Genomic DNA, 72,089 nt, shown 5'->3' with positions numbered 1-72,089 from the left:
TCAAGTAAACTATAATAGGTATAGTTTAGAAATCAACAATAACTTTTATGAGGAGAGACTAGCTATATCAATATTCTAAAACATATACTTTTAGTAAAAAGAAACGTATATTAGAAATCAAAAGACGAGATACATCTTCATGACGCGGATTTCACCGTTGTCGAGTTGGTAACCAGAGTCTCCTAGAGAGAGAGCGGGCATTGTATGTATAGACCTATAAGGGACAGACCATCCCACATCCTGACTGCTAGCTACAGTCCGGCCGACCAAGCCAAGGGGTGACAAATGTCACATTTATTTCGGCGCCAGCAGGTCGTCGTGTTTACATCCGTCAATCAGTATGGTTACGAGTATCTTCACATTTACCTTATAATTCATGGCTTTAAAGTAAGTAGTACCACGGTAGTTTCTACATATAAAACTACGGTACTATAATATTTTCCCTAATACATTAACTTAGAACATTTTTGATATAAAACGATAATGTAAAACTATATTTTGATAATGATAGTAACATTCGGGAAAAATGCTCTCTAAACTCAAAACAGTCGAGTCTTGGTAGAAGACTGATTTTAGTAGGGAAACTCATTCTCTTTAAACATGAAACAGTCGAGTCTTGGTAGAAGACTACTTTATTTAGAAAATATAGGATTTTCTGGAAGGAATTCAAATACCCTATGAACTTTTATCACCATCATCTAATGAGATTATTTTGAGGAAAAACATGTATTTATTTCAATGTCATTAAAATACTTATGAACTCACCCGCATTAAAATGATGATCCTCTCTTTCAAAATAACTTGTATTCTCAGGTCGTTAGTAGACAGGTACACTCCGGGAGCTTTTGCGAAGTCAGCCTTGTACGAGCTGCATCTTACGTTATTCTCTGTATCTACTTTTGACGTTGTTGCTAAATGTAACCTATGTAAAAACTTATATTATTAATGCAATGGTTGTTGTACTTTGATTACTATACTGCATGTGTTGTGATACTTGACATGACGTCCTCCACCCCAGAACGTTTCCGACGTTCCGGTTTTGGGGTGTGACAGATTGGTATAAGAGCATTGTTTATAGTGAACTCAGTATATTAAATCATAAAAGATATACAACCTATAAATACAATGGGATAAAAACACTCTGACCAAGAGTTATACTTTAAAATATAATCATATTTTACAGAAGTATAAATACATCTAGAATATAAAAGCCCGAACAAGTATCACAAGAAGAACAAGAATAAAAGTCTTTGGATGTTGAGCATTACCGTCAAACCTGGGCAGTTATGTAATCGTAGCTGGAATAAATATAGTCTGATCAACTATATTTATTCGAGATGGGACTAACGTGTGTTTGGGAGTGATGGTGGTGTTGCAATGAATCTGAAACTTACCATATAGGAATGCTAGAGCCAAACATAAAGTTTAAAATACTATAGGAGTATTTTATGATACTATAGACTAACAATAAATCAGAAATCATGTCCAGAAATTCTAGAATCAAACATGTAATTAAAATACTATAGGGGTATTTTAGGAACCTTAAATAACCTTGCGTGAAAACTAAAAAGACCCTTATGGATCGGTCTATGATTACAGAGTGTATGCTCCCAAAGTTATATATAGTGAGGATCTCATAGGCTAAGAATGTGTGGTTTCGCTCTACTTCCTTTTCCTTGTTTGGATGTGGATATAGAGTAGTATCACATATTCGAAGGCCTATTAGATCTAAATTATATATGATTAGTGTACACTATGTAATTGTAGCAGGACTCGATATGGATCACCCAGTAAAATGTTTTAATAATCTCTTAAGATTCTTTAGACATTCCCATTCTCGCATAAACGCCTTTAGAAAACCTTATCCACTTCAGTAATCGGCAGACGAGTCGATAAAGACCCAGGAGAGATTCATTGAGAAGATTTCCAAGTAGGAAATGAATGAACAGTGATGAGACTATTGAAATCGCCATGTGCCTATACCTTTTAGGGACATAGGTGGGAAATTCGCCTGAACTTCCAAGATTCCAGTCATCCATTATGAAGTGACGACAATCAGAGTCAGAATCAGAGGTAATACGGAGCGAAATTTCAATAAGTCTACAGGAAAAGAGAACCCCATAAAAATACCCGTAGAAAACCAAAGTTCATTTCAGCCAAGGGTAGGCAGTGAACAGAGGGAGCCAATGCATGAAACCCGAGAAGTGTTTCTACCTCTTTAACGTCACACTAATAACCCCTAAATTAATACAACTTAGTGAGTTAGTGGTTACACTACTCACACTATGTGCTAGGGAAATCGTCTTTCCTGTCGCGATTAAAATATAAATAGACCGGATCACGAAACCTCGATTGTGAGTGATTAGCCCTAAACTTCCATGAGTCTTTTTCTTGGGTAATTTTCGTTCCAAAGTCCTTTCGAATCTTTTCAAAGCTGGAGAGTGAACCTCTTCAATATAAAGATAACCTAGTTGAAACGACACCCATTTTATGGCTTTCCGATGCATTTACTTCTACCCTGTTACCAAGACTGCATCATAGGGATGTAGTTCGACACTTAGAGAACCATAACTTAAAGCGCAGGAAAATTTTATGCATGTTATATCAAAGAAAGATACGTCTAGGGGTAACCATCGTTTCTCATCAACTTGTGTTCCTCATCGTGTAGGAAAAACCATGCCTCCGAAGAAACGTAACCAACCCGCTAGCAAGACACCGACTCTTCAGATCGATGAAGCTACGTTCCAAGCTGCAGTTTCAGCAGCCGTAGCAGCTGTCATGGCTCACCTGAATGCTAACAACGCAAATGTTAGCACGAGCACTATCGGGAATCCCGATCATAGCAATAGACAGCAGCAACCAGCAACGGTGTGTAAAGCCACCCAAGAACTCCAATCTAATCCCCTGAAAAGAAAGTTTGAGAACGAGAAAGGGAGTACCTCGGCTCAAGGACCTTCCGAAGGGCAGCAAGCTGAGGTAGACAATACCCCTGTCAACCCACCTGTCTCGACACCAAGAAGACCATACCTAGGAAACTTCCCCCGCTGCACCAAGTGTAACTACCATCATTATGGAGTCTGTCGAGAACCCTTTTGTGTTAGGTGCAACATGAAGGGGCATACCGCTCGCAACTGCAGAACCCCGGTTGAATTCATTACATCAACCACCAATGTTGGGACCAGTCCAATATGCCATCTATGTGGTGAAATTGGGCACCTCAAAAGGGACTGCCCAACTGAAAGAAATGACAAGGACGCAGGAGGAGCTTAACCCTAGTACCTAGGGGAAACATCAAGGAACCCGGTAGAATTTTGGTACGCCTCTCAACCTTAAGTAGCTAATAGAAAACTTTAAATAATCAATTCTAATTGAAATTACTCCCTCGTTAAGGCAAAAGTCGCAGCACTGTTGTAAAACTTAAAAACCCATCCGGTAAAGCTATAATGGCTTAGTATATACGTTAGGGCCATTTATAATTAGGATTGATAGACCTCGAGTGAGTGATGCGGCCTTATCTCATGTTCCTTGTTTGGTTGTGGATTTAGGGCGGAGTCGCTCAGTCAACAGTCCTTTTAATCTTAATTATACATGACTAGTATATACTAGGCGATTATAGAGAGGCCTCGTGAGAAATCTATTCATGAAAAGTACATCTTTCCAAAGTATCAGGACCCTTAGCGTTCAGAGTCAGTCATGTCGGTCCAAGTATTCGCGGTAGTAATACCATGGACGAACCCGAAACACTAAGAACTTGTGTGCTTTGTTCAGCACATGGTCCTATCAATCTCCATTCCATATCGTGTCGATGTTCGTTAATTTCGACACTACCGTCAGCAATGGTTCGACTTGGTTCGACTATGCAAAAATTCCTAGTGCTGTGTAAAAAGAACTTTCACCTTATCCTAAGCGTCAAATAAAATTCATTTCGAACCTAATAGGAAACCTAATGCGAACCATCGGTCGTCTCTCTCATTCGACCTTCAGAAGTACCCAGGAGAGGGGTACCACGCGCTGTTAACCAACCCCATTAGACATTAAAACCATAAACGAAAGGCACTGCAGATGTTCCGGAAGACAATAACCGCCCAAGGCCTACTCAGTAGAACCTCCAGAAAGACTACTTGCACCGCACGATCTAGTTCGTGAATCAAGAGAAACAACTCATGAGATTAACTTACTACTACTGAGTATATGCAGTAGAGTGGTTTATAATTTAGGTCGATAAGACTTAAGATGTGTGCTTCCGCCCTACTCTCTGTTCCTTGATTGGTTGTGGGTTTGGAGTGGGGCCACACATCTGAACATTCTGTCAGTCTCAATTTTATACGACTCATATACACTGAGTAATAGTGTTTGTGCTGAGTATGAGGTCTACCACGAAATAAAACCCTTCGTCATATACCCAGAGGGAAGGAGCAGAAGTCAAGAAAACAATTGTGGGTTGAACTACTAAAATGACTACAAATTCGAAATTTGTTGTCATCCCGGGTCAGGCCAACAAGGTAGCTGACACCCTCAATTAGGAAAAGTAACTCAAGTCGTAAGAGTCAAAAACATTGACTACGACCATCCATTCACGCCTAATCCCACAAATTAAGCATCTCAGTAGTGGGCCAAGAAACCTGGAAAGCTGTGACAGGTTAAACTCTGAGAGGAATGGATGGGGAAAATTAGAGAATTCTGAGTGACAGATTCTTATGCCATCTAGCTTTAATCTGGATAGAGAAACTCGGTAACATCGGAAGAGTAGCTACCAGGGGATGCCCGTGCTACTCAAACACTTCGTTCATCCAAATACAGACGAGAAGCGCCTAGGTCGGAAAGAGTTGTGATAGTGCCTCGCCATGTGAGAAAGTTACCATCGCCCTATAGACGATAGTCTACATTCACCAAAGTTAATACTAGGATGCAAAGAACCGCATGATTTCCTCCGCGAACAGGAATACTTGAGTAAAATAGGCAGCAAGTTGCATTAAACTTTATAACCCAGGTCATAAAGAGATTGTGGACTAGACACCAGTCTAGGAGTTAGTCGATGGGTTATACAAGATCACGCGCTCCCTACAAACTTGAGGAAACAGTCAATGGAAAAACTAATGGAGCATGTCATAGAGATTGCTAGATTACTAGGTGTTCCAAGGAATATTATCTCTAAAGAGATAGTAGAACCACCTCCCGAAAAAGTCAATCACTTCAGAAAATCTCTAAGGGCGAAGCTAGCCCTGATCAGAGACTGCTATCCATGAAACAGCGAACCGAGTGAGAGAATGATTCCTTCCGATTAGGGATCATGCTGTGAAAGAATCTATTAGACGATGATGAGAATGGGAATTATCTAAGCATCATCCGGTAAAACCTCTATCATCCTGACAGTGAGATATTCCGTTAGAAACACCTCATTAGTCGAAAGTGCAGGTCCTTTCTGCACCAGGCTGAGGTATATGCCACGCAACCAATAGATGCCAGCATATAGTCGGCACCTGCAATGATCCAGAAAACCTCCGAAAGCCAACCAGTAGGAAATACGAATCCGAAGACGACCTGAGCCTCCTAAGAACCAATCGAAAGGACTACACCTCCAGTAAGAGAAAACTTTTTGAAACTTCATAATGGCGATCACGCATGGAAGTACATTATATTCTAGGTACTGAAACGTTCTATTTTCCCAAGAACTTAGGATCATCAGAGATTCTTGATAAGAATTGGTCCAGCATCCATCAGACCTCAACTACTTTAGGAATTTCCATAAATTCCACCCTAATCTATCCACGTCTCAAACTTGAAAAAGTGCTTGTCCGACGAGACTCTTGTAATCCCACTCGACGAGATCGAAATCAATGAGAGCCTCAACTTCATGGAAGAACCTGTAGAGAACATGGACTGAGAGGTCAAGCGAACAAAGCGAAGCCGAGTCCTGATAGTGAAGGTTCGCTGGAACGCCAAACGAGGACCTGAATTCACTTGCGAGCGCGAGGATCAAATGAAACTTAAATATCCTCATCTTTTTACTTAGTTATTTGTAATAACTTAGTTGCTTGAACTCTAATTTCGGGACGAAATTCCCTCTAACGGGGGGATGATGTGACAACCCGAAATTTTCATTTGTACGAACTCTACAGTCAAACACTTCAATTAAAAGTCAAATTCATTTCTGCTAATTTTTAGCTCGGTTTAAAGTCCGTTTGGGTGTTTTTAATATATTATTTTTTTTTCTTTTTTCGAGAGAACAAACGAAAGGAAGTATTTTTTTTAGAATTATTGGGTAACAAATAAAACAAATAACCTCTTAATAAGGTGTTACGGCCAAACATGAGGGGTAGGGCCGAAAACCCCCTTTGACCGAGAACTCATGCTTAAGGCATGAGTTTACTCCTTCTTTCCTCATTTCTTACTTCCAAACTCAAGAACACCCACATTCTCTCTCAAGTATCATAAGAGCTTCTTCCAAATCTTCCAAAAATGTAAGTGTTTCTTCTCTTGATTTGTTGATACAACACTTCATCTAGTAGTTATACATGATTTCATCCATGAAATCTTCTCTTTTCTTAGTTCTTCAAGTGTTCTTCAAGAACACCAAGAACACACACTAGTGTTTTGGGCCGAAAACACCCTTCTTTGCTTCCATATTGTAAGTATCTATCTCCTATACTTGTTATCTAGTAAGGATACTTGATTTAAGGCCTTGAAATCGTCATTTTCCAAGAACAAAAGGAGTTTTCGGTATAGTGCATCTCCTTTGACCGAAAACCCTAAAGAAAAGTGCCTTTAAGACCTTAAAACTCACTTAAGGATTTGGATGAAACTTAGAACCCCTATGCATGTTTGAAAGCCCTTGAAAATCACCACATGCACCAAATATCTTGAGTTTTCGGTCTTAACCTCATGGACCGAGAACCATTTCGACCGAAAACCTCTTTGGACCGAAAACCATATGGACCGAAAACCACTTGGACCGAAAGCTCCATTTGGTGACCATACACTCCTTTTATGCAATCATTTGTGAATGTAACACTTCCATATAAGTGTTTCCTAGACTATAAGGGTGTTATCCTTCTTAATTAGTTGAATATACACTAATTGTATACATATATATGTCATTATATGCTAAATAGGATTCGCACGTGTGCTCAAGTCTTCACTTGACACTTAGCGTCCTTTTTCCCGATCTTACATTCGCATAACTCATTTCAGGTGAGTTCATACCCCTTAATCAACCTTTGAAATGATTTTAAATACTTTTATGGGGGGGGAATACAAGTTGAACTATTAAGTTGTTATATCAATTACATGTGATTAATAACTGTCAAGCAAATAGATTTTTGCATGATTAACTGTTTTATCCAGCTAAAGGTTTTCATATATTACTTTCAAATCTCTTTTAAAGTACTATAATCTCTTTTTAAATTACTACATTTTTATCAAAGTCTTTTAAACCTATATTCTTGTTAGATTCATGTCTATATAGATATAGTTATATAAGCAGGGTTTGAAGGAATTAGGACTGATAACCCGCTTTAATTCCTGTTCCTTGTTTGGTTGTGGACTTAGAGTATCCGGTTATCTGTCCGAGTGTCGTTGAAGTCCTAGTTATATATTATGTAAATCTGTTTAGATATTAAAATCTCTTACTCCAGTTCAGCGCCTTTGGGTAGCAAAGGTACCTAGATAACCTCTCAAGTAAACTATAATAGGTATAGTTTAGAAATCAACAATAACTTTTATGAGGAGAAACTAGCTATATCAATATTCTAAAACATATACTTTTAGTAAAAAGAAACGTATATTAGAAATCAAAACACGAGATACATCTTCATGACGCGGATTTCACCCTTGTCGAGTTGGTAACCAGAGTCTCCTGGAGGAAGAGCGGGCATTGTATGTATAGATCTATACGGGACAGACCATCCCACATCCTGACTGCTAGCTACAGTCCCGGCCGACCAAGCCAAGGGGTGACAAATGTCACATTTATTTCGGCACCAGCAGGTCGTCGTGTTTACATCCGTCAATCGATATGGTTACGAGTATCTTCACATTTACCTTATAATTCATGGCTTTAAGGTAAGTAGTACCACAGTAGTTTCTACATATAAAACTACGGTACTATAATATTTTCCCTAATACATTAACTTAGAACGTTTTTGATATAAAACGATAATGTAAAACTATATTTTGATAATGATAGTAACATTCGGGAAAAATGCTCTCTAAACTCAAAACAGTCGAGTCTTGGTAGAAGACTGATTTTAGTAGGGAAACTCATTCTCTTTAAACATGAAACAGTCGAGTCTTGGTAGAAGACTACTTTATTTAAAAAATATAGGATTTTCTGGAAGGAATTCAAATACCCTATGAACTTTTATCACCATCATCTAATGAGATTATTTTGAGGAAAAACATGTATTTATTTCAATGTCATTAAAATACTTATGAACTCACCAGCATTAAACTGCTGATCCTCTCTTTCAAAATAACTTGTATTCTCAGGTTGTTAGTAGACAGGTACACTTCGGGAGCTTTTGCGAAGTCAGCCTTGTACGAGCTGCATCTTATGTTATTCTCTGTATCTACTTTTGACGTTGTTGCTAAATGTAACCTATGTAAAAACTTATATTATTAATGCAATGGTTGTTGTACTTTGATTACTATACTGCATGTGTTGTGATACTTGACATGACGTCCTCCACCCCAGAACGTTTCCGTCGTTCCGGTTTTGGGGTGTGACAGATTATTGCTTGGATCTTCAAGGTGTTCATCTTCTCATCAACAATCTAGTGATTTCTAGCCCTCATACACTTGTTTCACCTTCAAATCTACAATATCTTCAAGATCATTGGGCCATGAACTCAAGAACATCAAGTGTTCTTGGACCGTGAACACATTTCAGCCTTCCATTTTTCGATTCTAACACTTTTTTGGTAAGTGTTTCTTACACCATAGGCTGTTTCCTATACACCTTTATGTTTATGAGCACTAAATGTATACATATTTACATCATAATATACTAAATAGGACTCGTTTGTGCTTTGGGATTTCACTCGGGAAACTTACCAATCTATATCAAATCATCAATCGAATCACCCTCTAAAAGGTGAGTTCATACCCCCGTACTTTCACAGTTTTTACAGTTTTTAGGGGGGATACAAGTCTAACATAAGGATTTTGTGTTACAAACAAGTGGTGTCAAAATATCTTACAAACAAAAATGGATTTCAATTATCTTCAAATCAAATGGTTTCAAATTTGTGTTAAAATGACATCAAGTCACCAAAAGTATTTCAAAATGTTAAACTCTTTAAAATGTTTTATAAACTTATATTTTCCCCAAAAATCATATATATATATATATATATATATATATATATATATATATATATATATATATATATATAAGATTTAAAGGGCTTAGGACTGATAACTCGCTTTATTTCCTTTTCCTTGTTTGGATGTGGACTTAAGGTATCGGTGTAACACCGTAAATTTTCAAACAAATTTTTCACTTAAAAATCACATATTTCTCATAACACATTTCAAAAAAATCCCATTTATTTAATTTACAGAATACAACTCCATAATTATTTAGTTAACAATCCAGGATCCTCAAAACATAACTCTTTCTCAGGTGTGTACAATTAAGCCGGCGCCTTCCCGCGATTCTGATAAAAACCTGAAACACATAACACGTAACACAGTAAGCACGAAGCTTAATGAGTTCCCCAAAATACCACACACACATCTCATTAGCCACTCGAGGCTATATCACTATAAGATCCTTCGGTCAATGTGTTTCAGTGGGACCCTCCAGTCCCACAACTCTAATGGACCCTTCAGTCCTAACTCTATAAGCTCAATATAATATACAGCATAAATCACAAAGACATAATGCAGGATATCACAATACTCAATATAAGCACATAAGATACTTTGGTCACACATAGATCACTACTCATAGTAAGTATAGTGAGAAGACTCACCTCGAATGATGAACTTCCCCTATAGATGCTATTGCTGCACCGGCCTCTAACACTGGACCTAAATCCACAATTACCCCATTAAGATCTAAGTCCAAACCCTCACTCTTTAGGTCTAAAGGTGATCCACTAACTAGCCCATTAACAACCTGAAACTCATTGGGCCCACCAAGGCCCAATAATAAATGGGCTCTCCCGAGGCCCAACTCTCAAATCTAAGTGGCAAGCCCAACTCAAGGGCCCAAAGCACATATATATATATATATATATATATATATATATATATATATATATATATATATATATATATATATATATATATATATATATAATCCTCTGGTCCAAAACTATATTGCAACAAGCCCACCCAATACTCAAGGCCCAAAAATGAGACTTAGCCCAAAAGTCCACAGTGAGGTTACGCGGGGCGTACCTCCCTTGGTACGCTCAGCGTACTCACGAATCCAGATTGGCCATCGGGGACACTGGGGCAGTACGCGGGGCGTACTGGACTCAAATCATAGATTTGGATTCTCTAATAGCCCTTACTCCATAAAGTCAGTGACTTTAAGCCTTTGCATGGCTGATATGGTCATAAACACATAAAACACTCACTCTCATATCTAAAAAAAACTCATTTCTCATGCATGGCTTGATCTCAACGTCCAAGGCTTGATTTTTATGACACTACACCACTATTTGAACTAAAAAGGGTTGATCATAGTCTCTGGAGTTCAATATTTCATAAAGTCTCCAACTTTGGGACAAAAACCCTAAAATATTCCATAAAGATGCACAAATCAAAAGAGTGAGAAAGCTTGAAGCTTTATACCTCTATATGAAGCTCCCAACTCATATATGCTTAGATCCAAAGCCTGAAATCCCACTCCTTCTTCAAAGCTTCTTCTTCACTTCAAGGACACACAAAATCACTTAAAAACTCCCAAATGGAAACACACAAGCTCAAGAACGAGGTTTAGGGTTTTGGAGGGTTTGTTATCTGAAAAGGGTGGCCAGAAATGAGGCCATCTCATTCTTTATATAGGGACACTCCTTAATTAGGGTTTTTCCTTCTGTACCTAGTACGCCCAGCGTACCCTCTAGCATGCCCAGCGTACTAGGTGGCTCCGCTTAAATGTCACGCGCATGAGTACGCTAAGCATACACCCACGTACGCCCAACGTACTCCGCTGCCACCTTTTTCACTTAAAGGACTTATCTTGCCAACTCTTCAAACTGACATAGCTCCCTTGCTATAATCCTATTTCCCATGATCTGCATATCCATTGAAAGGTGACAGGAACCCTACTCTTCAAGCAACTCGTCTCAGCCCCGAGGCTTCCTCATGCCCGGGTTGCAGCCCACGAATCCCTAAATCATGGACGATCCAAAACAGGATGTTACAATTCTCCCCCACTAGAATTTGATTTCGCCCTCGAAATCACTCCTTACCTACACATAGATCGAACCCAATAACCCGATATGCATCATCGAAAAGACCTCGCATTATACATCAATCTCCTCCAAAGACACCTGTACTCGACAAGAACTCCCAATCCCAAAAAGGACAGACTCCTCCGCCGCTACGAAACCCGTTCTGTCTCTCCAGAACCCGAGAACTCTAGTGGTCTGCCTCCCTGTCAGACCGCTCACACCTGATATCATCATGCTAATTGCTCCTCGAATAATAGACCCAGATGACTTATTGCCCCTCTTATTCTCTTACTGTGACTGATAGAATCAATTCATTGACCAATAATTCGCTACCGATCACCCACACCCGATATACTAATCGATCCAGCTCATACTCCACGAAACGAAAGGGTCACATCTCACCAGGGACCCATCCACTGTACTACTATCAGAACCCATCTGAACAATGAACTTTCAACATCCTGTCCTCAGACACGAGAAAAATGATCATACTCGCTCAAAAGTATCCTCTGACATCCAATAATCATAAACCACAATTTCCTTTCAAATATCCCTTTCAACACTGAGCACCAGGTCAGCTCCCGACCCAACTGTTGAACCTCCAACGGTTACCCATTGCGTACCCCAAAACGTCTCACTGGTTTCCTTCTCACAATAACTATCTCGACCCATTGTGACACACAAGCCACAAGGTTCGCTTTACTCCAAGCGAATACGACAATCCCAACTGAAACCATCTTACTCTCGACCTCTGCCGTCTACTACTCATTAGTTCCATGTGTCTCGCGGTCTTCCCCATCCCAATGAACCGACCCACATAGGTCTAAGACAGCAGATGACAACAATACCCCTTCAAAATGAAACCCATCTCTGAATCCGGAATCTCATTTTGCCTATTCAATACATTAATAGAGCCAAACTCAAACTCGAGAGTCTGGTCCGACATAGAATTGGAACCACTCGCCCCAATGAAGCACTTAACTCATGACTCATGACCCGCAACACACGCGTACACCATTTCTCCAATTCCTTCCAATATCGATAACCACACCTTAACTCAGAATATAACGGTTCCCGACCAATAAGGAGACCCAGTCTCACCCCTGGTCTGATCACCAGGTTCCCGAAAACTCCAATAATAAGGCTACCCACGCCTGAAAGAAAGACTCTTATGCGCCATGCTCTGACTAGCGGATAATGCGGTCTCCCCCCGTAGCATCATAACATTCCCTCTTACTAACCCGTGAAGGCTATGGCTCCCCACAGGCCTACAACACTCTCTCGCTGACTCATGAATACTAGGGCTCCCTGCAGTATCACAACACTCTCTCGCCGACTGATGAATACCACGGCTCCCCGCAGTATCACAACACTCTCTCGCTGACTCGCCATGGGCTTTCTCCATGGTTTTTCCCTGATAATCCAAAGTGATTACTCCCACTCGGATCCACTCACTCTCTTTTCACCTCATGATCTCATTCTCGAGTCATCACCCCACTAAGTTCACTATCGAATATTCCACAGTCCAACATAGATAGGTATACACACCCTACCCAGGTTAAGCATCACCACCTTGACGACAACGGTCATGACCAAACACTTTTCCTTGCTGCAATTCACATTCTCGGATACTCTCGTTTGATGACGATTAGTTGAAGAGCTCCCGCTGGAACCCTAGTCACTTGATGATCCACATTGTGACATCCCCATTTTCACAGCCAGAAAAGACCGGTTTTGTTTATGCTTTGTTTGAAAATCAGAGTAACATTTTAAATAAAAGTGTTGCGGAATTTGTTCCCAAAAGCAAATATGATAAAGATTTATAAAATCATTTTCGAAGAAATGTATTTCATTAAAAACCTCGGGATGTCATGTTCGATACAGATCAAAAGCATAAACAGTACAATATAAGCCTTACAACATTTATTCATATCTACAGGCCTATAATCCATAATCCCTCATCCAAACATCACATCTATGCTCGAGTGCCACTACCTGTAATAAAAGAAACAGAGTGGGTCAGGCTTGGGAGCTTGGTGAGCACATAGGGTTTTCAACCCACAATAAATAAGTTTATTAACTTTATCAAACCAAACAAACCCGATTACCTGTTCCCGTTATCCTCACTTTACGTCCCTAAAACATCTAACACAAGGGACCTAGTCTAAGGACTTTCATCGGGGTGACAACACTGCTTCGGGGGTTCCTCAGCAATTTATGTCAACTAAGGCAACCATGTGGGGGATGGAGTACTGCTGGTGAACACTAAGTTCAAATAAACACCTACAGGTGGTGAGCCTGCTAGCGTTCCACTAGACTATCTAGAATAGTTCGTGGTTGTCATCTATACTCCGCTAGATGACTGGATCATCTTAAAACATCGAGGTCTCTCATCATTTTATCACACATCGTCTATTACATCTACCCATGTTTTACCCAACACATTTGTAGATATAAAATATATATATATATATATATATATATATATATATATATATATATATATAGTTTTAATCATTTAAAACATGTATAAAATCGTTCATCCAGCATAGATAGCAAGTATACAGATAATATGCACACTTAGCACGTAATTTATATAAAATACTTCATATCTATGTGTAAGATGAAAGTAATTATGCACTCATCTGATAAGGTGGTGACTCGGCACTTGGACAGCACTTCGTTACTCTTAACACAATTTTCCTTTCACAAAACCTACTATCATTACCATTAGAGTTTAGTCTAATATTTACCAAGACTAATTAATAGTCTTGCTACTATTACTATTATATAAGCACGAAATAATATTTCTCAACCACTATATACAGACAGGGGGCAGACATAAAACACCGGAGGGAATGACCATTTTGGCATATAGCACTTCTAAAATCCAAGAACCCTATGTGGCCCTTTAAACCAGATTCCTCGTACCGTGAGTAGTTAAAAAGATATTATAACGACACTTATATAACTCATAATAATAGCCCAAATACTTATTATAAGTTCCTCATAACGTTACTATAATTAAATAAAAGCTATATTAAAAATAGCATATGCGTAGCTCACTTACAGCGGGTTTTTTTTAAAAACCGGGCTTCGTCGGAGCAACGTTTCCGAGCCGAAAGCTCTTCTTTTTTTTCGGGGCTTCAGGAGCCTCGGGGCTTCCTTCGGATGCTTGGGGGTTTGCCTAGGCTTAGGAGGGGTTAGGGAGGTAGTGAGAGAAAGTAGAGAGAGAAAGAAGTGATGGAAGGGGTGAGAAAGTTGGCTGCCCTCGCAGCCCTTTTATAGGCTGGTCCTCGGATGTACGTTGGGCGTACAGGACTTCGTACACGGGGCGTAGTGGCTTCATACATGACACGCGTTGGAAAAGGGATGGGTCATCGTGGCGCTCTTCGATCCAAGCGTTGTGAGTTCGTTGGGCGTAACCGAGCTCGGACGCGGCGCATACACGTCATGATGGGCGTAAACTTGGATTACGCGGGGCGTAGCCAGGCCAGCTGTCACCCATCCGAAGCAAAGCGTGGGCAACAAGGGACGGCTGAGATGCGGCCACGTCATCAGTTTCACAAATTGCACACTCAACTTCTAAAATTCGTAACTTTCGCATATGAGCTCCGTTTTCGACGTTCTTTATATCCACGCGTAGGCGGGACTGTACTCTATAACTTTCGTTTAGACTCCGTCGACTAATTTTGATTCTATTTTTAAAGTTATATTTTTAGCAGGCCCGAGACAGGATTGGTCTGTTAAAAATTCATAACTTCTTCATCCGACGTTCGTTTTCGTCTGTATTTTTATCGTTACGCTACTATTAACGAGATCTTCGATAATAGTTTAGGTTGTGTCAGCTAAAAACCGCTCGATCTAATATTCGAGTTTCGGGCTGTACACTGCTGAGCCGAAACTTCGAAAAATCATAACTTCCTCGTACGAAGTCAGATTTGGGCGTTCTTTTTATGGGCGCTCTCGGTTTAACGAACACTACGAATTTCGTTTGGATCGCCAAGGCTAAATATTTCTCTATTGTAAATTCACGATTTACGTCACGCAGCGTCGTGCCGATTCTGTCGCGAAACTTCGACAGGTCATAACTTCTTCGTTATAACTCGGATTTCGGCGTTATCTATATGTCCAGAATCCTTGTCACGACCACTACCACTTCATGTATTGATATCGGGTTTATTCAAACCTTTGTTTTTTTACGCTTATTTTTATCCTTTATTTATTATACATTTATAAGTAAGTAATAAGCACATAAAGACACATAATTCACATAATACTCAAATAGTTCATCTTTATTTCTTCAAAAAGACTTACAATAGTTGACCTAGACTATTACATCATCTACTAATGCTTAGCCCCGAAACATGGGCGTTACAATTCTCCCCCCCCCCCCCTTAGGATGATTCCGTCCCGGAATCATGCATCAGCAAACAGATGTGGATAGCGACTCATCATGTCACTCTCTGTTTCCCAAGTGAGATTCAGCCCATTCCAATGTTTCCAACGAACTAGCACTAAGTCGACCATATTGCGTCGTAACTTCTTCGTCTTATGGTCAATGATTGCCTCGGGCTCTTCGATTAGCCTCTTATTCTCATCCATCCTTAACTCTGAGATTGGAATTATGTCTGTAACTTCTCCCGTGAACTTTCTCAAATAACACACATGGAAAAGTGTTATGAATACCATCTACTACTTCTGATAATTCCAGCTTGTAAGCTTGGTTCCCAATCATTTGCAGAACTTTGAATGGTCCAATAAAACCTTGGACTCAACTTTCCTCGTTTCCCGAATCTTATAACTCCCTTCCACGGTGAGACTTTAAGCAAAACCGAATCCCCAACTTCGAAGGTCATCGGTCGTCTCTTCTTATCAGCATAGCTCTTTTGACGATCCTAAGCTGGTAACATCCTTTTCCTGATCACCTTTAGCTTTTCAGCAGCCTCATGGACTATCTCGGGGCCCATAAACTGCTTTTCTCCGGCCTCAAGCCAACAAGACGGCGTACGACGCCTCTGTCCGTACAAAGCTTGATAAGGTGCCATCTTGATGCTCGAGTGGAAACTGTTATTGTAGGAAAACTCTACCAGAGGTAAGTGCTCATCCCAGTTCCCTTGGAACTCTAGGGTACATGCTCTCAGCATATCTTCGAGTGTTTGTATCGTTCTTTCGCTCTGACCAGCAGTCTGTGGATGGTAAGCGGTACTCAAACACAACTTTGTACCCAATTCCTCTTGTAGACTTCTCCAAAATCTTGAGGTGAAACGACTATCACGATCTGATACAATCGTTAGAGGAACACCGTGAAGTCTCACAATTTCCTTCACGTAAGCATTTGCGAGCTTATCCATAGACCATTTCTCATTGGCTGCTATGAAGTGTGCACTCTTAGTAAAACGATCCACGACTACCCAAATCATGTCATGACCGTTCTTCGTTCTGGGCAGTTTAGTCACAAAATCCATGGTGATGTATTCCCATTTACCCATGCTACAGGTAAAGGTTCTAAACTCCCATACGGTTTCTGATGTTTTGCCTTAACACTTGCACAAGTTACACATTCGGCCACATACTTCGCAACATCGAGCTTCATCGTCGGCCACCAGTAATAGGGTTTCAGGTCCCTATACATTTTAGTGCTACCGGGATGAATCGAGTACATGGTCTTGTGAGCTTCTTCCATCAGAATATCTCTTATTCCCCCCGTCTTAGGTACCCAAATTCTATCTTGGAATACCTTCAGTCCTTGACTGTTTGTACCGAACTCCAACATTTTACCTAAACGTTCTCCCTTTCGATCATTCTTCTCTGAAGCTTCTTCCTGAGCTTTCTTTATGTTTTCCACAATTGTCGAGACAACTTCGATTCTCAACGCTCTTGGCCTTTTTCTTTCAAGGTTGACTTTCCGACTGAGAGCGTCAGCGACAACATTGGCTTTACCAGGGCGGTAAAGTATCTCACAGTCGTAGTCCTTGAGCAATTCCAGTCAGCGTCGTTGCCTCATATTCAATTCCTTCTGATTAAAGAGATACTGGCGACTCTTATGATCAGTGAAAAGTTTACACTTCGTGCCATAGAGGTAATGCCTCCATATCTTTAAGGCAAATACTACCGCTGCCAACTCCAAATCGTGAGTGGGGTAGTTCTTTTTATGCTCCTTCAATTGTCGAGATGCCTATGCTATCACCTTTTCTCTTTGGGTCAGAACACAACCCAACCCGACCCCAGATGCGTCACTATATACCGCGAAGTCTTCAACTCCATCGGGTAGAGAAAGAATCGGTGCTTCACATAACTTCTTCTTTAGCTTCTCGAATGCTTCTTCATTCTTCTCACTCCAAGTATAAGTAGCTCCTTTGTGGGTTAAAGTTGTTAATGGAGCAGCTATCGAAGAAAAGCCTTGGATGAACCTTCGGTAATATCCAGCTAATCCCAAAAAGCTTCGAATCTCCACGGGGACTTTTCGGTCGTTCCCACTTCATCACAGCTTCGATCTTTGCTGGGTTAACCATTATTCCCTCCTGGTTAACCAGATGACCCAAGAATTGGACTTCTCGGATCCAAAAATCACATTTGGAGAACATTGCATACAGCTTCTCCTTCTTCAGGACTTCTAAGACTTCTTGCAAGTGTCTGCCATGCTCCTCCTGGCTTTTCGAGTAAATCAAAATGTCGTCTATGAACACTATCACGAATTTATCGAGGAATGGTTTACAAACCCTGTTCATCAAATCCATGAATGCTGCTGGAGCATTGGTTAGTCCAAACGACATAACCAAGAACTCATAGTGTCCATATCTAGTTCTGAATGCAGTCTTCTCAATATCCTGCTCTCTCACCTTCAGCTGATGATATCCTGGCCTAAGATCGATCTTTGAGAAATAGCTCGAACCTTGCAGTTGATCGAATAGGTCATCAATCCTTGGTAATGGGTACTTGTTTTTCACCGTTTCCTTGTTCAGCTCTCTGTAATCTATGCACATTCGCATGCTTCCATCTTTCTTTTTCACGAATAACACCGGAGCTCCCCAGGGTGATGAACTCGGTCTAATGAAACCGTTGTCCAACAACTCCTGAAGTTGTGTCATGATCTCTTTCATCTCTGTTGGTGCTAATCGGTATGGTGCTTTCGTTATTGGTGTAGTTCCTGGTAACAAGTCTATTCGAAACTCTACTTGTCTATCAGGTGGTAATCCAGGAAGATCTTCGGGAAAGACTTCCGGATAATCACACACGACCGGTATATTTTGTACCTCCTTCTTTTCCTTCTTAGCATTGATAACAAATGCCAAATATGAAGCACATCCCTTGGACAAACATTTTCTGGCTTTCATCAGGGAGATGATTCCATAATTTACTCTGCGTTTGTCCCCGTACACCATAAATGACTCTTTTCCAGGTGGGTTTACCCTTACTATCTTCTTCCTGCAAAGAATCTCAGTATCGTTGGCGCTAAACCAATTCATTCCCAGAACGATGTCAAAACCGTTCAACTCTATGGGTAATAGCTCTTCGTGGAATTCGTTTCCGTTTAGGTCGATGACGATGTTCCTAATATGATCACTAACAGGTACAAACTTGCCACTGGCAACTTCCACAATTAGGGCATCATCAAGTTTTTCTACAGGTAATGCTAATTTTCCTCCAAATCTATGCGATACAAAGGAGTAATTTGCTCCGGAATCAAACAGTATACTGGCAGGTAAACCATTTACAATAAAGATACCTGAAGCGACATTTGCTGCCTCCTTTGCAGCCTCGAGTGTCATCTGGAAGGCTCTCACCTTTGGTTTCAGTGGGACATTGGGCCTTGTCGCCTCGTTCTTCTTCGGGAAATCCTTCGCAATGTGCCCTTCCTGGTTACATCCATAGCACACCCTTTTGTTGGCGGTGCACTCATTGGCGTAATGCCCTGTCTTCCCACACTTATAGCAGGTCACCTCCTCGCTACACTTCCCGAAGTGTTTCGTCTTGCACTTCTCGCACCACTTCGCTTCACCTCCTCCTCCGAACTTTCTTGAACCAGACTTGATTTTCTTATTGTTGGGCCTTGCAGACCCCTCGAACTTCCTCTTCTCGCCAACCTCAACCTTTCTGGCAGCTCTTCCCTTAATCATATCCTCCATAGACTTGGCATCCCAGATAGCTGCCTCCAGAGTAGGTGCCTGACGCACTGGCACCGCATACTCCCATGGAAGTCCCTTCGCGTACTTGTCGATTTTTGTCAGCTCATCTGGAACAAGACGCAAGGCGAACTCCATCTTCTATGTGAAGTTTTTGGTGTGTTCATCAATCGACATGCTTCCTTTCTTCAAGGTTAGGAATTGATTCTCCAGTTCGAGCAGGTTTTGGGTTGAGCAGTACTTGCGCTTGAATTGTACCAAAAACTCTGCCCACGTCAGTTGCAGGGGCTCATTGGGGCTTAGAGTCTTCCCCAGAGTGTTCCACCAATGAACCGCGCCTTCTATGAACTGGCGCACTGCAAATGTGGTCTGTAACTTGCCTCTACAACCACACGTCATGAAGGCCAACTCCATCTCCGAGATCCGATCCATAACTCCGATCGGATCTTCCTTCCCAGTGAAGGTCGATGGCTTGCAAGTTAGAAAATCTTTGTACTTTCATCCATTCCTCTCGACCCCGTCATCTTGATTGTTCCTCCTAATCACTGGCGGATCAACTTGACCAACGGTCCTGCTGTCATTCCCTTCCTCAGACTGCCCGTCGTTCAGCTCGAGTTGTTCAATAGGCATCGTAAGTTCCTCTCGATTTTGTTGAAGTAAACGTCTTGTTTCCTCCATTTGACGATCCAACATCATCTGGATCATCGCCTGTACTTCGGCCATCGTGATTGGCTCGGGTGCAACTTCTACTACAACGGGTATTTGCTGAATTACTGGGGGTTGATTTCTATTCCCATTTGCATTCCCGGCTCCACTGCGGGTTCTTGCCATTTTGATCTATACACCGAATAAGGTGAATTTAGATCTTTATTTTAGGATAGATTTTTAAATCACCCTTATCACTCTGAAACGTTACATGCTAGTTCTAATATCGTATTCGAACGCTTAGAATCCTGAACACATAAGGTTTCCAGATCCGGTCGGCAACAGACCATAGATCCGAACAAATAACAACATATAAGGCATAAGCATTTAGCACATAAAGCATATTAGGCATATCTCCTAAAATAAGCTAGTGCACACACCTCACAATCATCGCTTAGCATTCTAAGTGTAAGTCTAGAAATCCTACAAATTCCTAGTTCGCTTAAACTAATGCTCTGATACCAACTGTGACATCCCCATTTTCACAGCCAGAAAAGAACGGCTTTGTTTATGCTTTGTTTAAAAATCAGAGTAACATTTTAAATAAAAGTGTTGTGGAATTTGTTCCCAAAAGAAAATATGATAAAGATTTATCAAAGCATTTCCGAAAAATGTATTTCATTAAAAACCTCGGGATGTCATGTTCGATACAGATCAAAAGCATAAACAGTACAATATAAGCCTTACAACATTTATTCATATCTACAGGCCTATAATCCATAATCCTTCATCCAAACATCACATCTATGCTCGAATGCCACTGCCTGTAATAAAAGAAACAGAGTGGGTCAGGCTTGGGAGCTTGGTGAGCACATAGGGTTTTCAACCCACAATAAATAAGTTTATTAACTTTATCAAACCAAACAAACCCGATTACTCGTTCCCGTTATCCTCACTTTACGTCCCTAAAACATCTAACACAAGGGACCTAGTCTAAGGACTTTCATCGGGGTGACAACACTGCTTCGGGGGTTCCTCGGCAATTTATGTCAACTAAGGCAACCATGTGGGGGATGGAGTACTGCTGGTGAACACTAAGTTCAAATAAACACCTACAGGTTGCGAGCCTGCTAGCGTTCCACTAGACTATCTAGAATAGTTCGTGGTTGTCATCTATACTCCGCTAGATGACTGGATCATCTTAAAACATCGAGGCCTCTCATCATTCTATCACACATCGTCTATTACATCTACCCATGTTTTACCCAACACGTTTGTAGATATAAAATATATATATATATATATAGTTTTAATCATTTAAAACATATATAAAATCGTTCATCCAGCATAGATAGCAAGTATACAGATAATATGCACACTTAGCACGTAATTTATATAAAATACTTCATATCTATGTGTAAGATGAAAGTAATTATGCACTCATCTGATAAGGTGGTGACTCGGCACTTGGACAGCACTTCGTTACTCTTAACACAATTTTCCTTTCACAAAACCTAGTATCATTACCATTAGAGTTTAGTCTAATATTTACCAAGACTAATTAATAGTCTTGCTACTATTACTATTATATAAGCACGAAATAATATTTCTCAACCACTATATACAGACAGGGGGCAGACATAAAACACCGGAGGGAAGGACCATTTTGGCATATAACACATCTGAAATCCAACAACTATATGCGGCCCTTTAAACCAGATTCCCCGTACCGTGAGTAGTTAAAAAGATATTATAACGACACTTATATAACTCATAATAATAGCCCAAATACTTATTATAAGTTCCTAATAACGTTACTATAATTAAATAAAAGCTATATTAAAAATAACGTAGGCGTAGCTCACTTACAGCGGGTTTTTATTAAAAACTGGGCTTCGCTGGAGCAGCGTTTCCGAGCCGAAAGCTCTTCTTTTTTTTCGGGGCTTCGGGAGCCTCGGGTCTTCCTTCGGATGCTAGGGGGTTTGCCTAGGCTTAGGAGGGGGCTAGGGAGGTAGTGAGAGAAAGTAGAGAGAGAAAGAAGTGATGGAAGGGGTGAGAAAGTCGGCTGCCCTCGCAGCCCTTTTATAGGTTGGTCCTTGGACGTACGCTAGGCGTACAGGACTTCGGACGCGGGGCGTAGTGGCTTCGTACATGACACGCGTCGGAAAAGGGTTGGCTCATCGTGGCGCTCTTCGGTCCAAGCGTTGCGAGTTCGCTGGGCGTAACCGAGCTCGGACGCGGCGCGTACACGTCACGCTGGGCGTAACCTCGGATTACGTGGGGCGTAGCGAGGCCAACTGTCACCCATCCGAAGCGAAGCGTGTGCAACAAGGGACGGCTGAGATGCGGCCACGTCATCAGTTTCGCAAATTGCACACTCAACTTCTAAAATTCGTAACTTTCGCATACGAGCTCCGTTTTCGACGTTCTTTATATCCACACGTAGGCAGGACCGTACTCTACAACTTTCATTTAGACTCCGTCGGCTAATTTTGAAACTATTTTTAAAGTTATATTTTTAACAGGCGGGGACAAGATTGGTCTGTTAAAAATTCATAACTTCTTCATCCGACGTTCGTTTTCGTTAGTCTTTTTATCGTTACGCTACTATTAACGAGATCTTCGATAATCATTTAGGTTGTGTCGGCTAAAAACCGATCGATCTAATATTCGAGTTTCGGGTTGTACACTGCTGAGCCAAAACTTCGAATAATCATAACTTCCTCGTACGAAGTCAGATTTAGGCGTTCTTTTTATAAGCGCTCTCGGTTTAACGAACACTACGACTTTCGTTTAGATCGCCAAGGCTAAATATTTCTCTATTGTAAATTCACGATTTACGTCACGCAGTGTCGTGCCGGTTCTGTCCCGAAACTTCGACAGGTCATAACTTCTTCGTTATAACTCGGATTTCGGCGTTCTCTATATGTTCGGAATCCTTGTCACGACCACTACCACTTCATGTATTGATATCGGGTTTATTCAAAACTTTGTTTTTTTGACGCTTATTTTTATCCTTTATTTATTATACATTTATAAGTAAGTAATAAGCACATAAATTCACATAATTCACATAATACTCAAATAGTTCATCTTTATTTCTTCAAAAAGAGTTACAATAGTTGACCTAGACTATTACATCATCTACTAATGCTTAGCCCCGAAACACGGGCGTTACACACATGCCATCTCATATCTCAAGTCTCAAAATAATCTGAAATTCATGGCGCCATACTCAGATACCCCGGTACACCATCATAGAACCTCACGATGTCTTGCTTCAACCACTGATCTCCTACTTACGGTCCTCATACTCAGATACCGCAATGCATCCTTTTAGAATTCTCACAACCGATCCTCCTCTCACACAACTCGTGACTCTGGATTATTCCAACTCTCAATTTGAAACGCTGAGGAATCGTCCATGACTCAGAACACGTTGACAACAATCCGAAACTCCCTCCTTTATTGCTCAAACCCATGCAAGAATATTCATACCGACCATGAAGTTGATTGCCCAATCAACTTCTACCTTTCCCAAAGAGCATATAACAACCCATACATTGAATCAGCATTTCTCAACCGCCGAAACTATCCTTACAAGCCAACCACCTCGAATTTACCCTGACAACCTCGAAGAATTTCTAATCACCATAAAGTCTCTGACAAACGGCCACCTGCCGTGGACACACTCATCCTTTCTGAATGCGTATGACATGCTCTATCTTGCACCGCAACTTGCCTCATCCAACAATAACCCTAGTCTCATGCATCCGTAACGCAGATCCCCATAACCAGTTCTCTCACCGCACTTGAACAATTCTCTGATTTTCTCAATAAAACACCCAGTTCTCCCCCACTCATGTTCGAACCATTTCCCATTGGCATACCACAGTCTACCCCACAGACTGGCTCGCCAGATGCACCAAATCTGTCTCATGAAACGTACCACACCGCACTCGATGATCTTTCGGATAATGACCAAATAACTCCAAGTATCCCGCGACCCAGACAAAAATCTCAAAATCCCCCTAACGTGACTGCCTCTAGGCATCTCGAAGTCTCAGACCGACACGCCACCGGATATCCCATCTGTCCCGAATTAGTCCTTACTCTCAATCCGGAAATAATGCACTATCACACACCTTGTCTCTGATTCTTCATCCAACGTTCCATCGTGTGGATCATCAAATAAACAAGAGACTCCCCTCTCACAGTCGATACACAACATAAGCAACGAGGCCCGCCGCCTCGATATACTCCTCTTAGTTCCCTGGAATTGCTGCCAAAAAGTATGCCTCACCCATGCAGGCACCCCCTTGCTCTCTTCCATCTCAGTCCCCACTAATGACTCTCTTCTGGTACAAGGTACTTCACAGTAGACATGCTGCTCAAATACTCTGGTGAAAGATTGCAACCAATGCTACCCCACAGGGTTTACCTCCAAGCTTAGAAACTGGAAGCTCAATATCTCTTATGCTTCCTACAAGAACGGAAATAGCGCAACTCTTGTCACAGAAAGTGACATATCCACTATTGGTCGATTGATCGACTCAAACCACAATCCTCCATAAAGCACCATCTCGACTCATCCCTGAGTCTTGCGACTCCAACTGGCATCTCACCAGTAAAGTCTCTCGGAAAATAACTCAGTTTCCCTCCCAAGGCACGCTCTATTTGAAGCTCGCTCGACATGGCCCCTCTGGCCCCACACTCTATCACTTCAGATCCCAGTCTAAACGATCACAACAGGACGACTGGAAAAATCGCTAGCACTGTCTGCTACGACTCATGGTACCCGAACCATGTTATCTCCTTCTCAATCTGACACAAATCATGGTACCCGAACCATGTTATCTTCTCTCAGTCCGACACAAATCATGGTACCCGAACCATGTTATCATCTCTCAACCCGACACAAATCATGGTACCCGAACCATGTTATCTTCTCTCAATCCGACACAAATCATGGTACTCGAACCATATTATATTCTCTCAATCCGACACAAATCATGGTACCCGAACCATGTTATCTCCTCTCAATCTACTACTTAGAACCTTCGGAATTCTCCCTGTTTCGAGTATGGGTCCTCTGCTTTCAGTAGTACGGGCCCATACTACCTGCCACATCTACCCAAACTTTCCACACGGATCGTCCCAGATCTCCTAAGCAGTTGCTCAACTTTCTCGATCACCAATCTCGATACGCACACTCGCCCTCCAGCGCATACTCTTCCCAAATAGCTTACTCATAGGACTCGAATTACCCACTAGGCTCCCCTAGGTTCTCACACTTCTCTGCCCTCAACTGTTGAAGAACTCCTTATGATGCCAGCAGTCTACCTCCTGAATATCGTCATATTCACTTGGTAGTTGACCCCCATCATCAAGATCCACAAAGCACAGAGCAAGCAGCATTCGGGCATTGAATAACCTCCACCGGCACTAACTCACCACTAGAGCACACAACTCCACTTGCCCTCCTCACAACTCAAAAGGAATCACTGAACTCAGGCTATCTCACCTCTCATGGTATCTAATTACTCTTCTCTGTAAACTCCTCAAATACTCATCTATCTCCTAGATTATCTCTCGACTCGGAACTCCCTCTCTAAGTGATTCCTGCTAGATCCTCTTACTCAGCACATACACAAGGCACATAACAAATAGCAATAACCCCTAGGCTAAGGCATCACAAATAAGGCAATTCTAGCCCTAAAATATGAAATACCTAGCATATCCTCTAGCATGCATAAATAACATCTCATAAAGTAAACAATTTTAGGTATTTTGGGAAATCATCGTTCGGGTTCTGGCTGATTGTACACACTGCTCCTTCTCGTTTTTCTCTTAGAAACTCTTACTCGTTTTTAGAAAAATCTTTTCTTTTGAAAACTTTTCTCAAATCCTCAGTTTGAGTCCATACATAGCCGAAGATGCATCCGAATCCCTCAAACCAAGGCTCTGATACCAACTTGTAACACCGTAAATTTTCAAACAAATTTTTCACTTAAAAATCACATAATTCTCATAACATATTTCACAAAAATCCCATTTATTTAATTTACAGAATACAACTCCATAATTATTTAGTTAACAATCCAGGATCCTCAAAACATAACTCTTTCTCAGGTGTGTACAATCAAGCCGGCGCCTTCCCGCGATTCTGATAAAAACCTGAAACACATAACACGTAACACGGTAAGCACAAAGCTTATTGAGTTCCCCAAAATACCACACACACAGAGCTCATTAGCCACTCGAGGCTATATCACTTTAAGACCCCCCGGTCAATGTGTTTCAGTGGGACCCTCCAGTCCCACAACTCTAATGGACCCTCCGGTCCTAACTCTGTAAGCTCAATATAATATAAAGCATAAATCACGAAGACATAATGCAGGATATCACGATACTCAATATAAGCACATAAGATACTCTGGTCACACATAGATCACTACTCATAGTAAGTATAGTGAGAAGACTCACCTCGAATGATGAACAACCCCTATAGATGCTGCTGCTGCACCAGCCTCTAACACTGGACCTAAATCCACAATTACCCCATTAAGATCTAAGTTCAAACCCTCACTCTTTAGGTCTAAAGGTGATCCACTAACTAGCCCATTAACAACCTGAAACTTATTGGGCTCACCAAGGCCCAATAATAAATGGGCTCTCCCGAGGCCCAACTCTCAAATCTAAGTGGCAAGCCCAACTCAAGGGCCCAAAGCACACACACACACACACACACACACATATATATATATATATATATATATATATATATATATATATATATATCCTCGGGTCCAAAACTCTATTGCAACAAGCCCAAACTCCAGGCCCAATACTCAAGGCCCAAAAATGAGACTTAGCCCAAAAGTCCACAGTGAGGTTACGCGGGGCGTACCTCCCTTGGTACGCTCAGCGTACTCACGAATCCAGATTGGCCATCGGGGACACTGGGGCAGTATGCGGGGCATACTGGAATTACGCTCAGCGTACTCCCCAGATTCACTCTTTCTACTCATTTGGTCTTAATCAGTTAAGACCTTGACTCAAATCACAGATCTGGATTCTCTAATAGCCCTTACTCCATAAAGTCAGTGACTTTAAGCCTTTGCATGGCTGATATGGTCATAAACACATAAAACACTCACTCTCATATCTAAAAAAACTCATTTCTCATGCATGGCTTGATCCCAACGTCCAAGGCTTATTTTGTTGAGTATATGGGTTGCGTCATTGGGCTTAGTTAGTTCGGTCCATTTGTACTCTTGGTTTAGGCCTGTCCAACCGGGTTTCATTTTTAGGGTTTAGTATATATATATAATGCATGCATGCATTATATTAGAGACGCGGATTGATTATTTTCTTTGATAGTATTGTAACCCTAGCACGCCTCTAAAGTAGAAGTTCTTCATCGAGCTCTTCTGAGGTGTTGTTGTTTTAATCATTCGACATTCGTTTGATCTATTGTGTTTGCTAGTTGATTTACTTTCTGTTTTATTTGTTAAGAATCTCATCGATCTAAAAGAGTTTTCAACTCATCAATTGGTATCAGAGCAGGAGGCTGTGTAAATCATACGCATCTCTTATGTTTGAAGAATTTTCTTAGGGTTTCCACTTTTATTGGATATGTTAAGCCGTTATTCCTTCATTGACGTTGTTCATAGATCTCGATATTACCCTATTCAATCTTTACAAGTCTGATTCTTAGCAGATATTTGAAAAAATTCATCATGTCTCACGAATATTCGCAAACCAATGCAATCAATATCTCCAACAACATTGGATCTACAACCAGAATCCCGATTCTATACACTCAAGATTATGAAGTTTGGACGCATCACTTTGAGGACTACGTCGTTGGTTCTGAAGACAACGGTTATCTTATCTGGGAAGCAATAACATTGGGTCCTTTTGTTCATTCTGGTACAAACAGAACTGTTAAGACTCAAAAGGAGTACAACAAACTCTTGACTGATGTGGAGAAGATTCCTCAAGACGAAAAAGATAAGTTGTTGTGTAACGTTAAAGCCATGAGAATGATTCGGTTTGCTTACAGTCTGATACTTTTCGGCTGGTAAGCCCATGCACCACGGCAAAAGAGATCTGGGATAGACTTAAAGAGTTGTATTCCACTGATGAAGATCTGGAACATTCTATCCAAACTCTATTGCTCTCTGAGTTCGGTGCCTTCCAACAAAAGCCAGATGAAAAACTTATTCAGGCATTTGATCGTTTCAACCATCTTTTGAGCAAGATGATCAAGCATGGCATTGGAAGAGAAGTGATCGAACAAAAGGTCACATTTATGAATGGTTTAAGATCTGAATGGATGGCTGTGGTATCAGCTGTGAAAGCTCACGAGCAATTTAAAACCTACTCATTGGCGAAGATGGTAGGTATTCTCAAGTCTCATGAAAGTGTTGTGACAAAGGAAGCGAAAGTGGTGTCTGTTATGGGATCCATGGCCCTTCTCTCTAAGGCGAAGAATGTGGCAGAGGATGAAGAAGAGTCAGAGATGTCAGAATGTGATCTGACAAGCGAAGAGTATGCAATGATGGTCTCCAACCTGAAGAGGTTTGATCGCAAGAAGTTTCCTATTGCCAAGAACCGAAACTGGCAGGGAAGATATAGTTCAGAAAAGGCGAAAGAGGAGATCAAAAATACTCCTCAGAAAGAAGAAGAGAAGAAGGAGAGTAAACTGGTAGGAGACTCTGGATACGATTGCAACTTCTGCCATGGCAAAAACCACTTTGCCAAAGATTGTATGTTGAGAAAGCTGTCTGAGAAGAAGGAGGGTGAAAATGATGAAGCGTACTATATGCGCAAACTGGAAGAGATAAAGAAGAAGAAAGCTACTAACAGTTCAATGAATGCTTTGATTGTGCAGGAGAATGTTGTGGATGGTGAGTTTGGTGGCGTAGAGGTCTGGTCTACAGACTCTGAAGATGAAGAAGTATGTAAACCCACACATGGCAAGGCATTTGTGGCGAAAGAAAAGAGTTCTGAGTTTGCTGGGAGATGCTTGATGGTGACAGCTGGAGTGTCAAATTTGAGGGGCTACTCAACCGAAGGCGAGTGTGATGAGGCGAATCAGAAGGAAGATAAGTGTTTTGCTACCAAACCTGTGAGCGAGAGGATCGATCTCTGCGATCAGTTGATCAAGAAGGTACAATACATTCTCGAATCACTTAAAATACCTGTAACAAACTATGAAAAGGAATTAAACGATTTGAAATTCAAATTTTCTAGTTTAAGTGGTAGTCTAATGCAAACACGCCTCACAAATGCTAACCTAACTGACCAAATTAGCAGGGTGGCATCCAAGAATGAGGAGCGAAGGTTGTGGATAGAGAAGACGGAGTTAGAATTAGTTAGGACGAGAGATGAAGCTATTTATTTGCAACGCGATAATTTGAAACTTATGAAACAAAGAAACATTTTTTGCTTGATTACTAAACGTTTATATACTAATATTACTCAGTTGCATTTAAACTGTGAAATCGGCAAAAAGATTCACAAAATGATTTTTCCCTTCCTAGAGTTAAAGGAAGACGAAGTTGATATTGATGGTTATCACTGTGAATCTATTGTTTCTTCAGATAACATCGCTAACGCCTACAGGGTTGGACTAGACAAAATCGAGTCCTTTATCAAGTCCAAAGACCATAAGGACATGCTTAAGAATCTTTTGGACGAGAATGATAAATTGAAAATCAAGACCGAACCATACAAAAATTTGACTCATTGAATGCCAAGTTAAGTTTATAAAATAAAATAAATGTTGAGAACACTTCTGAATTTGACGAGGACAGTGATATGAGTGAAATTTATGTAGAGGATGTGGTTGACTGCTCAGAATTTGTTAAGAACGAAACTGAATCTACCAAAGGTCTTATATCTGAGAATTCGGTTGAGTTCACTCGTGTGTCCCAAGATAAATCCAAAGTTCTGAAACCAAAAGCAGTGGTTTATCAAAAGGTACAAACTGTACCAAATCAGGTATACGCCACATCAGGAGTTACTTAGAAACATACAGCCGAACTGACAGCCATAGTAGACGAAGATAACGCAGGTGGCTGTGATAATTATTTTTGGTCTGCTCCAATTGACAATGCAGATGAAACTGTCGGTTTATCAGAGAGAACCTCATGGAGGGTTAAAGGGAGATACGTTCCAGAACCACTCAACAAGCCTACAAGCTTTGATGTACCAAGCACAAGTGGTACCAAAGAAATCCCAAGCGAATCAACAAAGGCTGCAAGCGAAAACTCTTCATCGAAGAGAGAAACCCATAATGAGAGACCAAAGCCAAGAGCAAACATACATAAGTCTCAAAAGCAGCTTGCTGAACAAAAACGCCAGCGAAACAAGGGGATATCAAAAGAATCTTAGTGAAAGAATAAGAATGTATTATTTGAATATTAGTCTAGGCATTAATGATGATATAATAGTCTAGGTTAACCTTTGTAACTCGTTTTGAAATAATAAGAATGTATTATTTGAATATTATGTGTTTATTGCTTAATTGTGTGATTTAAATGAATTAAGGATAAAAATAAGCGATAAAATAAAATATTAGATAAGCCCGATAACTATGAAGGAAGTAGTAGTGGTCGTGGCTGATAACATTGTCATATGATTATATCAAAGAGAAATTACAAGGGTTCTCAGAGAAAAGCATAAAGACTACAAGGAATAAAGCGGATATAAATACTAGCTAAACAAAAACCCTAATGGGCTAAAGACAAAAAAGGGCCCATAAACAAGCGGGCTAATAATATAGACTAACATCCCCCCTCAAACTCACAATGCCGCAGCAATAAGCATTGAGAGTTTGTCACATAAGAACCGAAACCGAGAAGCCGATAAAGCCTTCGTAAAAATATCCGCAAGCTGCAAAGTTGATGAAACAAATGGAAGCGAAATGGTCCCAAGCTGCAGATGATGACGAGTAAAATGACAATCAATCTCAATGTGCTTCGTCCGCTCATGAAAAACAGAATTCTTAGCAATTTGTATCGCACTTTTATTATCACAATTCAAGGGAGTAGGTGAAGAAATGTAAACTCCCATATCCGCAAGCAGCCACCGTAACCAGATAATCTCGCATGTAGTTACAGCCATAGCACGATATTCAGCCTCCGTGGAAGATCTAGAGACAGCATCTTGTTTCTTGCTCTTCCATGAAATAAGAGACTCTCCAAGAAATACACAAAATCCAGTGGTAGACTTACGATCATGACGATCACCATCCCAATCAGCATCACTATAGGCACGTAACTCAAGAGAAGACGTCGAGGGAAACAAGAGAGTCTGAAACTGAGTACCACGAAGATATCTCAGAATACGAAGAACAGCTCCCCAATGAACAGAGGTAGGTGCAGTAACAAACTGACTGACAATATGAACAGCATGAGCAATATCTGGACGAGTGACTGTGAGATAAACAAAACTTCCCACCACAGTACGATAAAGATTCAGATCAGACAAAGGAACACCATCAGTAGGAGAGTATCGAGCATTGGTTTCAAGAGGGGTATCAACAGTCCGATTGTCAGAAAGTCCCGCCCGTGTAAACAAGTCAGATATATATTTAGTCTGGGAAAGAAGGTACCCTTTCTTAGACTGAGCAACCTCAATACCCAAGAAATAACGCAGCAAGCCCAAATCCTTCATAGCAAATCGACGAGCTAGATCACGCTTCAAAGACTCAATACCACCATGGTCATCACCTATAATAATCATGTCATCCACATATAAGGACAGAAGAATCCGTCCTACACTCGAGCATCTAACAAACAGAGCAGAATCGTGATTACTCTGGACAAATCCAAGAGAGGTAATCACTGTGGAGAATTTCTCAAACCAAGCACGAGGGGCTTGCTTGAGCCCATACAAAGCTTTGTGAAGCCGACAAACCTCGCCCGATCGGTGCTGAATTCCTGGAGGAGGGGTCATATAAACCTCTTCATGAAGGTCACCATTCAAAAAGGCATTCTTGACATCCATTTGAAAGATCTTCCACTGTCGAACGGATGCAACTGCAATCATAGTACGAACTGTCGTCATCTTTGCAACTGGGGCAAATGTCTCCTCGTAGTCAAAACCATACTGTTGGGAATACCCTTTTGCTACAAGTCTAGCCTTATATCGTTCAATAGAGCCATCAGCTTTTGTTTTTACTCTTGTACACCCAACGACAACCTATCGTATGTTTCCCAGGAGGAAGAGAAACCAAATCCCATGTATGAGTCTGATGAAGAGCAGTGAGTTCTTCAGCCATAGCATTCTGCCAAAGAGGATCTGAAACAGCTTCTCTATATGATTCAGGTTCAGACAGATGATGGATGTTTGCTATAAATGAAGCAAACGGTCCTGAATATGTAGAGTAAGAAAAATCTGGTAGCTTGGTGGACTTGACAGGACGAGAAGATCTCCTGAGGGGTGGTGGTGGTGGAGGATCCTCAACTTCAATAATCGGAGGATCAGGCTCAGGAACAGGTGGAGTCGAGGCACCCTCTGAAGAAGTGGGTGTGTCATGTGCTGAGGGATCATGCGGCATAGATGAGTCTTGAGCCTCTATATCTTCATTAAAAGGATCAATACGCAGAAGATCAGACTTTGTTACATTGTGGGCTGTAGCAGGAATCGAGTAGAAAGGAATATGTTCCAAAAAAGTAACGTGCCGAGAAACATATAACTTCTGACTCACAGGATCATAGCAACGGTATCCTTTCTGACCAATCCCATACCCCAAAAATACACAAATAGCAGATTTCGGCACCAGCTTGTTCCTTTCAACATGAGGACGAAGAACAAAACAAGTACATCCAAAAACTCGTAAGGAAGAGTAGTCTGGTGGATGACCATATAACTTCTCAAAACGAGATATTCCTGAATTCAATGAAGTAGGGATACGATTAATCACATACACAGCAGTTAGGACTGCTTCTCCCCAAAAGGCACTAGGGACCTGCGCAGACAGGAGCAATGAGCGGGCAGTCTCAACAATATGACGATGTTTTCGTTCTGCCACACCGTTTTTCTGAGGTGTGTCAGTACACGAAGACTGGTGTATGGTACCATCAGAAGCAAGTAACTGAGTGAAATCATTAGAAGTATATTCACCCCCTAAGTCACACCTGAAGCACTTAATCACAGCCGAATGTTGAGTTTTAACAAGAGCTCTAAAATTGCTGTAAATACCAAAGAAATCAGATCTGCGTTTCATAAGATAAACCCATGTATATCGAGTATAATCATCTATAAAAGATACATAATAGGTTGACCCACCCTTTGTGGATACTGGTGCAGGATCCCACACATCAGAATGAATAATATCAAAAGGAGCAGTAGAACAAGACATACTTTTATTGAAGGGTAAAGCAGAAAATTTTGCTAGTTTGCAACCACCACAATCAAAAATATCACAAGAGATTAAATGACCCAAAACACCACTAGATGCTAAGAAATTCAACTGTGATACAGACACATGTCCCAAACGAGAATGCCAAAGATAAAACTCAGACGACAAAGGACTCAAACGAAAAGAAGATAAATCAATGTTGGAAGCAGCAACAGCAGATACTTTGAGGACCTCCAAGACATATAGTTCCCCCACCCTACGGCCGATCCCAATCACCTTCTGGGTGTGTTGATCCTGTATAACACAGACAGAATCAGAAAAGAACACCCAGTTACCAGACTTGCATAACTGACTGACTGAGGCAAGGTTCAAAGTAAGTTTGGGAATGTAATAAACATCAGGAAGAGTTATATGAGAAACAGAGACAGACCCAACACCCTCAACTAGCATAGATGTATCACTAGCAGACTTAACAGAAATAGATGACACTTGCGACAAAGAAGTAAATGATGACAAATGAGGAGTCATATGATGGGTTGCACCAGAATCTAAAATCCACAAAGATGAGGGAATACCTGAAGTGTCAGATGAAGAAGGACCATAATGAGACATAGATGCAGACATGGCAGTGGGATTAGAAGCCAAATATTGTCTAAAGCTCTCAAACACCTTGGGATCCAATGCAGATGGTAGCATATGTCCAACAGATTCTGTGTCAACTGGTGGAACAGCAGCAGCAGCAAACTATGGAGGACGAGGGGTCCATGGAGGAGTACCAGAGGAACGCGACTGATACTTCTGTTGACCAGACCTATTTTGTTGCCCTGACTGAGGTTGACCAGTTTTACCCTTATTGACTAACAATGGACACTGAGCTTTCCAATGATTCTTCTGTTTGCAGAATGCACACTCATCATAAGCGACTCTTGAAGTTTGTCGAGATTGACTGGAGGAGACAGCAAGCACAGCAGGAGCGGGAGTAGGAGTAGAGGTTGCTTTAAACCCTTTATCTGCATGGGACTTGATACGAGTCTCTTCTGCAATTAACTCATGGACAACTGAATCAACTGAAGGAAGAGGAGAGCGATGAAGAATTGTTCCACGAAGACCTTCAAAATCAGAACGCAAGGCCATCAAGAACTGAACCAAGCGTTGTTCTTCCCTCCTAGCAATGTAAGGCTCAAAATCTTTCAACTCTTTAGATTCAGTAAGAGCCAATTGATCCCAGAGATCAGACATAGCAGCATAGAAATCTTGAATGCTCTGGTCATTCTGTTGAAGGGCACGAATATCATATTCCAATTGGTATTGTTTAGCAAAATTGGACTGAATATACAGTCTCTCCAAGTGATTCCAAACTTCCTTTGCTATATCATACTTAGCCAACTGCATACCAATGGACTGAGTAACAAAGTTATTGATCCAAGTAATAACCTTGGAGTTATCAGTCTCCCAAGCATCAAGCAACATATCATAATTCTCAGTTTGAGGCACTGAGGGTTTGACTTTAGTCCCAGTGACATAGCCCCACATATTCTTCCCACGAAGGAAGTTCTTCATAACGTAACTCCAATACGTATAATTCTTTCCATCCAAACGAGTACTGATTGACTGAAGGGAATCATCATTTCCAGTCATGTTGATAGTGAATGAATAACCACAATGACAGTATAATAATCTGAGAATGAAAGGAGTAACAAAACAACGGAAGTAATCACTTGAATAACGAATCAACAGCAATTATGAACCAACAGCAGCAACGAACCGACAGCAGCAACGAACCGACAGCAGCAACGAATCAACAGTAGCAACGAATCAACATATCAAAAAAACGAATACCAGTGATAATGAACGAAAACGGCATGCTACAGTAACCCTAGATGACTGCTACAAAGACTTCTAACAACGTATCAAACCTCTGCTCTGATACCATGATAACATTGTCATATGATTATATCAAAGAGAAATTACAAGGGTTCTCAGAGAAAAGCATAAAGACTACAAGGAATAAAGCGGATATAAATACTAGCTAGACAGAAACCCTAATGGGCTAAAGACAAAAAAGGGCTCATAAACAAGCGGGCTAATAATATAGACTAACAGTGGCAAGGTTTCCGAAAATATAAAGAATGCCGAAATCCGAGTTATAACGAAGAAGTTATGACCTGTCGAAGTTTCGCGACAGAACCGGTACGACACTGCGTGACGTAAATAGTGAATTTACGATAGAGCAATATTTAGCCTTAGTAATCTAAACGAAAGTCGTAGAATACGTTAAACTGGGAGCGTGCATAAAAAGGATGTCTAAATCTGACTTCGTATGAGGAAGTTATGATTTTTCGAAGTTTCGACTTAGAGGTATGCAGCCCAAAGTTCGAATATGAGATCGAGTGGTTTCTAGCCGAAACAATCTAAACGAGAATCGAAGATCTCGTCGATAGTAGTCCAACGGTAAAAAGACAGACGAAAACGGACGTCAGATGAAGAAGTTATGAATTTCTAACGGAGTTTCCTGTCCCGGCCTACTAAAAATAATATAATAAAAATAAAGTCAAAATTAGCCGACGGAGTCTAAACGAGAGTTGTAGAGCATAATCTCACCTTCGCGTGGATATAAAGAATGTCGAAAACGGAGCTCGTATGCGAAAGATATGAATTTTCTGAAGTTCGAGGCACGCTTACCAAAAGGGGAACGCCCCGTGTTCAAATAGGGAACGCCCCACGTTCGGAGCCCAGAGCCTGTCCCGTCGCATGTCAAGTCCAAATTTTGTAAGCCATGACGCACGGCGGAACGCGCTGCGTTCGGGGGCCAGACGCACCCTATAAATAAGGTGCGAGACCAGCCGATCTTGTTTGCTAATTTTCCACTTCTTCACCCTTTTTCTTTCTTTCTACTTACAAGTTATACCCCCGAAGTCACGGTATCATCCCGACACCCGAAGCAAATCCCGAAGCCCCGAAGATCCCGAGAAAATTATATTTTCAAGCCGAAACTCTGTCCGCGGGAAGCCCGGTTTTGGAGAAAACATCCCGGTTTCATCAAAGATTATTGTTTTAAGAGACGAGGTGTTGTCCGATCATCATCTTATCAAGTGAGTGCATATTCCTTTTCTTCTAACACATAGATATGAAGTATTCTCTACAAAATACGTGTTATGTGTTTGTGTATTATTTGCTTATTTGAAATAATTGTTGAATGAATGATTTGTACAGGTTTTAAGTTGTATATAAATGTATATATTTTTATCTACTAATTTGTTGGGTAGAACATGGGTAGACAGTTGTTGTGTGATGAAATAAAATGATGAGAGGCCTCGATGTTGTTGTTGATCTAGTCATCTAGCTGAGTATGGATGACGACCACGGACTCTTTCTAGACTGTCCAGTGGAACGCTGGCAGGTTCATAACCTGTAGGTGTTGTGAACGATGTGTTCACCGGTGTACTCTATCCCCCTCATGGTTGCCTTTATGACATCTATTGTTGAGGAAACCCCTTTGCAGTAATGTCCATCCCGATGAAAATCCTTAGACTAGGTCCCTTGTGATAGTTGTTGTTTTAGGGACGTAAAGTGAGGATAACGGGAATGGGTAATCGGGTTATTGTTGGTTGGTGAAATTAAATATAATTATTTATTATGGTTTGAAAACCCTATATGCTCACCAGGCTCCCAAGTCTGACCCACTCAGTTTTATTTGTATTACAGGTAGTGGGGCGAGAGCATAAGATGGATGAATCATCAAGTTATTTTGTTTATAGGCCTGTAGTTGTATATAACTGTTGTAAGGCTTATAATGTGCCGTTTATACTTTTGGTCTGTATCGGAACATGACATCCCGAGTTTTGTTATATATGAAAATACATTTCTTTAATAAATGCTTTGATAAATTTTATTTTATCATATTTTGTTTTGGGAACAAATTTCGCAACTCTTTTAATCAAAGGATTACTCTGAAATTATTTTAAAAGCATAAATTAAATCGGTCTTTTCTGGCCGTGATTTTGGGGATGTCACAGTTGGTATCAGAGCATTAGTTTAAGCGAACTAGGAATTTGTAGGATTTCTAGACTTAAACTTAGAATGCTAAGTGAAAATTGTGAGATGAGTGTCTGTTGTACTTTAGACACGAGCACTAGTTTATTTTAGGAAATTTGCCTAAAATGCTTTTATGTGCTAAATGTTATATGTTTGCCATATATGATATTATTTGTTCGGATCTACGGTTTGTTGCCAATCGGATCTAGAAACCTTATGTGTTTAGGGTTCTAAGCGTAGGACTACGGTATTAGAACTAGCATGTAAACATTTCGGAGTGATTTGGATAATTTAATTATCTATCGTGAATAAGGATCTAAATTCACCTTATTCGGTGTATAGATCAACAATGGCAAGAACAAGAAGCGGAGTTAGAAACGTGAACGAAAACAGGAATCAACCACCTGTAATTGAGCAAATACATGTTGTAGTAGCAGCACCTGAGCCAATGACAATGGCTGGTGTACAATTGATGATTCAGACGATGTTGGATCGTCAGATGGAAGAAACTAGACGTCTGCTTCAACAGAACCGTGAAGAACCTTCGATGCCGATTTTACAGCCCGAATTAAGTGAAGGGCAGTCGGAAGGAGGAAACTTCAGTGGGATTATTAGTCAAGCCAACCCACCGTTAGTTAGACATAACAACCAGGATGGAGGAAATGATGGAAGAGGATGCAAGTATAAAGATTTAATGGCATCCAAACCACCATGTCTATCCGAAAACCCGACGCCGGTAGAAGTTATAAACTGGATCTCCGAAATGGAGACAATGTTTGAAAGTTACGAATGCAGCAACAGGCAAAAGACCGCTCTTGCGATCCCTTTGTTAAAATCTGGAGTATTGAGCTGGTGGAAGCTATTAGCCGACTCGATTCCCAAGGGAGAAGCTAGCAAGATGTCTTGGGAAGACTTTGTGGAACAACTAAAACTGCAATACTGCTCAGAGCAGGACCTTCTGGAAATCAATAATGAGTTTCAGAATTTGAAGAAGGGAAAAATGAGCGTTACTGAATACGTTGCAAGTTTCACAGAAAAGATGAAGCTTATTCCATATCTAGTTCCAACTGAACTCTCTAAGGTCAATAAGTTTGCTCGTGGATTACCAGCGGACTTTGGTCCAATTGTTAAGCAAGCAACCACATTGAAAGTCGCCATCTGGGCTGCTAAGAATGTTGAGACTCGGATCAGGGAGAAGGGTCTGGAGAGGTCAGAGGTTGGTGAGAAGAGGACATTCGATGGACCTTCAGGGTCCAACAAGAAAAATAAATTCTCGAAATCCGGTTCGAGAGGAGGTGGAGGAGACGAAGCGAAATGGTGCCACAAATGCAAGAAGAAGCATCATGGGAAATGTGATGGGGAAGTCACATGCTTCAAATGTGGAAAGCCAGGGCACTATGCCAACGAATGCACCCTTACCAAGAAAGTTTGCTATGAGTGTGGTGAGGAGGGTCACATCTTGAGGGATTGTCCGAAAAAGAAGGAGGCAGCAAGACCCAATATTCCACCAAAGCCGAAGGCGAGAGCCTTCCAGATGACACTGGAAGTTGCCAAAGAAGAAGCTGATGTCGCTTCAGGTACCTTTCTCGTAAACGAATTGTCTGTCCAAATTTTGTTTGACTCGGGAGCCAACTACTTCTTTATTTCACATGAATTTGGTAGAAAACTATCTTTGCCTGTTGATAGACTAGATAATGCTTTATTAGTCGAAGTTGCTAGTGGAAAGTTTATATTTGTTAGCCATCGTATGAAAAACATCTTAATTGATTTGAATGGGAATAAGTTCCGCGAGGAATTATTGCCTATTGAGTTAAATGGTTTCGACATCGTGCTGGGAATGGATTGGCTTAGCGCCAATGATGCTGAAATACTGTGCAAGAAGAAGATTGTAAAAGTAAACCCGCCAGGGAAAGAGTCATTTATGGTGTATGGGGACAAACTCAGAGTGAATTCTGAGATCATTTCTCTAATGAAAGCAAGAAAGTGTTTGGCCAAAGGATGTACATCATATTTGGCATTCGTGATTGATGCAAAGAAGGAGAAAAAGGAGATGCAGAGCATTCCTGTCGTGTGTGATTATCCGGAAGTATTTCCCGAGGATCTTCCTAGATTACTGCCTGATCGACAAGTAGAATTTTATATTGACTTGTTACCAGGAACGACGCCAATAGCAAAAGCACCTTACCGATTAGCACCAACGGAGATGAAGGAGCTGATGATGCAACTTCAGGAGTTATTGGACAAAGGTTTCATTAGACCTAGTTCATCACCCTGGGGAGCTCCGGTGTTATTCGTAAAGAAAAAGGACGAGAGTATGAGGGTGTGCATTGATTACAGAGAGTTGAATAATGCAACGATAAAGAATAGATATTCATTGCCAAGGATTGATGACATGTTCCATCAACTACAAGGTTCAAGCTATTTCTCGAAGATCAATCTTAGGTCAGGATATCATCAGTTGAAGGTGATAGAGCATGATATCGAGAAGACTGCATTCAGAACACGATATGGACACTACGAGTTTTTGGTTATGTCGTTTGGACTAACCAATGCTCCAGCAACATTCATGGATTTAATGAACAGTGTTTGTAATCCGTTCCTTGATAAATCTGTGATAGTGTTCATAGATGACATTCTGATTTACTCAAAAAGCCAAGAGGAGCATGGCAGACACTTGCGAGAAGTGTTAGAAGTCTTGAAGAAGGAAAAGTTGTATGCTAAGTTCTCCAAATGTGATTTTTGGATTCGAGAAGTCCAATTCTTGGGTCACGTGGTCAACCAAGAAGGGATAATGGTTGATCTAGCAAATATTGAAGTTGTGATGAAGTGGGAACAACCGAAAAGTCCCACGGAGATCCGAAGCTTTTTGGGATTAGCTGGATATTACCGAAGGTTTATCCAAGGCTTTTCTTTGATCGCTACTCCATTAATAGTTTTGACTCACAAATGAGCTACATATGCTTGGAGTGATAAGCACAAAGAAGCATTCGAGTTGCTAAAGAAGAAGCTATGTGAAGCACCGATTCTTTCTCTACCCGATGGAGTTGAAGACTTCGTTGTCTATAGCGATGCATCTGGTGTTGGATTGGGTTGTGTTTTGACCCAAAGAGAAAAGGTGATAGCATATGCGTCTCGACAGCTGAAAGAGCATGAAAAGAACTACCCCACTCATGATCTGGAGTTGGCAGCGGTAGTTTTCGCTCTAAAGATATGGAGGCATTACCTCTATGGCACTAAGTGCAAACTTTTCACTGATCATAAGAGTCTCCAATATCTCTTTAATCAGAAAGAATTGAATATGAGGCAAAGACGCTGGCTAGAGTTACTTAAGGACTACGACTGTGAGATACTTTACCACCCCGATAAAGCCAATGTTGTTGCTGATGCTCTTAGTCGGAAAGTCAATCTTGAAAGAAAAAGGCCAAGATCGTTGAGAATAGAAGTTGTCTCGACAATTGTAGAGAGTATAAAGAAAACTCAAGAAGAAGCTTCAGAAAAGAATGACCGAAAGGAGGAACGTTTGGGCAAAACGTTAGTGTTCGGTACAAACAGTCACGGACTGAAGGTATTCCAAGATCGAATTTGGGTGCCTAAGTCAGGAGGAATAAGAGATCTTCTGATGGAAGAAGCTCACAAAACCATGTACTCGATACATCCCGGTAGCACTAAAATGTATAGAGACCTAAAGCCCTATTACTGGTGGCCGACGATGAAGCTCAATATTGCAAAGTATGTGTCCGAGTGTGTGACATGTGCGAGAGTTAAGGCACAACATCAAAAACCATATGGGAGTTTAGAACCTTTACCTGTACCGATGGGTAAGTGGGAAGACATTGCCATGGATTTTGTCACTAAACTGCCCAAAACAAAGAATGGTCACGACATGATTTGGGTGGTCGTTGATCGCTTCACTAAGAGTGCGCACTTCATAGCAACCAATGAGAAGTGGTCTATGGATAAGCTTGTGAATTCTTACGTGAAGGAAATTATGAGGCTTCACGGTGTGCCATTAACGATTGTATCAGATCGTGACAGCTGTTTCACCTCAACGTTTTGGAGAAGTCTACAAGAGGAATTGGGTACCAAGTTGTGTTTGAGTACAGCTTACCATCCACAGACTGATGGGCAGAGCGAACGAACGATACAAACGCTTGAAGATATGCTGAGAGCATGAACCCTGGAATTCCAAGGTAACTGGGATGAACATTTACCTTTGGTAGAATTTTCCTACAATAATAGTTTCCACTCGAGCATAAAGATGACACCTTATCAAGCTTTGTACGGACAGAGGTGTCGTACGCCGTCTTGTTGGCTTGAGGCTGGGGAAAAGCAGTTTATGGGGCCTGAGATAGTCCATCAAACTGCTGAAAAGCTGAAAATAATTAAGGAGAGAATGTTAGAAGCTCAGGATCGTCAAAAGAGCTATGCTGACAACAAGCGAAGACCGATGACTTTTGAAGTTGGAGATTCGGTTTTGCTTAAAGTCTCACCGTGGAAGGGACTTATAAGATTTGGTAAAAGAGGAAAGTTAAGTCCAAGGTTTATTAAATCGTTTAAAGTTCTTCAGAGGATTGGGAACCAAGCTTACAAGCTCGAATTACCCGAAGAACTGAATGGAATTCATAACACTTTCCATGTGTGTTATTTGAGGAAGTTCACGGGAGAAGTTCCCAACATAGTTCCAATTTCTGAGTTAAGAATTGATGAGAACAAAAGGTTAATTGAAGAACCAGAGGCAATCGTTGACCGAAAGACTAAGAAGTTACGACGCAAGATGGTCGAATTAGTGTTTTTCCGTTGGAAACATACGAATGGGCCAAATCTCACATGGGAGACGGAGAGTGACATGATGAGTCGCTATCCGCATTTGTTTGTTGATGTGTGATTCTGGAGACGGAATCATCCTAAGGGGGAGAGAATTGTAACGCCCATGTTTCTAGGCTAGGCATTAATGATGATGTAATAGTCTAGGTTAACCTTTGTAACTCGTTTTGAAATAATAAGAATGTATTATTTGAGTATTATGTGTTTATTGCTTAATTGTGTGATTTAAATGAATTAATGATAAAAATAAGCGATAAAATAAAATATTAGATAAGCCAGATAACTATGAAGGAAGTTGTAGTGGTCGTGGCAAGGTTTCCGAAAATATAAAGAATGTCGAAATCCGAGTTATAACGAAGAAGTTATGACATGTCGAAGTTTCGCGACAGAATCGGTACGACAATGCGTGACGTAAATAGTGAATTTACGATAGAGCAATATTTAGCCTTAGTAATCTAAACGAAATTCGTAGAATACGTTAAACCGAGAGCGTACATAAAAAGAATGTCTAAATCTGACTTCATATGAGGAAGTTATGATTTTTCGAAGTTTCGACTTAGAGGTATGCAGCCCAAAGTTCGAATATGAGATCGAGTCGGGTGAAGGAATTGCCCCATCTGTTAGTGTTTGCACAACCTATTGAAAATAAATGAACATGAAAAAGGAAAAAATCTCCACTTTTTTTAAAAAAATAATAACGTATATAATAAAAATATATAAAGGACCTGCATCAGAAGGATCTCGCTTCCAGCACGTGGATCTTGGATCTGAAATAATTTCAAGAAGCTGAGGTGATGCGCCAATCGTCCGAACCAATTTTGGTATTTGGACACAAATAGCCTTCACAAAAAGATGCTAAATTAGAAATAACCTACTTTGCTGCTTTTGACATATTCTTGTAAACAATCAACAGCCGACGAAAAAGAGAATGTTTCTGTAACTCAAAAAGATTTTGACCCTATTTGTTTTTTATCATTCAAAAAAGACAAAAATAGTTCAGGATAGCAAACATTCTCTAGAATTTCTCGTATATTCAACCCCATAGTTGATAATAGAACTAGAATAGATAGTTTTTGTTGCCTACTCACACGAACCCATATCGTTGTTTTTCTATCAATCTCTAATTCTAATCTTCCTCCCCAATCTGATATTATGGTGCCAGTATAGACGGAAATTCCATTATCGTTCAATTCTGACTGGTAATAAATACCGGGACTTTGCAATATTTGATTGATCACAATTCTATATATTTCATTTACTATAAAAGCAAATAATTAATATTTAAAAAAAAGAACTACAGTGATGATATAAATATTATCTTTAGTATACCTTTATATATGATATTTGTCAAAGGCACTCAACTGAATCCCATGGATAGTAACTCCGCCATTTTTTTCCAAAATCTAATGCACCTTCATTGTCCATTGAGGTGAAGTCTGAAGAAAGAGATAATAGTTATGACAGACTCTTTAACTCAATGGAAATGAAGGGTATTGTAGTTATGGCAGAACCAATAATGAACCTCAATAACAACATTAAGTGAAAACGTAAAAAAATTTAACATGTCTGATATGTAGTGATTCATGCTTTCAACATCGAATTACTCGGAAAACAAAATGATGAAATGTTAATATGATCGTCAAGCCTAGAAAAGGCTAAAATTCACTACCAAAACCCAAACTAAAAAATCCTCATATACGTGGTTAAACACATCATTGAATGAAAAAGAAAACCGAATTATTGGATCGTTAGGCTGTAAATTGCCTTCTAACAGTTAATAATTAAACTTCTTTTTTACTTTCTACTTTACTCTTACATTCACAATTCAATCCACAAGCTCATCGTTCTTTAACCAAAATCAAATATAATCAAACTTATAAAAAATGTAAATGAAATACTATGTCATATAAAAATCTCAAAAGCATGAGCATTGTAACACATGTCAACAAATAGCAATTTACTTTATCTTCTTTTATTACAAAAATGACATAAATAGCACTTTTGAAAAAAAAAAATTAGGTTGAAAAATTACCTCGCTCGCCAGGTTTGACCAAGACTCTTGAGTCAGCTGACAGTAATGGTTTGTTGGCTCCCACAGACGGAGAATATGTAAAAATCTGCAAGAATTTATTAAAATACAATGGTGAATTTTATGCTTTATCACTACATTTTGAAGTTTTTCTTGGGAACAATGAACTTGCCTTCTATTCCCACAAATATATGTTGAATACTCTAATTCATTTAGCACCAAATTGGTTTACCATCTGAACGAAATTATGGTCAATATAGAAGAAGAGAGTGTCACGGACAAAACTGTTGTAGGGCTCCATGACTATAGCTAGCACCTATAAAAAGGCCATTATGATCAAGAAACAAAAGATGGTATGATCATGATTTCAATTTTAGTATACCCAATTATGAAAAAGGGCATATCTTGAATTCTCAGTGTTTAATGGATCATTAAGTGAAAGTTCGGGTAGATGGTGAATCCGAGCTTTGACTTTTTTTCATGGTCAACAGACAAGCTTTCCATTAGGAATGATTCTAAAATAGAACCACTACCTCCACCAACAATATTGAGCAGACACAAGAAGCCTCTAATCTACATGGGTTTATTACAAACACACACACCACGTACTTCATAATCAAATTGACAGTTTTAGGGCATCTGAAATATGCAACATCGTATCTGTAACATTTTCAACCGGTTGGAACATGGTAGCAGTTAGACACATTTGTAAAAAGTAGAAAAGTGTTGAATAAATTGGTTAAAAGTGAAAATTTATTAAATACATTGATACAGATAATGAAACTTTGTTGCATAAATAAACATTTAACCCGTCACACATCATAAGATAAACAACACTTTATTGAATGAAATGAGAAAACAGTTAAACCGTGTTTAACTTTACTTGTTTGCCAAAAAATTTAACACCACTTGTTTGCCAAAAATTTTAACACCACGACATTCAATCCAAACAAACAAGTTTAGTTATAGATATTTCTCGAAGAATTATTTAATTCTGACTATACAATAGGGCATCTTTTGTATCAATTACTATAAAGAAGCAACAAAAAAAAAAAAAAAAAAAAAAAAAAAAAAAAAAAACTAAAGATGTTTCAATTGGTAAAACAATGCATAAGTACACAATCTTATCGCTTTCAAACATAGAAATGCACATCCAAACAACGCTTGGTATATCAATCTGTAAAATTGTGGCATTTATAGAAACGGGATGAAGTAACTCGCAATCAATACCTGGAACTCATGATCGGTAGTTAGGGCTTTAAAAGCTGATTCAAGCTCGGAGAGAGCGAACATTAGAGTTTTAGGAATATATTTCCCACCATACTTACCAAAACGGCCGAGCGAATCGGGGCGCTGAAGAGCCGAAAACTCATCCTAAACCACCGCTTTCTCCAGCTCCATTTGACCGGTTGATTGGTTAGCGAGGACACAAGAAACGGTAAACGATTTGGGCTAGCGGGAACCAAATTTGTTAAACCAAAGGGATAGTTGTGAGGGGTATGGATTGAGAAACGCCGAAGAGGACGAGCCGGAGAGGGTGGCGATGGGGACGAGCTGGAGAGGAAAAACACATAGGATCGATTCGATTTGGTTGATTGTGTTGAGAAGAAAACCTAGGAATGAAATGTAAGAAGGAAGTGCGAGTGCATATTTTCATCTAGGATAATGTCAACAAAACGATCTGAAGGTGGAGAACAAAGGGGTGAAATGTAATCAAGGGCGATTCTCTTTTAAAATTTATTGGAGATGGTAATACCTTATGTTTTAATCATTAATGTTTTTGTGGGACAGATTTTTGTTTAATGTGGGTTAATACCCATAATGATTTTATTTAAACCATAGCATTTTAAAATTTGAAAATTTTGGGGTGTTACAGTTTTAGTGAAGTTAGCACTGCTTTGCTAGAATACATGTCGACTTTGAGTCATTGTAATTCATTTTCTATGTTTGACGGATCAAAGTTGGTGAAACTAAGTGACTTGTACAAAATTGATTTTAATGTTTCGGAAAGGCTATATCTTGATGATCAACTTGAAACGCGTTATCACTATTTGATTGATGATGAGAGATTTGATAAATTGAAGGGCATTGCGGACCTTGCTCATTTGATGATGAAAATCGGGAAACATCATTCTTTTTCCTTTGGTTTATAGGTTATTAAAGTTGACTTTGGTTTACTCGTTGCAAATGCAACCGTTGAAATATGTTTTTCCACAATGAAGTTTTTGAAGACTGACTTGCATAATATAATAGGTGTTGATTTTATGAACAATGCTTTGAATTGCAATGTAAAAAAGAATCGTTTATGGATGTTAAGATTGAACGAGTGATGGAGCGCTTTCAAAAAATGAGTAAATGAAGATGCGAACTTTGAAATATAAGACTTTTGTAGTATTTTTTATTTATAAAAAAAATTGTAATTTAAAAATAATTATCTTGCTACCTTTTAGACTTGAGGGTGTATTCACACCTTACCACTCATTTTTTCTATGTCACGTCAGTTTTTCACTCACTCAATTTCCATTCACCAAAAGCCAGAAAATAATCACCTTTCACTTTCTCTCATTTTTTTTTAATTTTGAAAATATATTTTTTATTTTGTTTTTAAAAATATTATCCCAATAAAATACATAAAATAAAGCTAACCAATCACATGAGGAGAGAGAAAGCAAGATACCCTTCCTTACTCTTTCCCGTACTGTCTAAACTGCGTTTAGTATGTGGTGTTCCTGGGTGCGGTTCTTGTATCTTTCACCTTTCCCGCTGATACATCCTTCGGCCTTATCGCGATTTTTTTTATACCTTTTAAAGTTTTTGGCTCCACCTTTTACTTCTAGTCTTTTTAATAATATTTAATGTTTAGAACATGATTTCTTATTTTCTATTAGTAATTTATCCTTATTAGTTTTTAATTTTTATTAAAAAAAAAAATAGAAAGTGGTGTTTCAACTTTCAAGCTCATCCAGCCGAGAAAGGGTCATATGCGAACTTGCAGCTCTGTGATTCCCTTTTCCCCGCAGCATTCATATGCACCCTCAATTACCCGCTAAAAGGTCTTCAGTTTCAAACCGTAAACCCTTTCCATTTCGTGTGTAACCGAATCTTTAAGAATCTATGTATAGGGCTTTGCCCATAATGAATAAAGCAGAGTTATTTGTGTGTAAGACTTGAGTACTCCCAAAGTTTTATCTCTGTTGAAATTTTAAATTTCTGAATAGCAGAGTTCGAAGCGTCATCGACTATTCAAATCCATCTATTATCGAATCCATATCATCCAACGCAGCATTCAGGTTCGCCATCTTATCTATCATCATTTGATTTATTTTTTGCATTTCTTTTCCTTTAATGTAAATGTTTTGTGTGTAACTGACTCTTTGAGAGTCTATAAATAGGGCTTTTTCTGTAATGGATAAAGCAGAGTTATTTATGTATAAGACTTGAGTACTCTCAAAGTTTTATCTCTGTTGAAATTTTAGATTTCTAAATAGCAGAGTTCGAAGCATCATCGACTATTCAAATCCATATATTATCGAATCCGTATCATCTGTAACATCCCGGGTTTCAAGTACTTTCAAATTCATCCCTTGGTTTTAATTATGTCATTTTTGGTCCTTGGATTATAAAGATGTAGCCCTAAGAAGCCCTAGTGGCAAAATGGTAATTTTGGGAGCAGGAGTTGTACTATGGGCGTACATGTGGGTACGCTAGGCATACACATATGTACGTTGGGCGTACTACTGTCCGGGTGAAACCCTAATTTTTAGGGTTTGAAAAGTATTTAAACATCGTTATGGACCATTTAGCCTCACCCTTTCAGCCTCCAAGCCTTTATGTCGTCCTCGAAGAACCCTAATCCCATAAGTGAGTGTTTTGAGCTTAAAGTGTGTTATTTGTATTCTTAAAGGAGAAGGAAGTGTATCAAGGAGTCTAGAGAGGAAAACAAGCTTGTAGATCTTGGATCATCATCTTCTTGGGAAGCTCCATAAGGTAAAAAAGTTGTTACCTTTATGCTTGGTTTGCTTAGATCTCATCTTGGTAGCTTTATGATGTTCTTTTGTCCCTAAATGTCCCATTGTTGTGCATGCTTGGTGTTGGGAGTTTTGGGCTGTCCTTTCAGGCCCTAAGAAGGGTTCCAAGCCATAAAAATGAGATCCCTTTAACTAGCTTGGCTTTATGTTTCTTATGGAAGTTCTTAATGGATTAAGATTATATATTAAGGATTTTTTGGACGTCTACAGTCATAAAGTTGGAGACTTTATGACTCTAAGGTGCATTTGGACAACGGATATGAAAATTGGGCTTATGAAAATTGGGATATGAAAAAAGGTGCATTCGCCATCTTATATATCATTTGAATTATTTTTTGCATTTCTTTTCCTTTTGTTCGCATTCGTCTGCACCGTCAATTACCCGCTAAAAGGTCTTCAGTTTCAAACCATAAACCCTCTCCATCCCCCCCCCCCCCCCCCCCCCCCCCTCTGCAGGGTTTTCTCTCAGCTCCCCTAATCTCTTTCAATCACGCCGGCTTCTTACCAAGAATCCCGGGTTTACCAGTCAATTTCACCTCGAAACTGCGGAAACACGAGTTTTAAGCGTTTTGGTTTGAGATCAGTGGGTGAGACAGCGGTGGACGAGTCTATGGATCAATCGGAGGTGCGACCCAATAGTTTAGGCGAGAAGAGACCGTTGGAGGATGGTGTCAAAAGCGATTTGTCTAACAAGAAGGCTAGATGTGGTGAGGTCCGACAGAGGGTTAATGTGAAGAAGGTGGCGGAGATAGTGCTTGTGTTGGCTACAATCGGGAAACTGAGAGCTGGTAGGAACCCTACGCCGGTGGAGATTAAGATGATGGCGGAGGCGATTGAGAAGTTGGCTGACGTTTGTAAAAAAATTGCGCCAAAATATGTTTTCCCTAAGGTCGCTTTTGGGACGATTATTGAAGATCTTGGTCTGAACGGATTGACGGAAACAAAATTAGGGATTCGTCCTCCAAAGTTGTCAATTTCTGAGAAATTACTACATACAAAACAAAAGGTGATGCTTTATTGTTTGCGAATTAATCAGTCATTACTGATTCTTTCGAATTTGTAGCTTATACTCTTTTCTTGTCATTGCATTCCGAATCAGATGGAAAAATATGAGGTGTTCCCATTACACTCTGCTACTTCACATGCTGTTGGAGCTTTTCCATCAAATAAAGCAGATCACCCACCCAATTCATCTTCAGGATTGCATCATCATTCAACAGTTCTTCAAGCTTCCCCAGTTTCAAATTCGACAACTTTACCATATCAATTGCCCACTTGCAGTCATCTTGGAAGGCATTCTACAGAGTCACCTATTCAAAGGGCTGGGAGACCACATCTCAGATCTGATGAAAATTTTAATTGTTAGTATAAACACTCAACACTATTAAAAATGATTATTACATTTTTCAGCAACATATGTTATTACAACTGATTATTTGATTCTGCTTACTCATTATCACATAATCACTTTCAAAATACACATCTAGATTCTAGACACCCTCAAAGAATACCAATCTTTAATACTACGTTTCTACTTTCTCTATTTTTAAGTTTTTTCATCCAAATTTTCCATCATTTGCAGATCATAGAGCACCAATTACCCACAAAGAAATTAGTAAATTTGTTGAGAAAATATTACAAGCACAGATAACAGAGCACCAGAAATGGACTCCTCCTTCAAGGGACTACATGAACAAGCCTTTAACTTGTCAAACTTGCAAAACTACAATTACCAAAGTGGATACAACACTCGTATGTGATGCGTGTGAAAAAGGGTACCACTTAAAATGTCTACACTATATCCCAAAATCATTTTCAAGAGACAAGTGGCAAGATTGGCATTGTGTAAAATGTTCATCAATCACCAATGGGAAAGGGAAAACCTTTACCCACTAAATATGGTCCTGTCATTAGAAACATAAACACACCAAAAATGTCTTCCATCATCACAAAAGATCAAGAGACAGAAGCTTCAATCAATGGGACAACATGAATGTAACCCAAAGGGTAATATTGAGAAAACAAGTGAAAATTGTAATGATGTTGAATGGGTGGGGAGCGTGCTAAATGAAGGTGACATGCTAGAATATATCAAATCTTGTTCTTTTTCTCTTCTTTTAAGCAGGTAGCCAGCCTGATATGGCTTATTTTATTTTGAAGTTATTAAGCCTGATGTCATGTATTGTTTTTTTTTTTTGTTTTTTTCTAGGTTATATAGGTGGTTGTGGTTTACAAGCTAATTTGAATTGTTCTTTTTGGAAATCTAGTGATTTCGATAAATGATAGCACAGGTTAATAGTCGAATGTAAATACAAATGTGATCTTTAATTTAAGGTGGTAAATAGTACATATCATATGAATCAGATTTTGCAATAAGCCAGACATTTGATATTTGAGTTTGTTGTTGTCTTATCAACTACTCTACTAAAGAGTTAAGAATTCGATTCAAAGTATGCATGGTTATAACATAGTAATCTTGTTATAACATACAAAAACATTCTCTTAGCAACACAATTTGCATACATCATAAACCCACATGGAGCAGGAAACAATGTTTTTTTAACAAAAAAAAAAATCAAATCTAAACTTTCTACAGCATAAACTTGTCAGGTAGAACCTCTTCACAAAAGCAAAACAAACCGAATAAAACCAAAAGGTTGAAATCCAAATTCCAAACAGATTCTGATTCATGAATCATGAATGAATCAAACAGTAGCATTTGGATTAGTAAGCAATTCAAGAGACTTTTTAAGGTAATCTACAGCAACAAAAACATCATCAAATGCCAATGCTCCAACAGCAAACCTTGCCGCCTTATGTGCCTCTGCAATTTTATCAGCCGGAGGCTGATAACTGCTGCTGTCATACTCATACGCCGCCGCCTGTCCACCAGAGCTCCCTGCACCTCCATGTACTGGAACACCCCCATTTCCACCACTCACTTTGTACTGACCACCTGTAGCTGTAGCTGCTGCTGATGCATCAGAGCCTCCCTGATAGTATGATGAGGGGTAATGACCTGGGGCTACTGCTGGAAGGGCAGTTTCGGAAAAACTAGGGTAAGATTGGAAATTTGGGAATGTGTATGAAGGGTCATGTTGGTAATTTTGATGTTGGGGTTCTTGTGGGAGGTGGTGATAGTTCTGATGAGAATAAGTTGGATTTGAATTATCTCCTCCTGTGTTCTGGGAATGGAAATTGTTGGACGGATAGTCGTCGGAAGAGTAGGTGGGCGGCGGCGGTGGGGCGGTGGAAGATGGTGGAGGGAAATTTGATGGTGGTTGGATGGTTGAAGATGGTGGAGGAAAGTTTGAGGGCGGTGGTGGTGGTGGTTGGGTGTTTGAAGGTGGCGGCGGCGGCATAGTGGAATGTGGCGGTGGTGGAGGGTCACGTGGCGGTGATGCGAAAGTATTTGTGAACTTTTGGGAATCACTTCTGTCGTATAATTGGGATGAAGGATGAGATTCTGGTGCATGTCTGGTGGTTGGTTCCAAGTCCTGCCAACAATTGATTTTTTTTTCAGTAAAACATATAATGAGGGTATTTTGGTCATTCAGTTAAGAAAATGTAACAATGGAATTAAATTCCGTCCATGGAATGGAATCTGAAATTCCAATTCCTTCGGATATTGTCAGAATGACTTACATATCCACTGCCTGATGCATCCGAGAGATCTTTTTCACCACCAGGGGGGCCAGGTATAGGCTTCCTTCCTTCTTTAATAGCTTTCCTTATATCTGCTGCTTTCCATGCTGCATACTTCTGTTTCTGCTCAAGCTATTTAATAAACCAATTATGAGTTTATGATACATCAACATTTATTTCCTTTTTTTTGTTGTCATTCTCAATCATCAAGAATAAGGAAGCACTAAAAATGGCAATGGTGATAAACCGATGATAATAGAAACTTGACTCACATCAGGTTGGACTTCACCAAACTGGTTAAGGATTTCAAAGAAAATGCTTGCAGCATAAAATGTCTTTGCTGTATTTCTGCAACAAGTTTACAAATAAGTATTAGTATTCTAATCAAAATCAACATTAATTGCAGCATTTGTTTGCATCTATGTGTTATCTTGAAGCCTTATTGAGCACAAAATCTCATATGTAGTGTGTATAATCTTTAGTTTCTAACAGCAAACTAGTGTTAACATTGATGTATCATAATTCATAAGAAGAAAAAAAAATTCATACAGATCAGCTCTCCCAGCTCTATCTTGTTTATCAGCCTTTGCGAAAACATTTGAAGCAAATCCTTCAAGGTGAAGATGATCATCAGGCCCCAACTGCAATGACTTCTTATCCTGTAAATAAAGAAGCAAACTAGATGAAGGACACAGAAGATTTTGATACTCAGAGAATATTACTTCAATGTCTCAAGAACAAATTCATCTTAAACTTAATACAGCGTACAAAGTACATACTGACTATGCAAAATTAAGTCATCAACAACGAACTATCGACTTGAGAGATCCCTAGAATCAAGTCTTAAACCGTTAACTTCGAAAGAAATACGCGTATTAAAGAAGAATTCAGACCTTTTCAAGTTGTTTCATGAGGGAAACGAGTAGGGAACTAGTGGTTTTGGTACGTTCACTAGAAGGGATCTTTAAACCCCGTTCCATCGCATATAATCGACCTGAAAATCAAAATTTTCCCCAATAAACCACAATTTAATTACTGAAATCGAGAAGGTTGAGAGAATATTAGGGTTTAGAGTAAAATTGTGAGATGATGAAGAAGAATCCATACAGTAGTAGGCGACGAGAGGTTCGTGCTTTTGCAATTCATCGGCTCTTTGAAGGTAAGGCAACAGTAGCTTCGCTGGTTCGTTCTCATTCGCCATTTTTACGTTCAACGATCTCAATGGGAAGCGGACGACAAGGGTTTTGATCGATGTTGGAGTTGCTTACTCTACGCAATAACAAGATTGATGACCTCGACGCGTATCGCAAATTCGAAGTAATTTACGGTTGTAGTCCCCAGACTTAGTGAAAACCTACATACTAAGTCCTAAATGTTTTTTTTTTGTTTTTTTGCAAGTTTTAGGGGCTATTTGATATAAGGTTGACTGGGTCCGGTCAGCAATTTTGGACTGACTCGGTCTGGTGAGCCTGTTTCTTAAACTCATAAAAGGGCTGACTCGGTCAGCTGTGACTGACACAACAACTTACCCGACCCATTGATTGTTAGTAACTGACTTAAAAAATTGACTTATATGCCCTAAAGGAAAAAAAGCGACCCACACAACTTTCTTCATTGCCGTGTTGTATGAACGAAATTTATTTGTATGTTTATGAACGATATTGGAGCCGGTTTTCAAAGAAACAGAGCTTTAACTAAGGAATAAAGGTTCAATCATGCTCATACACAACTTAGAAATGTTATAACGTGTTTATGGTGTATTGAAGGCGAAATTACCAATATTAAAACAAATGACTCCTTTTCCTTTTTCCAGGGCAAAGAGACATAGTCATTGTTTGTGTTGCGGTCCATAAATTTATAAGGAAATACAATATTCAAGATGACTTATTTACGAATTTTGAACATAACAATATGGTTACTCCCAAGGGCGGAGCTACATGGTGTCCCGAGGTGGCACGGGCAACCCCTCAAATTTTACTGTCAAATGCAAAATTTAATGTAAATTCATCAAAATCCATCACAAATTCATCACGAATCCGTTGGAAATTCGTCAAATTAAGTCCTAATAAGTGTAAATTTAATGTAAATATATCAATGTAACCCTTTTAATGACGGATTTTATGACGGAAATTGTCGGCGAAATGAGTTCTTTTATTAGTGCAATCCTTAAAAGAATTGTGCGCCCCTTGTACTTTTTTCTACGTCGGCCATTGGTTACTCCTGATATGCAAGGTGGAGGAAGTGAGAGCCAAAACATACAAGCCATATAATATGGATCAGAACTCGTTGACTATGTGACTACTTTGCGTGACCATATTGCTAATTAATTAATTTCAAATGGTTAACGTTAAATTTATATGCAAATTAGTATGTAATTTTTTGATTTTGTACGACAGTTTGTATTTGGATTTTGTATAACAATTTATATTTGGATTTTAAATGATGTATGTTTAATTTGGATTTTATGTGACAGTTCGTATTTTATAATTATGTTATCCAACACATGAGATAATATAAGGGTAATATAGTTATTTTCATCATTCAACACAATCAGTCAGAGAAATAATCAAACATCATAAACTTAGTCAGATGTGGACTTAATCAGAATTTCTAACCCAGTCAACAATTATTAAATGAACCCTTAGTCAAAATTGCAATTCAAATCTTCATCTTTCTTCGACTCTTTTTATGATCAAAATAACAAAAGTTAAACTAATGTATAAGAACACTATTAATTAAATAATTTTGGGCTCTATTAACTACTAAACAAAACTTTTTATTTGATTTGTTTTAAATAATTTAATTGAAAAATATTAGAAAACAATAAGGGATTTTCAATAAATTAACTCAACAAGAGTAGTTTAGTAATGTTGTTTGTTCGGTTAGTTAGAATATGTTATTACAATTTTATATGTTTGATTAGTGATTCACACGAGATGTATATAGATGGTAGAAGATGTAATTAGTTCAATTCAATGAAACGATTTCACCTCTGTCATTTTGTTATCTCAGTAATATGCATGGTATCAGAGCACAATGCTCAAATTCCGCTTTAGTTCTTGAAGATTCGTCCGTGTTTTTGAAGTCAATCTTTAATTCTATGATCAACGATCATCTTCAGTTCTTAATTTCTAGTTCATGAATTGTGTCAATTTCGTTTTCTCTTCCCGAATCGTTTTTTCCGTTGCTCAAATCAACAATTTCTAAATTTCGATTTTGCTCATCTGATTTGATGACGTCAACTGGTGGTAATTATGGATTTTATCTGACTTGTTATACAATATCTTTGATGGATGATCCTCTACATCCATATTATCTTCAACCTTCTGACAGTCCAGTTTGCATTCTAGTTTCACAACCATTAATCGGTGAGAATTATTCTTATCGGAGTCAAGTAATGTTGATTGTTTTGTCTGTTAAAAATAAAGTTGGTTTTATCGATGGTACGGGCCTATACTACCTTCAACATCTATCCTCTGTTTTCAGTAGTACGGGCCCATACTACCTTCCACATCTATCCGTACTTTCCTCAAGAACTGCCTTGAGTCCACCAAGTCCTTTTCACTACTACTGCTCTCTACACTAATCTCATCCTAGGCTTGCCCTAGGGTAACCACCGACCCACTCTCCGTCATCAACTACATAAGAAGTCCCTGTTATCTCCCCCTAACTAGCTTGTGAATACCATTACATATCACTAAGACTAGATAATTCTTCGAATGAGAGGTCCTACCCTACAACGGTTGGACTCAAACAAGAGCTGTGAAATAGAGCTGAACCTAACCTTCTGAAATTACTTAGTCCTCATAATATGTAATTTAACATATTCGTTTGCTAGTTAGTTAAAGATAACTAGAACTCCTAAAAGCACAAAGCAAACAACATTCAAGCATTAAGTAAACATAATCAAGCATATTCTACTCATGCTCTCATATCACTGACTAATCAGTACTAGCATGCAGTTCATAAAGCTCATACACATATAACAGGCACATAAGGCATCATTCCTAAATCCTTAGCCCTAATCTAGCATGTAGTTCTCATAATCGTATCATAACATAAACTTGTATGGGTAATTTGGGTGTACTTACTTGAGCTCGGCTGATTGCATGCACCACACCTTTTTTCTCTTTCCAAAAATCCTTTTTGTAAAAATGGTTTTTCTTTTAAAAATTTTATACCAAGTCCTCAGTATGAGTTCAGACACACCCGAGAGTGTGCCCAAATCCCTCAAACCAAGGCTTTGATACCAACTTGAAACATCCTAAAAATACGGTCCAAAAATTTCATTTTCAATTCAATAACAAAACCATAGTTAACAATCCATCACATAAAATCACAAGTCATGTATCTCAAATATCAAAAACATCTATCAAACATATCAAAGTAAAAGCATCCCAGGCTGAATAAATGGTGTGTGCACTGCAGTCATCCCGAGGTCTTCCCTTTGCTACCGGTAGTACCTGAAACCAAAACTAAAAACTGTAAGCACAAAGCTTAGTGAGTCTCCCCAAACTACCACATATCATACACATAATCGTGCTACTAGGAGATACGGGCCCCACCCCTTACTCAAGGAGATACGGGCCCCGCCCACACTCCGCTAACTAGGAGATACGGGCCCCGCCTACATTCCACTGACTACGAGATACGGGCCCCGCCTACACTCGGCTAACTACGAGATACCCCGCCCACACCCGACTAACTATGAGATACGGTCCCTGCCCACACTCAGCTACTAAACATACATACAAGTATCACACAGACAACAAGTATAGCCAAATCTATCAAACAGTCCTATATACATACTCAAATAATGATATGAGATACGGGCCCCGCCTACACTCAGCTAATAATGAGAAACAGGCCCCACCCACACTCTATGAGATACGGTCCCCGCCCACACTCCGCTGACTATGAGATACGGGCCTCGCCTACACTCACATTCCTAACAACACATACAGGTATCACACAGACAACAAGTATAGCAATCCAACAATCTGACTGATGTCTATACTCAGGTAATAGTGAGATACGGGCCCCGCCCACACTCAATGTTCCTATCAGGAACATATAAACTACACGGGCCGACATTGGTGCCTTCAACCCATTCAAACTAGGTGGAAACTCACCTCGCACTGCTGAAGTCCCGCGGATAATTTTCTGGCTGTTGACCGACAAATCCCCGAACTGTCAATCGTCAAAACAAAACCCAATTAACAATTTAGGTTTCAATGCATCACCATAAATACACACTTGGGGTAAAAGGACCATTTTACCCCTAACATAGCTTGGTCCAAGTCCAAGGCCCAACTCATACTCTAAAAGCCCAAAGATCAATTACTCAACCAAGGCCCAATATATGGCCCAATTTTCCAAATTGGGCCCAAACTTCTACATCGTCTTACCTTATGGCCCAACCATTTATTCTAGTCCAAACACTTGGCATTCCAATGGTCCAATATCTCATAATCATCAAGGCCCAAATACGGCCCATCTATGGCCCAATTTTCCAAATTGGGCCCAAGCCTTTCCAATAGGCCTTATCTTAAAGCCCAATCCAAATATTCTAGTCCATATATTTGTTCTTGGATGGCCCATCAATAGCCCAATCACCAAAGCCCAACTCAAGGCCCAACCAAAATTAGGGTTTCTAACATGAAATGACGATTAGGGTTAAGTGTGTCACACCCCCGAACCAGGACGGCGGAAACGTCCGGGGGCGGATGACGTCATTGTATAGTACCATAACAATTGAATATGAATGAAACATAACATTAAAAGTGACATACATTGAAAATACATACTTACATTGTTTACATATTGTACTTGTTCATCAGTTACACAAAAGTGACAAAAAGTAAAATTTCATAAGGTTGCACCACTTGACCTCATAGCAGAGCTGATTACCTGTTACTGGATCCCTGAGAATACAAGTCGTTTTGAAAAGCGTCAACTAAAAAGTTGGTGAGTTCATAAGCATTTTTGTATAAAAATGTTTTTTCACTTGTTTAGAATAGTTCTCGTAGTACTTTCAGAAAATATGATATTTTCTATAAAAATGATTTGTAAGTCTCATTCCAAAACTGTGAATATATGCATGCAGGTCCTTTGTTATCTTTTGTTTGTAAAAGTAAAGTGAACATTTCCAGAAAATCCAATATTTTCTTATGTAAGAAAGACTGTAGTCTTAAACCCTAAGACCGGAAGTGTAAGAGACTAAATACTTGAAAAATGATTTGCAGCTTTATAGTTTAATAAAACCGATGAAGTGTAAGCTTCCCGTAAACCAAAATCGTATTGTTATTCCCTATGTGAGTCACTATAACCATGCTTAATATGACTAATATTCTTGTCATGACGTTCTTCAGGCGTCGGTTTCGGTAAGATATTTGTCACCCTAGACTGGCCCGTCTAGCTGTAGCGAACTGCTTAGGTGTGGGGGTGTCAACTCCGTATAGATTTATACATAATTACCTCGCTCTCTCTCCAAGAGACTTTGGTTATAACTACAGGACTTACGGCGTACGCTAGTTAGGTACGGTGAAGGAAAGTCTCACAAGAGCCTTAACAGATTTACGTGAACTATGACTCCGTTTTACTCGCAAAATAAGATAATTATGCCTTTAAATAATTATGTGTCCTTTGGAAGTGTGGTTTGTGTTTTTCAAACTATACCGATTATATTTTATTATGTTGTTTGTCAAGACATTTTATTTGATCATGTATATAAATACATATAAGTTAACATGTTTAGATGTTTTAAAAGTATATATTTATCATAATAACTTACATCTAACACAAGTATAAGAGCTTTTAGTATGATAAAGACAATTTCTAGTTTTTGATTTTTCTGTCTCTGTTTTTAGAAAAATTATAGAAAAATCATCTTAATTCGAAATTCAGATCCGTAAACTCTGAGAGTTTGTAAATTGAGTCTACTTTGTTCATAATTTTTATTATAATTTTTAATGGTCTCAAACCAGTGTGAAAATGTTCATCTTCACAGACTGGTCCGAAATCATTTTTGAAATGATAGGCAGTTTTGTAAAAATCGCCAAAAATTGTAGAAAAATCGTATGAACGCGTGCGAGTAGTCCTTAGAAAGTTATAAATCTAAACTATTTGCATATTTAACAGTTTTGAAAAATATTAAGCTTAAGATGGTCAAAAACAGCCCGTAAATGGACCATAACTTTTCTGTTGAAAGCTGATGTTTAAGTTTAGGTTATACATGTTTGAACACAATACTCATTTTTGCTATTTTTTAGTGTATAAACCATATCCACAAGTATTCATGCAATATATATGTTAACAAACACATTTCTCATGATTTTTATGAAGATATATAAGATAAACTACATGTTCATGCAAATACCCAAAGGTTAAACACATAACACATTGGTCCATGCAATTATCCAACGGTTAAACGAAAACTTGACTTGTATTCCCCCCCCCCCCAAAAAAAAAGTATGAAAACTCGAAAAAAAAAGTGGGGTATGAAGCTTACCTTGAGGATTTTCGAGATGAAGAAGAAGAAGAAGGAGGAATTTTCGAGCCTAGCCTTGTGTTCTTGGTGAGATTCTCGAAATGGTGGTGTTTCTAAGAGCTTAACACACAACAAAATTAGTGTGTAAATGGAATGTTCTTAGCATAAACATGTAATAAAATACTTTGAGTTTAACATGGACTTACCAAGAAGCCTAGAATAGGTTTTTGATGATAATGAACTCGAGATTTTCGAGAGAAGAAGGATAAGAGTTTTCTTGAAGCTAAGTGAAGGAAAAATGAGGTTGTGAGGTGTATGGAGGGTGGGTCGGCCGATGCATAAAGAGAGGGGGAAGGAGAAGAGTTGAGCTTGGGCTTTGATGATGTGAAGTTTACATTGGTACATGGAGGATCATGGCCTTCATACATGGAAGATAATTATGAGGTGTCAATGCTTATTATCCATCCTTTTTCCTTTTCTCTTTTATCTTTTCTCTTTTTTTTTTGTTTTTGCTTAAGCCACCTGACCCAAGAGGGTTCTCGGCCCACAAGAGTGGGTTTCGATTTTGGCTTGGCCCAATAAAAGTTTTCGGCCCAAATAGGCCCAAAGGAAAGCTTTCGGCCCAATAAGGCCCAATGAAGGGTTTTTAGCCCAATGTAAAGCCCAATAGAAGTTTTCGGTCCATTAGGGCCCAAAGAGAGGTTTTCGGCCCAATAAGACCAAGTGAAGAAGTTATCGGCCCAATAGGGCCCAATTGTCACACCCCCAAACCAAGGATGGCGGAAACGTCCGGGGGTGGAGGACTTCATGTATAGTATCATAACAACAATTGTAATAGTAATTCAAGCAAACACAACCAACATATATATAATTGAAAAAGTTACATCATTGTATGAATTACATGTTTACGAATCAATTACAATATGTTGACAAAATATGAAATAGTAGACGCCTTAGCGTCCCATCCTCAAAAGCACTTGGTTACCTGTTTAATGATTTCCTGAGAATACAAGTTGTTTGAAAAAGTGTCAACACAAAGGTTGGTGAGTTCATAAGCTTTTGTTTGATATTATTAAAAGCCTTTCGTTTGTAAAAGTAGTATTTGTTTTAGAAATCCAATATTTTCCTTAAAATGTATATGTAGTCTTAAATTCAAAGACCGAAATGTATAAGTAACTTTTCTTACTTATAATAAATAATGTAAGTTTAAATCGACATAAACTCGTTTAATTTTAATGAAGTTCCCGTAAATTCCAATATTTATTAATACTTTGTGTGAGTTTATTATAACCATGCTATGACCAAGGTTGCCTAAAACGACGTTCTTCAGGCGTCGGAAATGTTATGATATTTGTCACCCCAGACCTATCGGTCTAACTGTTGCATGCAGTTTAGGTGTGGGTTTGTCAAACCCAATATAGATCTATACACAACTATCACGCTCTCCCTCAAGGAGACTCTGGTTACAATACAGGACTTAATGGTAGTTTGAAGTAAATGTCTCACAAAGTCATTAACGGAATTACGTGTTATGAAAACTTGGTACCGTATGGCCGTACCTTGCTTAATGAAAATATCCTTTGTATAAATGTACCCTTTTTAAATGTATGTGTTATGTAATGTATCATAAACTATACCTATTATAGTTTATCCACCAAGGGTAGTACGTAGTAATGTATGCAAACTATATTCAAAATAGTTTATTAAATGTTTGAATGTATCGGTTGTACTTTGATTATAATCACTTGTTATTCTTTATATTTTATATGTCCAAATCCATTTGTAAACTGATGTGTGTCTAAATATTAAGATGAAATGTCATATATTGAAATAACATATAATCACATAAAGATATACACCTTGCTCAACATGTTACAAGGTGAAATGAAGTTGACAGCAACTTTTCGTTGAATACAGTTTCTGTTACTGTTCTTAGAAAATTTATACAAAAATCATCAAAGCTCTAAATCCAAATCCGCAAATTCTGAGAGTTTGGAATATGAGTCTAGTTTGTTCGTAAATTTTATCATGATTTTTAGTGATCTCTAACAGAGGTGAAAATGTTCATAATCACAGACTGGTCCGGGTTTGCCTCTAAAATGACAGGCAGTTTTGTAAAAATCACCATAAATTGTAGACAAATCATATGAAGATGTGCAAGTAGCCATTTTAAAGCTAAGAGTTTGAACTACCTGCACCTGTAACAGTTTTGAAAACTAAAATATTTAAGTTGACCAAAACAGTCCGTGATCGAAGTTCATCTTTTCTGATGTAATCTGATAGAAAAAGTTTAATTGTGTTCTTGATGATTTTACTTGTATTCCCCCTTTAAAACTTAAGAAAAACATGTAAATGTAGGGGTATGAACTCACCCTATGTGGTTTCAGTAGATGAAAGTGAGAGAGAGGAAGTGTTCAACCCAAGGACACTAAGAAGATGTCTTGATGATTCGAGAATCTAACATCGAATAAGATGGAATTTGTGTAAGATATCAATGATTTGAGTAGAATGGAGTGTAATAATTATATGAATGATGAAGATAATTACTAATTGAAGAAAGAAATCCCTGAAGAAAGCCTTGAAGTTCTTGAAGTTGAGAGAAAAGATGAGAGAATTTTGGAGAGTGTCCTTTGGTTGCTAAGTGTAGAATGAAAGAACTTTATGGAGAATGAGGAGAGAGGATCAATCCTCCAACTCTTAGAACGTGGGAAGAGCTGGAGATTGGGTGTAAAGGTCCACTAAGGAGACAAGGGGTAGTGGGAAAGAGTGGCTGATCATAGAGTGAGGTGGTGGTGGTTTGCTTTTGCCATAAATTAAGGAAAAGCAAATATTCTCTCAATAATTAGTTCAACCACTAATTCTTTTAATATATTTTTATAAAACCCTGGAGATTTATATATTTTGGGGCCTTAGTTTATAAAATAAAGTTTTGGGTGAAAATCCCACGTTAAAATAATGAAAAACGGAGTTAAAACGAAGTCGTAGTCGAAAAACCGGTAAAAAGGGGCCGTCTGCGAGGCCTCTCGGATGGGGGCCGAGACTTCGGACCCTCGCATGCGAGGCTGCTGTCTGAGGGCTTCGGATTTGGTCTCCTGAGAGGCTTCAGCTTCGGTCCTGGTGAGAGGCTTCGGATCCGAGGCCTCGGATGAGAGGCTTCGGTCCTGAAGCTTCAGTTCCAGGTCCTTAAGGCTATTTTACCCGTTTTTACCCCGTTTCAAGCGATTTTTGACCCGGTTAAGGGTCGATATGACCCAAATGATTACAAAAAGTTAAAGTAACTTTTTGAGAGAGATTTGGGAGAGATTTCAATTAGAAAGAGATAGAGTGAAAACGATTTAGAGAGGTTTCGTTTGTGATTAATTTGAGTGTCCGGCTTCACAACGCAAGGTTCGTAAACCCCGTTAAACCGTGTTTTAGTGTCGTACACAATCCCGATGATTGTGCAATAGTGTTTTATCGCTTTGGTTCGTTGTTTAGCACTGTTAAGGCTAAGGGAAATCAAACACATGAACTTTCCAAATGATGATTTCTCATTAAAATAGCGAATTATATAGTGATTACATAACGTAAACCCTAACATAAAAGGGTTATTGGAGTTGACCGGTTTGACTTGTTGCCTTTGTTTGACTTTGACTTGACCGAAATTTGACGGTTGTCACATCATCCCCCCGTTAGAAGGAATTTCGTCCGGAAATTTTCATTTTGACTGGGATTTCAAGAGTTTGGGAAGAGATGTGGATACTTTTGTTTCATCTGATCCTCGCGTTCCCAGGTGAATTCGGGTCCTCGTTTAGCGTTCCAACGGACCTTCACGATGGGAATACGACTTTGTTTCGTTCGTTTGATTTCCCGATCCATGATTTCGACTGGTTCCTCCACGAAGTGGAGATTTTCGTTAACTTCGATTTCGTCGAGTGGTATTACGAGTGTCTCATCAGACAAACACTTCTTTAGGTTCGACACGTGAAATGTGGGATGTACTTTGTCGAGTTCCTGAGGTAATCGAAGTTTGTATGCTACTGGCCCAATCCTAGCAAGGATTTCGAATGACCCGATGTACCTTGGATTTAGTTTCCCGCGTTTGCCGAATCGTATCATTCCTTTCCAAGGGGAAACTTTTAGTAGTACACGATCACCCACCTGGAATTCCAAGGGTTTGCGTCGTTTGTCTACGTAACTCTTTTGTCGATCGCGAGACGCTTTCAGTCTTTCTCGAATTTGAACGATCTTTTCTGTGGTTTCCCTTATGATTTCAGGGCCAGTGAGGGTGCTATTAGAGACTTGCCCTCTAGCTAGCTGTGTATCCCCCACCTCAGCCCAACACAGGGGTGATCTGCACTTGCGACCGTAAAGAGCTTCGAATGGAGCGACTTTGATGCTAGTATGATAGCTGTTATTGTAAGAGAATTCGATAAGCGGTAGATGGGTATCCCATGCTTTACCGAAGTCTATCACACAAGCTCTTAACATGTCTTCCAACGTTTGAATGGTTCGTTCGCTCTGTCCGTCGGTTTGTGGGTGGTAGGCCGTACTCATGTCAAGCCTAGTTCCCAATGATTTTTGTAGAGACTGCCAAAACCGTGAGGTAAATCTACTATCTCTATCGGAGATAATGGATATCGGCACACCATAGAGTCGTACAATCTCTTTGATGTACGTTCTAGTCAGCTTCTCCATCTTGTCGGTTTCTTTTATCGGTAGGAAGTGTGCTGATTTGGTCAATCTGTCTACGATTACCCATATGGTGTCAAGCCCGCCCGATGTCTTAGGCAGCTTGGTTATGAAGTCCATGGTTATTCGTTCCCACTTCCACTCAGGTATATCCGGCTGTTGTAATAGCCCGGATGGTTTTTGGTATTCGATTTTGACCTTGGTGCAAGTCAGACACTTGCTCACATAGGTAGCAATCTCAGCTTTCATGTTCGGCCACCAGTATAATTTCTTGAGGTCCAGATACATCTTATCCGACCCGGGATGGATGGAGTATCGAGTCTTGTGTGCTTCATTCATGACGACGTCTCGGAGTCCACCGAACTTCGGTGTCCAAATCCGGTTCATGATATAACGTGCTCCATCATCCTTGACTTCTAAGTTTTTATCCATTCCCCTTAATGTCTCTCCTGCCACCTTTTCTGGTTTCAAAGCTTCCACTTGAGCTTCCTTGATTTGTATGGTCAGGTGGGAATGGATTGTCATTGTTAAGGATTTTACTCGGCGGCCCGAGTACTCCTTCCTGCTTAGAGCATCGGCCACTACATTGGCCTTGCCCGGATGATAACGAATTTCGCACTCGTAGTCATTCAGCAACTCTACCCATCTCCTCTGTCGCATGTTGTGCTCTTTCTGATTGAGGATATGCTGAAGACTTTTGTGATCAGTGAAGATAGTGCATTTCGTGCCGTAGAGGTAGTGTCTCCAGATCTTCAAAGCGAATACTACTGCTCCTAATTTCAGGTCGTGCGTAGTATAATTAACCTCGTGCGTCTTAAGCTGTCTTGATGCATACGCGATAACCTTCCCTCTCTGCATGAGCACACATCCGAGGCCTTGATTCGAAGCATCACAGTACACTACGAAGTCTTCGGTTCCCTCTGGGAGAGACAAGATCGGTGCGTTGCATAGGGCTTGTTTTAACGTTTGGAAAGCAGTTTCTTGTTTATTTTCCCACTTGAATATCACACCTTTCTGCGTCAAGGTGGTGAGTGGTTTCGCAATCTTGGAGAAGTTTTGTATAAATCTTCGGTAGTAGCCAGCAAGCCCAAGGAATTGTCGAATTTCGGTTGGCGTCTTGGGTGCTGACCAATTCTCGATTGCCTTGATCTTGGAGGGATCCACATGTATGCCTTTCTCACTTACCACATGGCCAACGAAATCCACTTCTCTAATCCAGAATTTACACTTAGAGAACTTAGCATAAAGCTTCTCCGCTCTTAGTGTCTCTAGCACTTGGCGTAGATGTAGGCGATGCTCTTCTTCGCTTCGCGAGTAGATCAAGATATCGTCGATGAATACGATTACAAACTTGTCTAGGTAGGGTCGACACACTCTATTCATTAGGTCCATGAATACCGCAGGTGCGTTTGTTAAACCGAAGGACATCACCACAAACTCGTAGTGCCCATAGCGAGTTCTGAATGCAGTTTTGGGAATATCTTCTTCTTGAACTCGTAGCTGATGGTAACCTGACCTTAGGTCGATCTTTGAGAAGAAATTTGCTCCTTGGAGTTGTTCGAAAAGGTCGTCGATTCGGGGTAGAGGATATCGGTTCTTGATGGTGAGTTTGTTTAGTTCCCGATAGTCGATGCACATGCGAAAGGATCCGTCCTTCTTCTTTACAAAAAGGACTGGTGCTCCCCAAGGTGAGAAGCTTGGTCTGATGAACCCTTTGCTCAAAAGCTCGTTCAACTGACTGGACAACTCTTGCATTTCTGTTGGTGCGAGGCGGTATGGAGCTCTGGCTACGGGGGTAGCTCCGGGTATTAAGTCAATTCTGAAATCGACTTGTCGTGCGAGTGGTACACCAGGAAGATCTTCTGGGAACACATCCGGGAAGTTACACACTTCGGGGATGTCTTTGATGTCTTTCACGTCTTGTTTCTTGTCTACTACGTGGGCCAAGAAGGCGTGGTACTCCTTCCGGAGATACTTTTGGGCTTTGATGCATGAGATGATTTGTAAATTCGCACTAGGTTTGTCACCATAGATGAGAAGGGTTTCGTCATTTGGTAGATTGAGGCGAACGGCCCTTTCGTAACATAGAATGTCGGCACGGTGAGGAACTAACCAATCCATCCCGATGATTACGTCGAAGCTTTTTATGGTGACCGGCATCAGGTCAATTTTAAATGTATGGTTGTCTAGAGTGAGGGTACACTCTGAGTATATATCGCTAGTGCGTTCTACTTTCCCATTTGCCATTTCTACTACATAAGTATCCTTTAGTGATTGGGGATTTTGTTCAAGTAATTGTTTATATTGGTGGCTCACGAAACTCCTCTCCGCTCCACTATCGAATAGTACGCATGCATAAGAGTTATTGAGGAGAAACGTACCGGTAACCACCGCGGGATCCTCAACTGCTTCCCCATGTCCTATTGCCAGGATTCTTCCTACTCCACCAGCATTAGGGGCTTGTGCTTTGGGGCAGTTTCTTTTGAAGTGACCTGCGTCTCCACAGTTGTAGCAGGTTCGGGTTGCCCCCGTACTGGCGACTTGGTTGATTGGTCGAGCCGGCGCTTTACAGAAACGAGCAGTGTGCCCCTTCCTGTCGCAGTTGATACAGTGCATCTCCCTACAAGCACCATTGTGGTGAAAGTTGCACTTGTTGCACTTGGGTAGGGTTCCAGCATATGGCTTCGGTGGTGCAGTAGTGGCAGCATTAGTGGCAGCATGGACAGCAACAGTTTGTTGCTTCTTAGCGGGGTCCTGTGCTGGTTGGCTCTTCTTTTGGTTCCAGAACTTCCTTTTGTTGTTTCCCCCTTTTGATTGATCAGTGGTGGTGGTTGTAGTATTATGACCGGCTCGGTGGTCAACAAGTTGTTGTGCCAGCTCTCTGGCACTGTCAAAAGTAGTTGGCCTTGAAGCCAGGACACTACTTTGCACTTGGGGAGACAGTCCCCAAAGGTATCGCTCCACCTTTTTCTCCTCCGGAGTAACCATTGTTGGGCAGAGGAGAGCCAATTCATTGAATCGGGTGGTGTAGGTTTCAAGGTCGGAGCCCGTCATCCTGAGGTTCCAAAGTTCTTGTTCCAGCTTTTGAATCTCACCTCTCGGGCAGTACTCCTTCATCATCAACGTTTTTAGTTCTGCCCAGGTTATGGAGCTAGCCACTTCGAGAGTAAGTGAATTAATCCGGCAGTTCCACCAAGTAAGGGCCCGGCCGGTGAAAGTGAAGGCTGCGAACTTAACTTTGCTCGCTTCGGGGCAAGAGCACACCTGAAAGACTACTTCGGTCTTTTCAAACCATTGCATTAAAGTGATGACTCCCCCGCTCCCATTGAAGTTGTCGGGTTTGCCATTGGTGAAGTCTTTGTAGGTGCACTCTCTTGTACGCACCCATCTGTCACCCTGGTTAGTGGGTGTAACACCTGGTCCAGATCCATCATTTCCATTAGAGACAATTTGGGACACAGCTGCCGCTACTGCTGCTGCTATTGCAGCTTGGAGTATTGATGGATCAAATTGTGGAAGTGGCGGCAGAGGTGTTGGTGATGGTGGTGGAGGTGTCGGTGATGGTGATGGTGGTGGAGGTGTCGGTGATGGTGATGGTGGTGGAGGTGTTGGTAGTGGTGGTGGAAGTGTCGGTGATGGTGGTGGAGGTGTTGGTAGTGGTGGTGGAAGTGTCAGTGATGGTGGTGGAGGTGTTAGTAGTGGTGGTGGAGTATTGTTGGATCAAATTGTGGAAGTGGGGGCAGAGGTGTTGGTGATGGTGGTGGAGGTGTCGGTGATGGTGATGGTGGTGGAGGTGTCGGTGATGGTGATGGTGGTGGAGGTGTCGGTGATGGTGATGGTGGTGGAGGTGTTGGTAGTGGTGGTGGAAGTGTCGGTGATGGTGGTGGAGGTGTTGGTAGTGGTGGTGGAAGTGTCGGTGATGGTGGTGGAGGTGTTAGTAGTGGTGGTGGAGGTGGTGCTGCACTGCTAGATGGTCTAGTCTCCTTCCTTGGCGACATGGTTCTGTCATAAGTTGTAAACCAATGTACTTTTAGTACAAGTATATTTATAGGAAGAGAAATCTTTTATACATAAAGTATATTATTACGTTGTTTTCCGATATGTTTACGATACATACGATTTTATACTTTTAATTGACCCAATACATTGGGCTATGAAGTAAAATGAAAGTCTAAAATATTTTATTTGAGTTTCCTTGTTTCCAAGTATATGACCATTTGTAAGAGTTTCCCATATGCTAATTTAGTCGGGACATAATTAATATATTTATTATAGTAACACAAAATACTCCTATAGTATTTGTAAATATTTAGTTTTGAGTTCTTAAAGTATCCTTTGTAGTGTGATATTAGGTTGTTAGATTTGTTGCCCATCCTGACCATCCCCCGGTATATGCAAGTCAATTCTCGGACTGATATAGTTGATCACGCTATATCCTTCCCAGAATTAATCCACATATACTAAGGCATACTCAAAATGTTCAACTCTTCTTCTTTTGCTTTATGTTTTCTCTAGTCATGATATCATGCGAGCATGTAATGTATGTATGTATACTTTAATCAAGAAAATCATTTATTTTCTAAAAGTATATTTATTTGAAAAATGCACAATTCAGAGACTATTAGTCCCAATTGTGTTTATAGTTTGTATATCTTATGTGGTTTGATAGACTTAATTCACTATAAACTGTGCTCTGATACCAATCTGTCACACCCCCAAACCAAGGATGGCGGAAACGTCCGGGGGTGGAGGACTTCATGTATAGTATCATAACAACAATTGTAATAGTAATTCAAGCAAACACAACCAACATATATATAATTGAAAAAGTTACATCATTGTATGAATTACATGTTTACGAATCAATTACAATATGTTGACAAAATATGAAATAGTAGACGCCTTAGCGTCCCATCCTCAAAAGCACTTGGTTACCTGTTTAATGATTTCCTGAGAATACAAGTTGTTTGAAAAAGTGTCAACACAAAGGTTGGTGAGTTCATAAGCTTTTGTTTGATATTATTAAAAGCCTTTCGTTTGTAAAAGTAGTATTTGTTTTAGAAAATCCAATATTTTCCTTAAAATGTATATGTAGTCTTAAATTCAAAGACCGAAATGTATAAGTAACTTTTCTTACTTATAATAAATAATGTAAGTTTAAATCGACATAAACTCGTTTAATTTTAATGAAGTTCCCGTAAATTCCAATATTTATTAATACTTTGTGTGAGTTTATTATAACCATGCTATGACCAAGGTTGCCTAAAACGACGTTCTTCGGGCGTCGGAAATGTTATGACATTTGTCACCCCAGACCTATCGGTCTAACTGTTGCATGCAGTTTAGGTGTGGGTTTGTCAAACCCAATATAGATCTATACACAACTATCACGCTCTCCCTCAAGGAGACTCTGGTTACAATACAGGACTTAATGGTAGTTTGAAGTAAATGTCTCACAAAGTCATTAACGGAATTACGTGTTATGAAAACTTGGTACCGTATGGCCGTACCTTGCTTAATGAAAATATCCTTTGTATAAATGTACCCTTTTTAAATGTATGTGTTATGTAATGTATCATAAACTATACCTATTATAGTTTATCCACCAAGGGTAGTACGTAGTAATGTATGCAAACTATATTCAAAATAGTTTATGGAGAATGAGGAGAGAGGATCAATCCTCCAGCTCTTAGAACGTGGGAAGAGCTGGAGATTGGGTGTAAAGGTCCACTAAGGAGACAAGGGGTAGTGGGAAAGAGTGGCTGATCATAGAGTGAGGTGGTGGTGGTTTGCTTTTGCCATAAATTAAGGAAAAGCAAATATTCCCTCAATAATTAGTTCAACCACTAATTCTTTTAATATATTTTTATAAAACCCTGGAGATTTATATATTTTGGGGCATTAGTTTATAAAATAAAGTTTTGGGTGAAAATCCCACGTTAAAATAATGAAAAACGGAGTTAAAACGAAGTCGTAGTCGAAAAACCGGTAAAAAGGGGCCGTCTGCGAGGCCTCTCGGATGGGGGCCGAGACTTCGGACCCTCGCATGCGAGGCTGCTGTCTGAGGGCTTCGGATTCGGTCTCCTGAGAGGCTTCAGCTTCGGTCCTGATGAGAGGCTTCGGATCCGAGGCCTCGGATGAGAGGCTTCGGTCCTGAAGCTTCAGTTTCAGGTCCTTAAGGCTATTTTACCCGTTTTTACCCCGTTTCAAGCGATTTTTGACCCGGTTAAGGGTCGATATGACCCAAATGATTACAAAAAGTTAAAGTAACTTTTTGAGAGAGATTTGGGAGAGATTTCAATTAGAAAGAGATAGAGTGAAAACGATTTAGAGAGGTTTCGTTTGTGATTAATTTGAGTGTCCGGCTTCACAACGCAAGGTTCGTAAACCCCGTTAAACCGTGTTTTAGTGTCGTACACAATCCCGATGATTGTGCAATAGTGTTTTATCGCTTTGGTTCGTTGTTTAGCACTGTTAAGGCTAAGGAAAATCAAACACATGAACTTTCCAAATGATGATTTCTCATTAAAATAGCGAATTATATAGTGATTACATAACGTAAACCCTAACATAAAAGGGTTATTGGAGTTGACCGGTTTGACTTGTTGCCTTTGTTTGACTTTGACTTGACCGAAATTTGATGGTTGTCACACCAATGAAGAAGTCTTGGTCCAATAAGGGTTTTGGGCCGAGAATTCTTGGGCTAAGGCCCAGAATTGATTGGACTTGGCTTATTGGATCGAGTTTTGGACTTGCATGAGGTTGTTTCGGCTTGAATCACAATGTAATTGTAGTTTGAATTTCACTAAATGGGATGTTGCAAGGTTACATGGAGGAAATTGTCTTTTACAAGGACCAAAATCTTAACCCTAATTTGCTAGTTGTGACATCATCCCCCCGTTAGAGGGAATTTCGTCCCGAAATCTGCTCTAGAGTAGCCTTCAAGAACTAGGGAAGAGATGGAGGTACTTGTGCAACATTTGGTCTTTGCGTTCCCCGATAAACTCTGGCCCTCACTTGGCACTCCATCGGACCGTCACGGTGGGAATGCGACTTTTCTTCGATCGCTTCACTTCTCTGTCCATTATTTCTGCAAGTTCCTTGACCCAGTGATGGTGTTCATCTACTTCAATCAAATCAAACGGGACAACGAGAGCTTCGTCGGGTAGGTATTTCTGCATGAATGACAGGGTGTACATTGCTGATTTTAGGCGGTAGCTGAAGTCTATAAGCCACTGGACCAATCCTAGCAAGGATTTCAATGGTCCGATGTATCTCGAGTTCAATTTCCTACGCTTTCCCAAAGCGTATTATCTCTTTCCAAGTGGGGACTTTTAGCAGTGAATGGTCACTGACTTAGGATTCCAAGGGCTTTTGTTGCTTACTTGCATGGCTCTTTTATTAGTTTCTATATGCCTCTAGTCGTGCTCGAATTTGAGTGATCTCTTTAGTTGTCTCTTTGGTGGTTTCGGGCTGGTGACAGTGTCGTCGGGTACTGTCCCTTTGGCTAGCTGGGTGTTGGTCATCTCAGCCCAACACAGAGGTAGTCTGCATTTGCGTCCTATATGGGGAGGTGGATGGATGGCCATGGCTAATGAGGATTGTGTACTTGACGAGTTGACGCCCAAAAAGTAGTGTCTCTAAACCTTAAGGCAAACCCTATTGTCACCAAAATTAAGGTTGTGTGTGGTGTAGTTGGCCTTACAATTCTTAGGTTGTCTTGGGAGTTTCCTACTACGGGATTCTGAGCTAATGAAATGTCGACCTTTGCTTGTTTCTTAAAGTTGGTCGAATAAGTCTTCGATTCGGGATAG

At 39.9% G+C, this 72,089-nt stretch overlaps 2 protein-coding genes across 2 annotated transcripts; one reads left to right on the top strand and one right to left on the bottom strand.

Moving 5' to 3' along the window:
• Nucleotides 1–48,923: 48,923 nt before the first annotated feature.
• On the top strand, nucleotides 48,924–50,629 carry LOC145137356 (uncharacterized). The gene is made up of 3 exons (XM_079071498.1): nucleotides 48,924–49,476; nucleotides 49,570–49,831; nucleotides 50,053–50,629. The coding sequence occupies exons 1-3, from the start codon at nucleotides 49,081–49,083 to the stop codon at nucleotides 50,364–50,366; spliced, it is 972 nt and encodes a 323-aa protein (XP_078927624.1). The 5' UTR covers nucleotides 48,924–49,080; the 3' UTR covers nucleotides 50,367–50,629.
• Nucleotides 50,630–50,909: 280 nt separating this feature from the next.
• EXT-LIKE (hydroxyproline-rich glycoprotein family protein) lies at nucleotides 50,910–53,401 on the bottom strand. The gene is made up of 6 exons (XM_079071497.1): nucleotides 53,223–53,401; nucleotides 53,009–53,109; nucleotides 52,665–52,774; nucleotides 52,388–52,463; nucleotides 52,116–52,247; nucleotides 50,910–51,967 (listed from the first exon to the last, which is right to left on the bottom strand). The coding sequence occupies exons 1-6, from the start codon at nucleotides 53,314–53,316 to the stop codon at nucleotides 51,176–51,178; spliced, it is 1,305 nt and encodes a 434-aa protein (XP_078927623.1). The 5' UTR covers nucleotides 53,317–53,401; the 3' UTR covers nucleotides 50,910–51,175.
• Nucleotides 53,402–72,089: the final 18,688 nt, after the last annotated feature.

Source organism: Lactuca virosa, chromosome 9 (genome assembly GCF_052849685.1).
Source record: "Lactuca virosa cultivar CGN04683 chromosome 9, Lactuca_virosa_CGN04683_v6, whole genome shotgun sequence".
Classification (NCBI taxonomy): Eukaryota; Viridiplantae; Streptophyta; class Magnoliopsida; order Asterales; family Asteraceae; genus Lactuca; species Lactuca virosa.
Note: the sequence above shows the minus strand (reverse complement) of the source record. Positions and strands in the feature narration are given on the sequence as shown.

What these genes read in the sequence shown, in the direction of transcription:
- LOC145137356 (XM_079071498.1), top strand. Translation starts at nt 49,081, where the DNA reads ATGGATCAATCGGAGGTGCGACCCAATAGTTTAGGCGAGAAGAGACCG. An exon ending in TACTACATACAAAACAAAAG is followed by an intron (nt 49,477 to 49,569) that starts GTGATGCTTTAT and finishes ATTCCGAATCAG; the next exon opens with ATGGAAAAATATGAGGTGTT. An exon ending in ATCTGATGAAAATTTTAATT is followed by an intron (nt 49,832 to 50,052) that starts GTTAGTATAAAC and finishes CATCATTTGCAG; the next exon opens with ATCATAGAGCACCAATTACC.
- EXT-LIKE (XM_079071497.1), bottom strand. Translation starts at nt 53,316, where the DNA reads ATGGCGAATGAGAACGAACCAGCGAAGCTACTGTTGCCTTACCTTCAA. An exon ending in AGAGCTGGGAGAGCTGATCT is followed by an intron (nt 52,464 to 52,664) that starts GTATGAATTTTT and finishes AACTTGTTGCAG; the next exon opens with AAATACAGCAAAGACATTTT. An exon ending in ATGCATCAGGCAGTGGATAT is followed by an intron (nt 51,968 to 52,115) that starts GTAAGTCATTCT and finishes AATTGTTGGCAG; the next exon opens with GACTTGGAACCAACCACCAG.